This window comes from Adiantum capillus-veneris, chromosome 19 (genome assembly GCF_014529385.1).
Source record: "Adiantum capillus-veneris isolate H3 chromosome 19, ASM1452938v2, whole genome shotgun sequence".
In the NCBI taxonomy this organism is placed as follows: Eukaryota; Viridiplantae; Streptophyta; class Polypodiopsida; order Polypodiales; family Pteridaceae; genus Adiantum; species Adiantum capillus-veneris.
The window spans coordinates 28,256,193-28,328,281 of NC_140949.1; the positions used below are offsets into that span (position 1 = coordinate 28,256,193).

General features: G+C 42.8%; 1 protein-coding gene and 2 pseudogenes across 1 annotated transcript; 1 reads left to right on the forward strand and 2 right to left on the reverse strand.

The window, feature by feature from the left end:
- Window positions 1-1,523: 1,523 nt before the first annotated feature.
- On the reverse strand, window positions 1,524-34,705 carry LOC147433754 (phosphatidylinositol 4-kinase gamma 3-like; annotated as a pseudogene).
- A 137-nt stretch (window positions 34,706-34,842) lies between these two features.
- Window positions 34,843-36,650, reverse strand: LOC147433755 (uncharacterized; annotated as a pseudogene).
- A 3,823-nt stretch (window positions 36,651-40,473) lies between these two features.
- LOC147433756 (uncharacterized protein At4g15970-like) lies at window positions 40,474-44,119 on the forward strand. Its single transcript, XM_086489788.1, has 3 exons — window positions 40,474-40,614; window positions 40,851-41,255; window positions 43,519-44,119. Exons 1-3 carry the CDS (start codon window positions 40,528-40,530, stop codon window positions 44,002-44,004), a joined length of 978 nt encoding a protein of 325 aa, XP_086345914.1. The 5' UTR covers window positions 40,474-40,527; the 3' UTR covers window positions 44,005-44,119.
- The last annotated feature ends 27,970 nt before the right edge of the window (window positions 44,120-72,089 follow it).

The window sequence follows — 72,089 nt, forward strand, 5'->3', positions numbered from 1 at the left end:
AGCTAGATAAAAACTAGTTGTTGAATTGACGAGCTTGAGTGCATTGAACATAGGATTTATGTTCCACCCTCTTTTGGACCAGCTTTGCTAAAGAAAAGTGGCGTAGCCGTGTTCGTACAAAAGGGTCAAGCCTCGGGTCAAGCGTGCTGGTGTCATGAATTGGACTCTCTCTCTCTCTCTCTCTCTCTCTCTCTCTCTCTTCTCTCTCTCTCTCTCTCTCTCTCTCTCTCTCTCTCTCTCTCTCTTAAAAAGAAACACGTTTTACATTTTTAGCTTAAGTTTTGACCCTATTAAACAACTTGGCCTTGCAATGTACAATATGTTATTGCATTTTTTATAGAAAGCTAGAAAACAAAGGAATGAACTAGTGATGTTCATAAAAAAAACTTAGGAAAACATTGGTAAAAAAATGCATGCCAGCTCCCCTTGAAATACAATTGACATGGATGTAGTGCACACAACGTTCGGCTTGTATTTGTGACACCACAAACCATCTCACACCAGCTGTTTATCTGTTAACATGAAGCCAATTGGTGGGGAATATCTGGATCTGACGTCTTAATGACATCATTGGTGCAAGCTATAGAAGAAGCAAAATGCTCCACATCAAGTGTTTGCACCCTAAACCAACTCAGAACCTTTCACCTCTCTTCCCACCTGGTAAATGTCACTATGTTCATGTGAACATGATGATCAGAAGATCATTAACTCACCTAATTCTATGTGTAGAGGTGTATGGCATATCTAGCTAGCTGAACATCTCATTCTACAGTGCCATATTTGCAACATAGGGGCCTATAGAAAAGGAATTTTTGCCACCCAAAGAATTTGGTTTCTACATAGCTAGTGCTTTCACCCTTTCCAGATGGCTAGCTTTTTGTCCATCTTAATGTTCATGGTATTTCCCAGTGGATGCATTTGCCATGCACCCTGACATTAAGTATAGTGGGTACATGCTTCAACCATTTATAAGTCAAGGAAGGTACCAATCCAAGTATCCACATACCAAAGTGGCTAGCTGATGCTTGTTAATCCACTTGAGGATGGAGGGGGGACGGAAGCTCTAATGTTTTTTGTGGGGTCATCATCAGCCATGGCTATCTTCAAGTGCAAATGGAAGAAAGGGGGAGAGTGTGAGGTGTGGTGGCAGGTGAACAAGACCTAAAAGGCTTGCAATCTCCTCCTCCTCTTCTTCTTCTCCTTCTCTCTCTCTCTCTCTCTCTCTCTCTCTCTCTCTCTCTCTATGGTTAGAGCTCTCCACTGAACAAATGGGCCAACCACTTATCCCCACACACAACCACACACTAGGTAGAGTTCCCTAATCGCATTGAGCCATCACAATGAGCTCACGTAGTGCTGGGAAAACACAGCTATGTGTGCAGTGACCAACTTGAGCAGCTTTTTCATACCATGGCTATATGTGCAAGTAGTAGCTTGATCTTGATTCCAGCAATTGACGTGTGGAATCCACTTCCCTAATGTGCACTTCTATTTTGAATCATCTGCTTCTCCAACATGCTACTCTATTTGGAATCATTTGCTTCCTTGCAAGCCAATATGTTTGCACCATTTTTGTCAGTATTAGCAAGGTGTATGCCAAGAACAACAATCTTGTGTACTTCTTGTAGAGGAAACTGCCCGGCTTACACTCCACAGTTTCTTCAAGCATGTACATACATTTGAAGAGACCCTATTTCTGGAAGGGTTGAAGTAGTTTTAATAGTTTTCAACCGGTCAAAAGATTCATGGTGGCATTTCACCAAAGCTAGTGAGGGGACTCCTGCAAAACCAATGAGCTTTTTACCTGCATGTGTCATCGTCAGCCTTGTGATCCAAAGAAAAGCTGCCACTCCACACAAAGAACTCTTGTTTAAGACCTTCTCCATTCTGAGGTATAGGTAGACCCTTAGGATTATTTATAGCCATAGGTTTCTCATCCCGCTAGTTTGAAAAGCCCAACAATGGAAGACTCAAATTCATCTTGCATAAAATATAACATCGAGTCACAAGCTAAAATAGGAGCATGTCCCTCTTCTAGACCACTTTTAACACACTCCATGAGATCTACACCATTGAAGATATGCTACACTTTGAGAAGCTTTCAACAATATCACCAAATTTGTAGGTAAAGACTGTCAAATTTTGCTTCTACTTTGCTTGATGGAAGGCAAACGTCCTCATTTTTCCGTGCAACATTAATATGTTTGCCCCTGACTTTTTGAGAAACTTCTAATACGTCTTATGTCAGCCCCAATAGCATGACTTATTACTTTTACAGTGTTGCTTAAAAGTAAGTGCACTATAGAATCATCCCCCATTGAAAATTACTCCATTAGCATGTCATCCCCCTTTGAGATTCTGACCTTTCAACACCAATTTTTTATCAGCTATAAATCTAGCTTCTTTCATTAATAACCTATATTTCATCTTGAATGCTCTTCCTTTCTGTCAATTTTGAAAGTATGCTCCTTGCCACTAACCATTCTGATTGTCACTACCTATTCTTCTGAAACTTTCATAATCAAATGCACAAGCTTTCCATTTGTGAGACCATAATCCTTCACTAAAGCATCTTGGCAGCAAAGCTCCTAGCCTCCATATATCAGTCTCTAGTGCTTTACATAAAAGACTTGCACGTTTCAATCCACACTTTTTAAGAAACACACCATCTCCACTCCAAGAGTCTAGGAATAATATGATGTGATTAGTAATAGTTTACTAAGCTATCATCATTGTGCTCCAAAGATGTCTCTCATCAATCCAAGAGAGAAGCAAATACAACTGGCGATGGTTGCCCTTTGCTGCAAATGACTCTCTCTCTCTCTCTCTCTCTCTCTCTCTCTCTCTCTCTCTCTCAACAAAAAACCTTATTTTGGAAGTTTTAATAACTCTTCAAGAAAACCTAGAGGCATGTACACACAACACTGAAGTTGCATATCAACATGCCCAAAAAGGGGCTATGTAACATACATCATTGGACAAGCACATCCGTTTCCTAAAAACCAAAGACAACTATATAAAGTTATTGAGGCACACTATGTATGTGAAAAGATCAGCACACAACATCACCTCTTGTCCTTATCAACCTTCCCAAAGAGTGTCCCTTTGACAACCTCAAATGTCTTAGAGAGTGATTATGTAGCCAAGCCCAAAGCTTCGGAGTTCACTCCTTGGATTCTTGCAAACATTCCACAAACCTTGTATTTGTAGATCTAGCGGCACCCACCCAGGAGGCCTTATGAGCAACATCGGGATCCTTGACATCGCCTTTTTGAGTAGTGTCCTTGCTTTGCTTGCACAATTCGATGATGCTCTTGGGAGAAAATGCAGTTTCATGAGCAACAATGCCAAGAATATTATAAGTGTTGCTTTGTTGCATTTTGGTATGTGAAGCTTATCTTTGTCTCTCCTACGGGCCATGGCGAGAAGCAACTTCAACAAATGTAGTAGGTACTTTACAAATAGATCTTTGAGGTCTGTTGGGATAGTTTTCACGATGTAAAAAATTCTCTTCTTCTTCTTCTTCTCTCTCTCTCCTAAACTGGTTGAAGTCGTAAAATCCCGGTTAGATTTTGAGCTTGCCTTGAAGATAATTGAGAAATTTTCACAAGTTTTAGTGTAAATACCTATAAAAGCTTCTAGTTTTAAGATTGCCCTTTTTTTCTTCAGTTTATGGATAATTCTCTCTCTCTCTCTCTCTCTCGATCTATATATATATATATATATATATATATATATATATATATATATATATATATATATATATATATATATATATATATATATTCCACGTTGTAGCACATGGACAACTACATGCAGTGTTCAAAAAAAGTGATCTTTGATGTCTGTTGGGATAGTTTTCACGACGTTAAAACTTCTCTCCTCTCTCTCTCTCTCTCTCTCTCTCTCTCTCTCTCTCTCTCTCTCTAACTCGTTGAAATCGTAAAATTCCGGTTAGATTTTGAGCTTTCCTTGAAGCAAATCAAGAAATTTGCACAAGTTTTAGTGTGAATACCTATAAAAGCTTCAAGTTTCAAGTCTGCCCTTTTTTTCTTTAGTTTGGGGAAATGGATTTTCTTAGCCTTACTCGTCTCTCTCTTTTACAAAAAAAAAATCTTTTTGAAGATTTGTTTTGTTATGTAGTGCATGGGTAATCTCTCTCTCTCTCTCTCTCTCTCTCTCTCTCTCTCTATATATATATATATATATATATATATATATATATATATATATATATATATATATATATATATATATATATATATACATATATATATATACACATATACATATATATATATATATATATATATATACACACACATATAACTATATATATATTCCATGTTGTAACACATGGGTAGCTATAGGCAGCAGTGCTCAAGAAAAGTGTAGCACAACTTAGCCTTGAGCCGGTTGTAAAATTAGAACAACTGGTTGGAGGGGGAGAAGCAAAAAATCCTCTTGAAAATTAAAATCAGACGATGCTACAGGCAAGGTTGCCGTGCTTCCACCAAAACAGCCCACCTCATCAGATCAAGGGCAAACCAGGAGACTTCGTTATTCCCTCCAAGAGAGGGGCAAGAGAGAGACCTTGCCTGCATGTACAAAAATAAAGGGGAGGATGAGACTCTACAAACATCATGGGCAGGGCTGTCAGGGCTCCCCTCTCGTGGACCCTTTCTTTTTTCTTTTGCAAAACTCACAATGGTGAGTAGACTATATTGTCATAACCAATCAATTTACAAGCTTTGCCATGCTTGTGCCGAGCCATGCCAGCTTCAAGGGGTCCTAGTTACATCGGCTGATAGGGGAGCCACCCCATGACAAGGGTTGAACCTATACCTTTACCCAAAAAAGGTACCCAAAGATACGGGACGAGCCCACACCTCTATTCCTATAAGCCATTTAGTATGGCATCCAAGGCTCTCTTCCACTCATCAAAGTTATTGTGTTTTCCAATGGCGATGACCGCCTCTTGGCTTTCTTGAATTATCTCTGTGAACTTAGCAGCTTTCATGGTGCTCTAAAAAATTTGACAGTTCTTTGCCTTCCAAGCATGTTTGAAGTAGCTAAATCTCACGATTTGTGTTGAGATGAGCATTGCTTGATCTTGAACGCCTTCCCTCCCAAGAAGAGATCGTTCTTGAAAATTTCTATTTTAAAGGTCTTTTGGACCCATTTGCAAATCTTCCCTACCAAGCTACATGTCTCTGGGCATTTCTTAAATAGGTGAAGGAGGTCTTCACTAGCCGTTTTGCATTGTGAATATCTATCCGGGACAATTCCCCTGGTGAGAACCTTCACCCCAGTCGACAGGGCTCCCCATAGCACTTTCCATATAGGGAGCTTCATCCCATGCGGCCATTTTGGGTGCCATATGTTTTTCATGACTGTCTCCCATCTCGACTCTAGCTAATGCTTGCTCCATAGCTTGTTAAGTGAGAGAACCAATCCTCTGAATACAGAAGTGTTAAGTATACTTCCTTAGTTTGCTGTTTAAGGAAATGCCTATTCTTTGTCCATTGCCACACTTTCCACCCGAACTTGGATTCATAGCACGACGTATACCCCATGTTAAGCCGTTCAAGGGCTCTGCAGCTCTTTTATGAAGACTTAACCCATGTTTTCCTTAGTGGGTGCTCACCCATGCATATGCATGTGCATGCACACAGACGCATGCAAAAGATACACACATTGATAGTAGAAAGGAACTGGTTTCTGAGGACCAATGTCCCTTTCTCAAAAGCTAACGATAAATAATGACACAAAGAAACGAAGCTCCATCATAATTTGTTGTTATAGCAGCGAGCCCTTCATTCAAGATATGCGAATCTAACCATTTGTTAAAAGCACAAACTAAATGTTTTCCAAAGAATCTCTGGAGATGTATCATAAAAAGGGCAGACCTTTTTGGATCCTTCCTTTTGGATCAGCGTTTACGATACAACTCACTATTGTGAGTATTGCCCGGGAAAGTCTTTCTTTAGACGGCCAACTTACACCTTGCAAAGATCCACGAAACCAAAAGCACCAATAGGGTAAAGTAACCAATTTAGAGACGAAATTTTTTGGGACTAGAAATGCTAGTTGATGTGTTTATCTCATCCAACTAGTGAGCAACGAAAAGATGGACCGACCTGCCTAGAGGAAGGTTGGCTTATAAAGATGCTAGCCGAGATCTATCTTCGGAGGAAAGGAGAGCCTATCTTATATCTTACTAGTAAAACGGTGCTACCTTCGGCGGTGGCATGGCTGACTGCCTTCGACGGTGTGTGTGTGTGTGTGTGTGTGCGTGCTATCCGTCACCGACTTGCAGGGAACATAGTTGGATCAGGCTGCGGATCAGGCTGCTTGTGACACCCCTTCTCCATGCCATGTTTTCCTTCAAGATGCAAGCGAATGTGATTGCATCTAGAGAGACACCCTCACGTCACATCTATAAAAAATAGCAGAGAGCTTCTTGGCCTTGCCCAGTTGGACATATTCCGCAATTAGTGCATTCCAAGAGATGATATCCTGGTTAGGAGGCTCCTCGTGCACTTTTTGTGCTTTGTGAAGTGCACCACACTTATTGATACATGTCGACCAAGACGGTGCTAAGCAGGATGTTTTCTTTGAACAACCCGCGTCTAACAATATCATCGTGAATTCATGTGTAATTCCACATGCCTTCAAGGTGCAACTGTGCGTGATTGTGTTTAGAGAGATGCCCTCTCTTTGCATCTGCTAAAAAATAACCGGAGCTTCGTGACCCTAACCCTTGCCTTTCCTTCCTCCATTGTAGAGGCAGAGCTTAGACGTCTCGTCGTAGACCCCCTCCTTCATGTCATGTTTTCCTTTAAGATTCAAGCGAATGTGATTGCATTTGGAGAGACACCCTCGCTTTGGATCTGCCAAAATTAACACAAAGCTTCTTAGCCCTGCCCAAGTTTGACATATCCTGCAATTAGTGAATTCCAAGAGACAACATCCCGGTTAGGAGGCTTGTTGCGCACTTTTGTGCTCAATGAAGTACACCACATTTGGGATACATGTCAACCAAGGCAGTGCTAAGCACAACATTTTCTTTCAACAACCTGAGTCTATCAGTATCATCATGAATTCTTTTACCCATATTAGCATCTTGTGTAATGCCACATGCCTTCAAGGTGCAAGTGTATGTGATTGCATTTAGAGAGATGTGCCCTCTCTGCATCTGTTGAAAATAGCTCAGAGCTTTGTGACCTTGACGCTTGCCTTTCCTTCCCCCATTATAGAGCCCAAGCTACACACGTCTCGTCGTGGATCTGCCCATTCTCCTTGCCATGTTTGCCTTCAAGATGCAAGCGAATGTGATTGCATATGGAGAGACACCCTCGCTTCACATATGTGTTGAAAATAGCACATTCCTTCTTGGCCGTACCCCAGTTGGACATATCCCGCAATTAGTGCATTCCAAGAGATGACATCCTGGTCAAGAGGCTCCTCACACCCTTTTTGTGCTTTATGAAGTGCACCGCATTTATTGATACATGCCAACCAAGGTGGTGCTAAGGACGACATTTTCTCTCAACAACCATGATCTAACAATATCATGGCGAATTCTATTATGAGCATATTGTGTAATGCCACATGCCTTCAATGTGCACGTGGATTTTTCAGAAGACCTCAAACGTGCAGTGAGGTAGCAGTCTAGCTAAGAAGATGTCGGAGACTCGAAGGTGGAGTTGGCACCTCTCTCTTTCTCTTTTGCTCTCACGCGTGCACGTCCTACGCCTGTGTTGTCATGCCAAGGGCATACCCAGGGGAGGTCACGGACCTGGGCTAGTAAGTGGCCAACTGCCAGTGTGGAACAAGGGATTCCTTAGCCAGGGGCTATATAAGGGAGGTTGGGCGGTGAATCCAAGACAGGCAGTTCCTTGGGCATTTCATTGGTATCAGCGCCATGAGTTTTGGGAACCAGGGCGTGGTGCTCATGAGCTTTGGGCATGATTTTGCATGTTCATGCAAATAGGAGGGCCAAAAGCACCTCGTAGGCGGGCATGGCCGCTTAGCAGAAGACGAGGTCAAGGTCAAAGTCGAGGATTGCGACCGTGGGCAAGCACCCTAGGAGGGGAAGACAGGTGCAGTCGACCATGGCAAAAATCGATGAGGCCGGACTTGTTAGGGTCGTAGAGGACCTGTGATAGTTTTTTGTCACGCGCTCATGGCCTGGGGAGCAACACCCGTGACGTCTTCATCTCCCTATCTCCCCCTCGTCACTATATGGCACGGATCTATCCAGGGGGGATCTAAAGCCCAAATTTGGCGGCGCGAGGCGGCTTTAATCTCGGGCATCGGATCACGTAGTGAACTGGGGGTGAACTCGGGGCAAAAATGGCACCCCAAGTTCACTCCTAGTTTCACCCCCCCTCAGTTCACCCCTAGTTCACCCACCTCGCGGGGTGTGGGTCGAACTTGGGACGTTTCGGTTGCCACACGAGTGCCCTACCACCACGCTAGCGCGCGTCACTGTCCATGTTGGCATGGCACATGATCATATCCTAGTTTAGGCGCCCCTAGTTCACCCCCAGTTCACCCACCCCTAGCTTACCCGCCCCAAGTTCACCGTTAGTTCACCCTCAGTTCACCCCCAGTTCACCCCTAGTTCACTATGTGATCCGACGGCGGAGACTAAAGCCGCCTTGCCCCCCAAATTTGGGCCCTAGATCCCCTCTAACCCGGAACCGTGCCATATAGTGACGAGGCTATCTCCCTCGCGCCACTGCCCTGCAAATTTTAGCCATCGCCCTCTTCTATTCATACAACAAGCGCCCAAGACATTTGGCCTTAGGGCCTTTTTACGGCTAGGGAAGGTACCCACAGACTTTTCTGGACCCACAATGCATGCGGGAATGATGCACAGTCTCAAGCACCTTCGCAGAGTGCATCAAATTCTTGGTGCTGTTGTTGCGGCCCCAGGCAAGACGGAAATACCTTTTGCAGCCAAAATCTCAGTATTTTTGAGATTGTAGAAACATTTTCGGGTAAAATTCTTCCAAGTCTTTATCGTCGACTTGAGGACTTCGATAATTGTTTGAATTTGGTGCCTTCAAATAATATTCAAAGTGGTTATTGGACAACATGATTGATCATAAGTTAGGTAGTTATTGGAAAACATCCGTGCTCATCGCCTATAAGTGATTTTGGAGTGCTCAAAGAGCGCCAAACCAATAGGGCAAGAATGGCGACATTGTCATTATGGGTAAGACTTTATCAGATGGTACAACTAAACAACATTACAAATGGTTGTTTTATGCATATAGAAAGGCTATGAGTTTCTAATGAAAAGGTTTCATTGTTTGTACCTAGAAGTGCTCACTGTTTCACCTTCTACGATGGTTCAAACATTTCAGTAAGACTTGCAAATGATTGCAATAGCAAGTATTCAGCTTCTTTTTGTAACTATCTACACTCCTCTTCAATGTGTGCCAGGAACACCATATTCGCCATCAGTATTGGCAAGGACGATTATGAATATATAGGTTCGGATTTATTATTTGCTAAATGCATGCACACTAGGTGTTATGGGCCCCAGTGTTTAGCAAAGGCTGATTTGGAATGGCATGCATATTCATCAAGTTGTTGCTTATGAAGCATTTTGTCCTCTATGTGTAGTATCTCTATGAGCTTACTTTGGGGTCTATCAATCACCAATAGAGGTCATGACTCGGTTTGGGTGTTTGTGGATTTTTCCAGTTAACCACGATGGTTATTCAGACATTGTTGATTCCTGAACAATGTTGTCTGATATTGTGATCCCCGTTTACCAGTCCTCTGGGATGACTGTCTGTAAATCGTGGAGAAAAAACACATCTCAATACTGCCAGAATCCAAAGAGGATAGGCAGATTACAACTTACAAGTGTACTCTTGTGCTGAAGGATATGCAAAGCACATATGTTAGCACCAAGCAATCCAATTAGCAAGAATGTATTGCTCTAGTTGGTGTTGATTACAATAACGTAAAGCATGTTTGTGACTCAGTTTAGTCCCTTCATGTTTAAGTTTGGTTCTCAACCTTCAACACTAGTTATGGTGGGGTTGTTTACTGATGAAATTTTAGAGCAAGTCAAGGACTTAAACTTGGTTGATGAGTTATGTGGGCAAGTTACTTTTCATGGAAAGTGGTACTCTTTTGGGTACATCTTTGTTGTCATAGCTCGTTTCGCATACTCATGTGCATTCTAAATGGAGTCTACACACTATGATGAGATAGGAGCTGGTAACACAAGATGGTTACAAAGGGACGACAAATTGAAAAATCAAGATGTTACTCTTGGTTTCATTGACCCTCCTACTGAACCATGTTCCACTCAAGCAAACAGCTTGATCCATGAAGGATGCCATTGTTGAAACCATTAGTGTATCATGACTCTTGTTTTCGAGGATGAAAACGCTTCTCCAAGGGGGAGTAATGTCATGCCAAGGGCATACCCAGGGGAGGTCACGGACGTGGGCCAGTAAGTGGACAACTGCCAGTGTGGAATAGGGGATTCCGTAGCCAGGGGCTATATAAGGGCGGTTGGGCGGTGAATCCAAGCCAGACAGTTCCTTGGGCATTTCATGTGTCAACTTAGACACTCTTGGTACACTGGTCTAAAATATGCCATCGGAGGTGGAGCCAATGGCCCAACACCTCTCTCTCTCTCTCTCTCTCTCTCTCTCTCTCTCACACACACACACACACACACACACACACACACACACACACTGTGTTGACTGCTCTCCCTTGACGCTTGTGTCACCTTGCGTAGTGCATTGGTCCAAAATCTATCGGATGAAGCTCATGCTGACACGTGTCCGAGGGGAGGGGCCGAAATCCCTTCCCACGTTATAATAGTATAGATATCTTATATATATATATATATATATATATATATATATTAAAAAGGCAAGCCTTAGATCCACGTGGCTAGATCTAAGGCCTTCCTTAGATCCTTATTATCTTTAGTTGAGCGGCCTTCCAAGTTCCACATCGAGCCTGCGTCCCTCTTGAGTGCTCTTCACATCAGAGCATAGACGCCTTGAGTTGAGGTCCCAAATCCTGCTTGGAGCTACTCTCTCTCTCTCTCTCTCTCTCTCTCTCTCTCTCTCTCTCTCTCTCTCTCTCTCTCTCTCTCTCTCTCTCTCTCTCTCTCTCTCTTGCTGCACTCATGTAGTGAGCACATGGTCATGAGCTCTCCGGCTGGCTGCAAAAACTGACGTGGCATGCCCTTTGCCACTCTCCAAGAAGAGCTACACCTCCTCCAATCCAGCCAGCCATGCCATATTTGGCTGGCCAATCAAATGCAAGAACATGCAACGGCCCTTCATCCCCGTGCCGGCATCTACGCAACGGCCTGCTCCTCGCATATCTTCATAATCACCATCCGCTATAGCTTCACAAATTCTCCACAAGCTCTCACTGCAGCTGTACATGTAGCCAATTTGAGTATTCTCCACAAGCAGCTCGCACACATCTGCTATCCAGGCATCGAGGTATCCACCCCTTGCCCCCCCAACCAAAAAACCCACCAAAACACACACACACACACACACACACACACACACTATTTCTTTCACGCTCATCATCAGCACATTTGAGTTCTCCTGCAATGTGGTTGATAATTTGAGAATCGATTTTTGCATCATGTATTGGTTTTTGTAATTGAAGAAAATGATTATTTTTATCACCTTCTATAAATTTCTTTCTGGTTCCAGAGTTGTTCTCCCAATAGTTGAAATGCATGTTTTCCTGCTTAAGTCATGAATGCATGTCATTAATTGTTAGGGATATTTCCGGCCAAAATCCAATGAGTCACTACAATGCTTGCACGCATCCCCAAGCGACCTAGAGGTAGTCAAGAATGGCTAGGGTAAGAGGGAGAGTTAGGCAACCAAGAGAGAGAGCCTAGTGGGTTGGGTGGTCACAAAACAATGTTTGAAACAGAATTGAACAAAGACCTAGGGTTTATGTAGTTGCTTAAGGAAGGTGGTTGGGGGGGCACATTGAGTGAGGGTCAGTCAATTGAGAACATAGGATTGAGCCAGTTGACCATCCTGTCCAACCTAGTGTTGTTCCTCGTGTTTCCTTCATACGTCAAAGGCCACCACCTGCAACATTTGCTTCGTTGATTTCCGAAGGCTTCAAGACTCCTCGCATGGGGGCTTCTCCGACAATGCCGGAAATGAATGTTAGACCTTCTCTTATGTCCACTACCCCAGCTCTTGTTCCATTGCGTCCTCTTGTGACCTCATCTAGTGGGTCCACCAAGGGGGCTAAATGTCCTTTTGCGGCGATACCAGTGTGGGATGAGACCGCAACATCGACCTTGCTTAAATACTACGAAGAGCGATGCTCTGATGTAAACAAAGGCAATTTGAGACCAAAAGACTAGGAGGAAGTTACATTCCAATTAAATAATGAGTTCATTGGCACCTTTACACTGGACCATGTCAGGAACCGCATAGACACTCTTAGAAAAACATATAAAAAAGAAAAGTAAAAAACAACTACCACTGGGGGGGTGAGGTCCACATGGGAATACTTCGAGGTGGTCGACACTTTGTGGCCATCCACTCCACATTGTGTCGGGATTTTGAGAGCCTTTGATAGTGGTGCACAGGCAATGATGGAGCCTGAAGCACCAATTCCACCTCCAGAAAAAAAACCAAAAAATGTTGGATTTGAAATGCTTAAGGCAAAGGTTGTTGAAACATTAACTCAAAGAAACATTGAGCTAAAATCACAAAAGGATGTGCAAGCAAAGACTGCAACACAAGAAACCAAAAACCTAGAAATTCAACTAGATGATCGAGTAGTGGCCAACACCACTAATGATGCAAGGTCAAAATCACAATTTATGGCACCTATCCCAGAGATAGATGAGCCATGGCCAAATGAATTGTGGGAAGCAATTAGAAGTGCAAAAGATGGAAGTGCGACTTTCCAATCTGCACCCATAATTGAGGTCAATACTGGGAATGAAGTCTATCAGGGAGACATTCAATCTCTAAATGGAGATGCAGGGACAGAAGTTTCAATTGAAAGCAAACCAGAGTCCTTGAAGACCTTACCCTCATACATAGGAGAACATGAGGCAGACTCAGAGACTAGAGTGGTGCCATCTCAGAGGAAACCCATATCCAAGATGATGGATACAAAGAGTATGCAAGAGTTGATGTCAGCTCCAATAGAGTGCACCATTACTCTATCTGAACTGATTAAGATTAGACCACATGTATGGGATGAAGTAGGCAACAATTTGGGGAAGATGGGATTAAATATACCTCTTCAAGATCTACCCTCAAATGAACAATCAAACAAAACTCAACAAGAAAGTGCAGACGCTAAACCTGTGCCAATAAACAAGGTGGGGGAATATTGTGAAGGAGAAGAAGGAAACACCACCTTACCTGTGGAATACAAAGGAGTTAAAACATTGGCTGTACTTGATAGTGGGGCTGGAGTAGCCATAGCCACAAAAAACGTTTGGGAAAAATGGGGTAGACCAGCGCTTAGGAAAACTAGAATGAAGCTGCAACTTGCAGATGGATACACGGAAAAAGATCTGGGTATCCTAGAGCAAATTATTGTGACTTCTTGTGGAATTGAATATGAACATACATTTGCAATAGTAGATTTTGGAAAAGGGAACAATTTTGATATCATTTTAGGAAGACCTTTCATGCGTCAACTTAAGATGGTTCAAGATTGGGGCTATGACTATATCTACTTGAGACATAAAAAGATCACCACAAAAATAAGCATAAAAAACCATAGCTATAGAGATGTGAATAGAAATCCATTAGAAGAAATTGACTCTTCTATAGTCAATGGGAAAGAGATACCTGCGTGGCTACAAACCAAACAAGAACTTTGGATGTGTGGTGCTTCGAAGTGTGGAAGCTCAGTGAAGGAGGATTGCATCCTAGAAAGATCAATGGACGATGAAGCTTACATACCAGAACCCTTTCCAGAGGAGTTATTTGAGCCATTTGGATGGAATCAAATACTGGCGACTCTTGATGTGTGTGTGAATGAGGTGACCCCGACTAAGTTTTGTGATGAGGAAGGGTATGATATAACTCCCGTATTTACGATAAAGGTGTTGAAGGAAGCTAACGAGATTTGTGAGTGTGAAGACAGAAAAGGTGAAATAGATAGCAACGTCATGGAGCATGATGCCAAAGTGCACATGAAGAAAGCAGAGCAACAACGAGAATATGTCATCATTGACATACCTGAAGAAACAAAGAAGCCGACTCCAAAAAAAGTGCAACTGAAAGTAGATGAAGGAGAAAATATTCCAAGTTCAACGGGAAATCTTCAACAAACGCAAGATCAAAAGAAGAACAGGGACAAGGAAGAAGATGGACTATCTCCAACGATGATCAAATTCAATTTATGCGGACAAACAGGGCTCAAGGTTACATGTTCAGCCGCGATTGATCCTTATGCTACTAAGAATCTAATGACTTATGGAACATGGATCATGATGGGAAAGCCACCAATCAATGAGCTAGAAGAAACAGTTTACACAAGTTCAAAAATGCCGATTACTAGCTTTGGAGTGGTAGAAGCTGTACTCAAATTGAGTACCGGGGAGTATAAAGATACTTTCCACATAATCAACTCCCATCATATCAAAGAGAGCCTGGTCCTCACAGAAAGATGGAGGAACATCTTCTTTTGACAACAATCAAAAGCTTCAACAACAACAACAACGGTAAGACTCCATGAAGCTTCTCAAATCCATGCAGAGAAGAAATCGCCAACCATCGTGGAAAAAGGTAAAGCAAAAGTAAACATTGAAGTATATCAACCTCGCCAGACGACTTTACCTTCAACGAGCTTCCATCAAATTTCCCACGAAGCCTCTACATCAAGAGCCACACCATCAACAATGCAATGGAAACCAAAGCAAAAAGTCTATCAACCAAAGTTTCCATCACAAAAAAGCATCCAGAAGAAGCCGAAGAATGTCAACCAAGTGTTGGTATCCAAAGAGCACATCCAAGTCAAAGACCCAGTTTGGATACATGAAACATGGGCTCAACCACAACAACAAAAGGTGACAGGGTGGATAGCATCAAATGAGTCAATCACTGCTCAAGGCTACTTCGAAGGAAACACTAATGTTTGGGCCAAAAAGCCTAAATTAACAGCCTGGACCTACCCACCTCAACCAACGAGTTCTACAAGGAACAAGACGTGCTATCAGCGGAATACAAAATACTCAGGGAAGCGAAAGAACACCAACAAAAGGCAAACAAAAAGACCTTCCAAGCGGGCAATGCGAAAAGTTTGGGTACCGAAATCAAACTTCAACAAAGATACCCAACACAAACAGGTGAATCAGCAGGTGATTCCAGTGAAGCTACTCTAAGCACAAGGATTCTATGAAGGTAACACCCAAATATGGTTACCCAAAGTAGTTGCTCAACCTAGAGCCACTAAGACCAACCAAGTTGCAAATGACCCCACACAAAGACAATCAACAACAATAAAAAGCCAACAGAAGCCAATTACAACCAAGGCTGCTGCAATCTACAGATGGATACCTTGTCATCAATTACAAAAGCAAGGATTTTACAACGGAAATAATCACGTTTGGATACCAAAGCCTAGTGTCCATCAAATTATAGAAGAAGATAAAATGCCAAAGAGGGTCACACAAGGACCAAAAACAAGATGGGTTCCAAAATTGCTAGTGGAAACTCAATCACAGAGAACCCACACATCTCGACAATCGCTTCTCATGGAAATTAATGCAAAGGCTACATCAAGCCCTATCAGAGCTGAAGGACTTGTTTTACAAAGAAGTATCAACATACACCAAGCAAGTCAAGAGGAGCCAACATATGCCAATCTACTCGACAAAATGGTGGCATCCAAAGACCAACACAATGATAGAGGCCTTAATCTCAAGAACTTATGGCATTGGGTTTCAGGCCATGAACAGGTAAGTCCAAGTCGCCATTAAAAATACATGGCATAAAAGTCAAGAGTCGGGCAACTGAGCCACTAAATGAGCAAGGCATTAGTCCCAAAGCTTCAAGTAATATTCTCTGTGGTCTAGGAGTCTTTGCTATTCTAGGTACTGCTCAAGGTGGAGGAGTTGAGCATATTTATGTTGTGTCGCTCATGCTGGTATAGGTGAGCATAAGAGTCCAAGTCTATGTATTTTAAGTTTGGTAAAGTGAAGAAGAGAGTCCAAAAGACACTCACGCACTATGCATAGTGAGGAATGAGTGGAGAAGCTTCTACATCGAAAACCCTTCTTGGAAACGTGCAAGCTATTGAGACGTCCTTTGATGTCACATGTTCTACATTTGTTCCTTGAAGCACCCATCAACTCCATCTTTTACACTACATGATTTTGTTTGAAAACTTCTCATAAGGATATAGAGTGTCCCATAATTGGCACTTACATTAGGCACTCTTCCTTTGTTTCTCCCAAGCACTCACCTTGCATGACAGGTACTTCGAGTCAAAATGCTCAACTCCAATAAGAGCGTATACCAAAGGCACTTTTTTCCCACCGGGTTTTTTCCCTTTGGTCATCCAGGTTTTAAGACCCTAATATAGACCTAATCATCAACTTCTTGTATATATTCCTTCTCCATCAACAATGAGGAAAGGGCTACCCAAATCAATCAACAACAACTTGGAGTAAAAACAGCAGGTCTCCATATGCTTATCAAGAGAATCTTTTATCTTCAAGGGTGACAACAAAGCTCCATCCAACAATGGCAAGTCAAAGAATGGACTACAACATCAAGCAATGAGAAATTTAGCAAGCGAGCTATCCACAACAATAAAAAATAGCTCACACAGTGTTTCAACATTGGTGACCTATTGCAAACAACTCAAATTGCAGTGGACCTTGAAAGAATATCCATCATCAAGTCCACGCCACAAGGAAAATCAGTTCTACATGATCAAACACTTAAACATCCATCTTTACGGTAGCTAAGATTGACAACCAAGAGGCGAATGCACAACAAGAAGAAACGTTGCCTCGATAATCAAAGCTTAAATCATGTATCAACAACATGACATCTATGCATCACTCAAGGAAGGGGGGAGCGTCATCAACGACAACGGGCTTCCCAAGATGAAGACCAACCTTGAAGACAAAGCTAAAGACAACCCTATGACAAGACTGCACAAGGTCGTGTCAAGGGACGACATGAGCTAGGAAGGGGGGAGTGTTTGGAGGTGATAACAACATACAAGCGCCCACCTAGCCAAGGCGCCGTTGAGTCAGCCGGCCAAAGTTTTGATGTGGTCACATTATTTTTCCGATGTTTAATACATCAAACCCTGTAAAAGTCTAATGACAATCGCCTATGTCAAGTCTGAGTCAAAGATGTAATTTTTCCAATGATGTATGTAAAGGTCCATGAGAAGTTTGCCGCCGGCCACTTTAGAAAGCCCTAGGTATATAATACACTAAGGTTAGTGGGAAAGGGAGATTATTTTTTGAAGATAAGGGACTACTGCATTACGTACAGAGAGCTACCTCTTTGCTCCAACTTGTAATCATCGCTTCTGTGGCTACGGTAATCCAAATTCAGTTTTGTTTCTTGCATTGTGTTCCTCTTACTCTGCTCTTTCATTCAAGTGTAAGCATTCAAGATTCGGTGAAGGTTTCAACCGCATCCGTTTAGGCCTTAAATCGGTGTTTTGAGTGTTTATATGCGTATTTTATGTTGTTTTGACCCTAGGAGAGGCTTTAGGGACCCTAAAACGACCCTTTAGGATCAATCGTTTACTGTTTTTTCATACTTTGGGACGAACGATTGCGATCATTGTACCTTCTCAGAATGCTGTGATAGTGATAGGATATGTTCCTGATAGTCCCCTGTAGCTTCCCTTCAAGTTTCGTGCGATTCCGATATGATTTGCATGGTGAACGGGCGTGATGATTATAGAGCTGTGTAGAAGGACATAGGCAGATTACTTGGCTTTCGTGCGTTTGATTTGCTTGTAGAGTTAGTAGTTGCATATCTTCGAGTTCACTTCATTAGGATTGACACCCTAGTGAGTTTCCATGCCTCATCCGAGTCGCTTCCCCTGTATCGATAATTTTATGTTGATGCTTGAGAGCTATGCTATGGACATCCGTCGCGGCGACCCGCAAACAGAAATTAAATAGAGAGAGTGAGAGAGAAAGAGAAAGAGAGATAGCGAGAGCGAGATCGAGAGAGAGAGAAAGAGAGATAGCGAGAGCAAGATCGAGAGAGAAAGAACGAGAGATAGGGTACGTAGAGAGAGAGAGAAATAGAGAGTGATATATATATATATATGGAGAGAGAGAGAATTAACTAGAGATAGCTACAAAGGTAGAGAGAGAGAGAGATAGATAGTAGATAGAGAAAGTCGGTGTAAAAGAGTTAAGTTGGCTGACCAATTGTGTGAAAAGGACAGAAACTCTCTCTATCTCTCTCTCTCTCTCTCCCTCTAGAAGAAACTATGGAACTAAAAGAGGCAAAGGGGTTTTTCCCGCTACATGCATTGCCATGTACACTTGGGAGTGCACGTATGTGTCTACCCATATAGGATTTGACCAATAAAGATGATATTTTGACCCGATGGTCCTGATCTCCGTACACCTCTGGACCGAGGTGCACTACGGAGATCGGGCAAGACTAGAGAATGCGAGGTAGTTTACATTGTGAGGAGTATATATATTAAAACAACATTCATAATCATTGTAGATGGCAACGTCATCAACTAACATGGAGGAAAATATTGCATGCTCGTGCACGCTCTGCAAGCATCAAATCCTACGCATGCGTAGGATATGTAATGAGCATGTGCACAAGTACGGAGAGTTTGCTAGAGAAATCCTACAGAATCTACAATACGACTCCTACAGAACGGGCATTGATTTTTGCGACATAACACCTACATCTGAGAGAGAGAGAGAGAGAGAGAGAGAGAGAGAGAGAGAGAGAGAGAGAGAGAGAGAGAGAAAGGATTATGCGTGAAGGTCCAACCAATATAGAGCCAAGGATGGAAGCAGAAAAGGGCTTACAGACAGAAGAGGATGGCATTGAGGAGATGCTGGATGCCTTCTTCCAGACAAGTGAGGAGAACGCTAACGATGCAGCACCAGAAGCCGTGCGCCTATCTCCTGAAGAAATGTTGAGGAAGTTGGCACGTCAACCAATCTATGAAGGCGCCAAAATATCTGTGCTTTGTACTTGTCTGGCGTTTTTGAATCTTCAGCCAGTGTACGGGTGGTCAGATGCAAGCGTCACTGCTTTGTTTAGGTACATAATTTACAAAAGAGATTTTTCGATTGCAATGGTGACTTGCTTGGGGAGCTTTTTAATCTAATGTGGCTTAAACAGGTTGTTGCGGGAGAAACTTCTCCCGGCTGGCAATGAAATGCCCCCCTCCAGGCTAGACGCAAAGCAACTATTGACCTCAGTTGGCTTGGACTACAACAAGATTTATGCATGTCCAAGATTTATGCGGGAGAAACTTCTCCCGGCTGGCAATGAAATGCCCCCCTCCAGGCTAGACGCAAAGCAACTATTGACCTCAGTTGGCTTGGACTACAACAAGATTTATGCATGTCCAAATGATTGCATTCTTTTTCGCAATGAATTCGAAGATTGTCTGTCATTTCCTAAGTGCGGAGCAATGCGCTACAAACAAGATGCGGTTGGCGAGACAGTGCCATCTAAAGTGTTGCGGCATTTCCCTGTTATTACTAGGATAAAAAGCATGTTTCGTTGTGGTTCCATTGCAAAGTTGATGCGGTGGCATTCTACGAATAGATCCACTGGCACAACATTTAGGGTGTCCGCTGATTCAATGTCTTGGAGGCACATTGAAGATACCTGGCCACATTTTAAGAGTGAACCACGCAATTTGCGTTTGGGCATGGCAATGGATGGAGTCAATCCATTTGGCTTGAGAAGCTCGTCATGGAGCACTTGTCCTGTGTGCCTTATCAATTACAACCTCCCACCGTGGCTTGCCATCAAGAAGGGTCATTTGATATTAACCTTGATTGTACATGATAAGTTCAAGGCAAAAAACATGGATGTTTATCTAGCTCCACTAGTTGACGAGCTCCAGGAGTTATGGCATGGGATCGACATAGCAGATGCAGTTGAACCAGTAGGACAACAACATGCAAGGATCCATGCACTTCTTCTGTGGACTATGCATGATTGGCCAAGATACAAAGAAGCTTATGATAATGGTTCTTGATTTACAAAATTCTCGCTATTCGCAAGCACTTTGCCTTGGCCTGAATCATGCTTTAATATATGCAGGGCTTACAACTTCGGGATACAATGCATGCCCAATTTGCGGGCCGTCTTTGGATGTACGCTATTCTGCCTCTCTTCAAAAGACAATTTATCAAGACCACCACCGTTATCTTCCAGATGGCCATCACTTGTGCGAAGGTCAGCTTGGTGGCGTCGAATGTCGTCCTATGCATGTACAAGAGTGGCGTCGCCGATGGGAGCAACATGAGGGGCAACCTATTCCAAGAATGAAACGTTTGTCCATTCTCCATACGTTGCCATACTGGGGTGATCTACTAATTAACCATTTGCTGGATCCAATGCATATATTCAAGAATGTAGGAGAGCTCCTCTGGAAGACAATCATGGGAATGAAAGACAATCGAGCCGATTTGAGATGTTTTTGTTAGATGTAAAGTGGTTCAAGGTGATTACTTCTGGTCGCAATGCAACGGCATGCAGAGATGGAAACAAGCTTGTGGAAATAGATCCTACAAAGGTTTGGACAGATGCGAGCGACACATTTGCTCTCCCCGAACATTGCGAGCAAGTGGTCTCTGTACCGGATCCTCGAGAGCGACAATGGTGGTTTGTGGTTCAGGTTGCTCCAAGAAATAAACAAGTATTTGAAGGGCAAGAGTTCTTAGAGAAAAGTCAGTCAGACGACGCAGATACTACTGTGACAATAGATGAGATGGACGAAGGTATGGCAGAGGAAGCTGACAGATATACGAGGGATGACGCAGACGAGGCAGATATGACACTTGTAGATGAAGATGCAATGGATGAAGACAATCTGCCAGAACGAGTTGGGGAAGAGTTATGTATGCAATTAGAGATAGACGATGATACGTTGCAAGATCTTATCGATGATGCCTCACTCCTCAAGGCCTAGGCTTGCCCGGGGGATTCACTCTATATGCAAAACGGGACGCCACCTGCGAGCGGACAACTTTGATAAAACCCCTATATACGACTCATATTAGGGAATATGACCCCCCTTTCTACGCTTATACGACAATCAATGAAGAAAACTCTCATACCCCTATCTTACATATAAAATTTTGGTCTCACATGATCTAAATGAATAAAGCTAATCAAAGAGTGACTAGCAACGTACCTTCCCCAAAATTCATCCAAGTTCTAGTGCACAAAGTGACCAATTGTTACAAGTAATCAACACGGAGCAGTCCCCCCAACTCCCCCCCTCCCCCTTCCTCATAAATATGTTACCCCCTCTCCCTTATTTTTGAGCTTGGGATATAAATGATTGGGGGTCTGCCCCTAACTTATACGCTTATGTAACTTGTAAAAAACCCCCCTTCCTTGCACTTACGTGGTGCGATAATTTTTCCACAGTAAATCCCCCGGGTAGGCCTGTAAGTGTTTGTGTGAAGACGATGATTTAAAATTAAGCTTAAAGTTAATTTAAAAAAAGGTATTCTGACGCTTTCTTTTACTTTCTTTGTGCAGGACTTTAGTATGGTAGACCAGTTTCTAGATCCCACTTCTATGAGTGCAAATGCACTTACGGGCTTCGTCACACGGATGACGCTGTCAGGAGTTTTTTGGAGCAAGGGATTGCGCATATGTACATACCCATGCATGGTGCATCAAATAAAGGATTGCCCATTTTCCTTAGCCAGGTGGTTATGTGGGGCCCACATGTGTACAGGTAGGACAGGGTGTACATAGTGCATCGATTTTCGCTATTACCAGTACTACTGTGTTTTTCTACAATAATGAGGAGTTTATAGCATGTAAAACTTCTCGAGGAAGCTATCCGCGGGCCGACGACGTGAGGTAAGCAGGTGCGTCAGATGGCATCTAGTGGCGTCAGGAGGGCAAACGAGGTCAATATTTGCACGCAGATGAGGACGGACACAACGTGGGTGTTTGCTTGTGAGAATTATGCAGAAAGGTCATCATGAGGACCTTTTTTTGGGGCCACTTCACGTGGTGGCGAGGTGCATTATTGGAAAAAAGCTGAGTGCCAGGTGTGCGAATGATGCAAAAAGGTAACAACTATGCACTGCGAGGTCAGTTTTTGGCCTGTTCGGGGTCCATTTGAGGTCATCTAAAAGGCCAAGGGTGCCCAACTAAAAAATCTAAGTGTGGGAACTGAAAAAACTGAGAGAAGACCAGAAAAAACGTGGAGAAGAGAGGAGGAACAGCCGCAAGTGTGTTTTTGCTCATTTTGGAGCCTGTTTTGGCCGTAAACTGCTCATCCGAGGTCGGATTTGAGCACTTTGACATTGTAGACTGGGGTTTTGGGCCATTCCGGACGCGATGGCGCTGTCCATTTTGCCAAATTCCTCACTCTTTTCCTGCTGTTTTTCTGTGTAAGTTTCTCCTATGAGCGAAGTTTCTTCTCCAATTTGTGATTGTATCTGGCTTATTTTACCTACATTGTGTGAGCTGTTTGCCCCATTGGTGTTGGCCCAAGCTCATTTGTATCTAAATATCAGAAATTATCCTCTTTTGAGCTGATTTTTTTTTGGGTGTGTGTGTGTGTGTGTGTCTGTGTGGAGTGGGCAAGTGGATAATCTCTCTCCTCTCACTCCATAGGTGTGTTTCCTGTCTCGGCCAGGTGTGTTGTGTAAGCCGAGTGGTGCACCCTAGTGTGTGTGTGTATCTTCCCAAGAGTGTGTGTCGGGTCGTTATAGAGGCGCTGTGTGTGTTTTCATCCCGCTCACATTCTTTTGGCGTCCCCACGGAGGATCTTCTTCGAGTACCTTCTGCTTCGAGCTTCAAGCTTCGAGCTTTGGGATTACAAGTTGCAGGTTGCAGGTTGCAGATTACAGATTACAGGTTACAGGTTACAGGTTACAGGAACAGGTACAGGTACAGGTACAGGTACAGGTGATTCACACAGGTACAGGTAGCTGGAGTACAGTGATATACTAGCAATGATGTCACTTGCAGTTGTTGTGGGTATGCATCACTTGGTGCCTATTTAAGGGCATTGTCTGCTGAATTGTACGTTACTTGTGGAAACTGCCATTGTACGCATTTGTGGAGCCATACTTGGTTGTATTTGGCAGTCCCAGCCATTTCTGAGACTTGGTCTAGATAGTCATTTCTGAGACTTGACTATACGCGATTTGCATTAGCCTTCGTGTGAGGGTCGATAGCGTGAGGTTTTTATTGAGCTGGGGGATTCTCAAATGTAGAGATCCTTTCGGTGATACAGGTAGCTGGAGCACCCTTTTCATGACCTCGCCATAGGCTATGTACTAGTGAGTCCTATTTGATGCTCGGGTTCTATTGTTGACAGTTTATGCATACATATACAGTCTATACTTTTGGGTTCACACTGCTCTACTTCTGGGGAAACTCTGCCAAAATTTTTCCAAATTATGATGGCTAGTTTTTTGGTCTTTTGAGCCATTTATGCTGTTATACTGCTGAAATTTTGGCAAAATCAGAGGATAAGACAGGTGTGCTTTCTTGGGAGCTTCATGGTTGGCTTTAATGGATGATCAAAATGGCCCTCAATTCACTCCTTTTCATTTAACTCAAAGAATCCAGATAAATGTTCATGTGTCCAGGAAGATCTTTTTCCAGCAGCGCATAGTATTTATGTTTGGGCCAAGAAGATTGAGAGAGATCCTGGAATGTCCTTTGCCTGTTGTCATTCCGATGATTAACTATGAAAACTCATTTGATGTGCATGTGTTTGTCCTTATCTAAAGTTGAGCTCCATTGAAGTTTCTGGGAATTGGGTAGTGAAAAGTTTTGGGTTCTTGCACGTGTGTTCGAAGGGGTTCTCTAGCCATGGCTTTCTCTTATCCGGAGTTTCATGGAAGAAGTGATGAAGATGTGGAGGACTTTCTGGAAAAGATGGAGGTTGCCTGCATTAGCAACCAGATTCATGACCCTGCGCAGATGTTACGCCTTCTCCAAATTTGTTTGAAGAGTGATGCACAAGTTTGGTCTAAAGCATTTGAAGAGGAGTTGCGTGTGGATGATCCACCTGTAAGGTTGAGTTGGGACAATCTACGACATGGGTTGGAAGTGGAGTTTGTGAAGATAGAAGATCCTGACAAGGTGTGGCAAGAAGTACAGGCTTTGGTGCAAAAGGAAGGTGAGCCAGTAGATGCGTACATACGTAAGTTTTCATTGGCATGGGAGCGAATGTGCAAGGCTTTAGCACCACAGGTACCCCCGCCTGACATGATGAAGAAGGACAGGTTCTTGGCTGGTCTTTGGGAGAATATACATTGGAGAGTGGAGCTAAAGAAGCCTAGGACATATGAGGATGCACTAGAGGTAGCAAGGAACAAAGAGTGGAAGCTGAGGAAAATGAGCCAATTAGGGGTGGAGTCTTTGCCAATGAGGTCTGAATTTCAGCCTATGGACTCTTTACAAGGTCGTATGTCAGGGGTTCATCATGAACCAGTGGTTCCTGTTACTACTCAGGCTATGCCAGCAGTGGTCACTACAGCAGTGCAAGATGATGGCCTAAGGCAAGACATGAGGCAAGTGGTTGATTTGATGAAGAATCTCAGCCTAAACATGCTAGGTCAAGTGGGAAATAATCGAGGTCGAGGGCGGTTTGCAAATCAGCCAGGAGGTGAAGAAAGGCCTAGGAATGGTGTTGGACAAAGCAATGGTAGGTTTTGGAGGCAGACGCCCACATGTTATAATTGTGGAGAGTTGGGTCACATCAGCCCGCAATGTGATAAGCCACCAAGGATGGGGGGAGACATGTATCCATTGCCAAGACAGGTGTTAACGAGGTCAAATGATTATGGCATCGAAATTAAGGGAGACGAAGGAACCAGTGGACTGACCCAGGAGGAAAAGGGGAAGACAAAAGTGCTAAGTGTAGTCACCTTGGAGAAGGCATCAAAGCTAGAGGATACATTAGTGATGCCTATTGGGAAGAGGACCACAGAGGAAAAGGAAGGAAGAAGTGCCCCAGGTCCTAGTAAGAAGAAAGGAAAGAGCCATGAAGGCGAGGATGTCAAGGCCAAGAGGAAAAGGAGAGCTCGTCGAAAGTTTCATGTTTCAGATTTTCCACTAGGGGATGGGCAATTAAGCTATGACTTGAAGGAGGATTTGACGAGCAGGAAGGCAGATGTTACTTTTGGGCAGCTTATAGAGATGGTGCCTAAGCTAAAGCGACAATGGAAGAGGATGGTTAACCCAATGGAGAAAGAGCCAGAGAGAGGTTCAGTGAAGGTGTTGGCAATGGACGAGCTACCAGACATTTGTCCAATAGTAGATGTGTGGCATAAAAGGAAAAATTTGGGACAAGGTTATGTGGATGGCGCAGCCCAAATATGCGTCATAACACACTCATGCGTTGAGAAGATGGGTCTCACAGTGGCTGGGGTGTCAGGTTTTCGGATCAGATTGGCAAGCCATCAAAAAGTAAAATGCTTGGGTGTTGTAAAGAGCTTAGAAGTGGAGGCATATGATGCAAAGGCAGTGGTTGATTTTCATGTGATGCCAGCAGGGTTGGGAGCATATCCTATTATACTGGGCAGACCATGGTTACGTGCAGTGGGAGCTGTTCAAGATTGGCGACATGGTACGATTAGCCTCTATGGAAAGACAGGTACCAAGAAGCTTTATAATATGGACACAAGGAAATGATTAGAGGAGCTTTATGAAGATGAGGATGAGTCTAGTGATGAAGACTCTTCCATGGTGACAGATGAGGACAGTGATAGCACTACCAGCAGTGATGAGGATGCTGATGTTGCATTTCTTTTGATGGACAAAGAAATCCAGGAGATTGGTTTAGTTGCATTTGCGAATGAGGTTGAAGATGAAAGTGAAGGGCCTTATGAAGTGATTGAAGGGCTGATGCAAACCAAGGTTGAGTTGTCAAAGAAGCAGGAATTAATGACGCAAATGATTAGTGGAGACTCTCAGCTATGGAGAAGGATATATTTTTGCATATGCTGGCTAGTTTTCCTGATTTGTTCATTACTTCATATGAAGAGATCAGAGGGTTCAAGGGTGAAGAGATGCATATAGAGCTGAAAGAAGGTGCTAAGCCAGTGCGGCAAAGGCTAAGAAGGATGGGTCAAGAGCAAATGGAAGCCTTGCGGGTAGAGGTGGACAAGTTATTGAAGGCACGGTTCATAGTTCCAGTGGAGACCACAGAATGGGTGAGTCCAGTTGTAGTCAGTCCAAAGAAGGATGGGAAGTGGAGGATTTGTGTAGATTTTAAACCCTTAAATGCATCCACTAATAAGAACCCATATCCTCTTCCATTCATCGATCAGATCTTGGATTCAGTGGCAGGTTATGAGAGGTACAGTGTGTGTGATGGTTTTTCAGGTTATTTTCAATTGAAGATTGCTCTTAAAGACCGCACAAAGACAACTTTCATTACACCATGGGGCTGCTATTGCTACACAGTGTTGTCGTTTGGGTTGTCAAATGGACCATCTTTCTATCAAGAGAGAGCGAATTGGGTGTTGGAACCATTCATTGGTAGTTGTGTTAAAGCTTTTATGGATGACTTCTGTGTTTATAGCAGTAGGGCTGAACACCATGAGAAGCTACATATGGTATTGGCTCGATATGATGAATGTGGAGGACAACTAAATCCAAAGAAATGTCATCTAGCACAGCCAAGGGTGAAGTTATTGGGCCACATGGTGTCAGAAAATGGCATTGAGGCTGATCCAGACAAGGTTAGTCTATTATTCTTCTTCCATCACCTACGAGTACGAAGCAATTGGCAACCTTTATACACAAAGTGAAGTACATGGCAAGGTTTATTCCATTGTCTTCTCAGATTCTTTATCCATTACAACAAGTGGCAAAGCATGATCCATTGCAATGGGATGATAAGTGTGAAGAAGTGTTTCAAGAGGTAAAAGAGGTGTTAGGGGGGTTGTCAGCCATGCAGGCTCCTGATTGGGAGAAAGTTTTTTATGTAAATCCATCAGTAGGGGATGATGCCATTGGAGCCATGCTATTGCAAAAGGGGAAGGGCAGCCATTATATGAGGCCAGTGTATTGTGCAAGCCGAGTGAAGTTGGTAGCGGAGAGAAAGTTATCGGAAGTAGAGCTAGTGATGGCCAGTGTAATATTTGCTTGTCGATGATCTCGTCATTACTTGCTACCACGGCCTTTTGTTTTCTTGACGAGTTATGCCTTTTTGCCACAGTTAATTAATGGTATTAACATGTCAAATGTGGTGAAGAAATGGGTAATTGAGCTGCAAGAGTTTGAGTTCTCTTTTCTAGTGGAAGATAGTACAAGGGCTACCCTAGCTGATTTGTTGACCTACAAGGAGAATCCCCTTATTGTTAAGGAAGAGGTGGTGAGAAAGGTAGTTGAAGAAGTGCCACAGATCAGCAATGCACATGTGTTGTTCTTTGATGGTTCATACAGAAAGAGCCACGATGCAGCTTCAGGGGGTATAGCACTTTATGATCCAGAGGGGAAGCTAGTATGCAAGAGAGGGTTCAAATTGGATGCTCATAGTAACAATGAGGCTGAATATGCTACATTGGAAGCCGGATTACACATTTGTTTGAAGCATGGGGTTCGAAGGTTGAGCATAAAAGGTGATGCCTTGTTAGTGGTGAAGCAAGTGCTGGGTGTGTGGAAGAGCAAGAACACCTCATTGAAGGAAATGTGCTTTAGAATTAAAGGCCTGTTAAAAAAGTTTGAAGCATGGAGTATCAGACACATTGAACGTGCTCTAAATGGAGAGGCACATGAAGCAGCTCAAGGCATGATTGGGGAGCTATTTGTGTTGAGGACCACTTTACCTCTTTATCATGGCCGGGAAAGTTTGGCTCAAGAAGAGGAGTTTTTGCTAACAGGAATCATTCCAAAGGAGATTCAGAAGTCTAAGAAGTATGGCTTTGTGCGTAGAGCATACAGGTACAAATTGATTGGTGATGTCTTATACATGAAAGGGGCTGATCTCGTGTTGAGACGTGTACCTTGGCGGGAGGAGCTTTACAGAGTGTTGGAAGAGAATCACGAAGGCGCATGTGGTGGCCATTTTGCTCTAAAGATCACCTTGCATAAGATTTTGCAAGAGGGGTATGTATGGCCTAGTTTGCACAAGGATGTTCACCATTGGTGTAGGTCTTGCAATAGGTGTCAAGCATTTGGGAAGAGAGTGTTGAAGCTAGAGCTACGAAAAACCATTATGGCGTTTGATGTGTTTGAAAAGTGGGGAATTGATGCAATAGGCCCGTTACCTATCACAAGCAGGGGCAAAAGCTATATTTTGACGGCAGTGGACTATCTCTCTAGGTGGGTAGAGGCTATAGCAGTAAAACAGATCACTGCAAAGGATGTGGCAAAATTTGTGTATGATGAAATATGTTGCAAGTTTGGGGTGCCACTGGAGTTACTTTCAGATAAGGGGCCTGGCTTTAGAGTTAAACTGCTAGATTTTTTATGTGCAAAGATGAAGATTAGGCACCAGCATACCACTCCTTATTACCCGCAGTGTAATGGCTTGAATGAAAGATTCAATGGTGAGTTGGTACAGATTCTTTCGAAAGTGACAGAGCACCAAGGAAAGAATTGGGATTTGGAATTGCCTAGTGCATTATGGGCTTACCGTACTTCGGTAAAGACAGGTACAGGGTTTACTCCATTTCATTTGGTGTATGGAAAGGAAGCACTATTGCCTGTGGAGGTAGAGTTGCCTGCGGTCAAGATGTTAGAGAAGTTGCTTGGGCCGCCTAGTGATGCATTCAAAGAGAGGCTCTTGCAGTTACAAGAGGTCCAGTTGGATAGGATGAGCGCATTGGAGCATTATGGGCAGATGCAGGATAAGGCTTTGACAAAGATAAATGAAAAGTTCAAAAGTAAGGGTATCAAGCAACATGACTTGGTTTTGCGCTACAACAGTAAGCTGGACAACACCTTCCAAAAGAAGTTTCAAATTAAGTGGGAAGGCCCTTTCAAGGTAGTAGAGTGTTTTCCAAATGGCACATATCAGCTGGCTAACCTGGATGGTGTTCTACATAAGTCAAGGGTAAATGGATTGCGTCTTAAATTGTATCATGCTAGATTGATGATGGTGGAGCAAGATGAGTTGTCGGTGGAGCAAGAAATGTTGGTGAAGGATGAGGAGACTTGTCATGCGGCGAGTCTCATATCTCTCTTTGCTGCTGCTGATCATGAATGATCTAGCAGGCTAGGGGATGGGCAAATTATGTCAGGAGTTTTTTGGAGCAAGGGATTGCGCATATGTACATACCCATGCATGGTGCATCAAATAAAGGATTGCCCATTTTCCTTAGCCAGGTGGTTATGTGGGGCCCACATGTGTACAGGTAGGACAGGGTGTACATAGTGCGTCGATTTTCGCTATTACCAGTATTACTGTGTTTTTCTACAATAATGAGGAGTTTATAGCGTGTAAAACTTCTCGAGGAAGCTATCCGCGGGCCGACGACGTGAGGTAAGCAGGTGCGTCAGATGGCATCTAGTGGCGTCAGGAGGGCGAACGAGGTCAATATTTGCACGCAGATGAGGACGGACACAACGTGGGTGTTTGCTTGTGAGAATTATGCAGAAAGGTCATCATGAGGACCTTTTTTTGGGGTCACTTCACGTGGTGGCGAGGTGCATTATTGGAAAAAAGCTGAGTGCCAGGTGTGCGAATGATGCAAAAAGGTGACAACTATGCACTGCGAGGTCAATTTTTGGCCTGTTCGGGGTCCGTTTGAGGTCATCTAAAAGGCCAAGGGTGCCCAATTAAAAAATCTAAGTGTGGGAACTGAAAAAACTGAGAGAAGACCAGAAAAAACGTGGAGAAGAGAGGAGGAACAGCCGCAAGTGTGTTTTTGCTCATTTTGGAGCCTGTTTTGGCCGTAAACTGCTCATCCGAGGTCGGATTTGAGCACTTTGACATTGTAGACTAGGGTTTTGGGTCGTTCTGGACATGATGGCGCTGTCCATTTTGCCAAATTCCTCACTCTTTTCCTGCTGTTTTTCTGTGTAAGTTTCTCCTATGAGCGAAGTTTCTGCTCCAGTTTGTGATTGTATCTGGCTTATTTTACCTATATTGTGTGAGCTGTTTGCCCCATTGGTGTTGGCCCAAGCTCATTTGTATCTAAATATCAGAAATTCTCCTCTTTTGAGCTGAGTTTTTTTTGGGTGTGTGTGTGTGTGTGTGTGTCTCTGTGTGGAGTGGGCAAGTGGATAATCTCTCTCCTCTCACTCCATGTTTCCTATCTCGGCCAGGTGTGTTGTGTAAGCCGAGTGGTGCCCCCTAGTGTGTGTGTGTATCTTCCCAAGAGTGTGTGTCGGGTCGTTATAGAGGCGCTGTGTGTGTTTTCATCCCGCTCACAACGCCTAGTCAGATGGCAGAGGCGTCTTAGTACTGGGTAGCCAGAGGCACGGGCACTACGCCTCCGGGCTTCACACCCGAGGGTCCGACGCCTATGGGGGGGACACCTATGGAGGGGACGCCTATGGGGGGGGGGGACGCCTACGGGTACGATGCTTGTGAGGTCTCCCATCACGTTCGCTTCGATACCTAGGGGTGCGGCAGAGGCGGGTACGTCCTTATCTCCGCAGCACAAGTGCACTAGCCATCTCGACGATCGTCAGGTGGAGGTAGTGGTTGCTATGGAGGAGGGTCCACAGATGCTTCGACCCCTCCTCGTTCACGACCCCCGTCCTACCCAGGCACACCTCTCAACACACCTCGGACACCTTGGGTGGCACACGATCTTAGTGCCTCCAAGCTCTATACTGTACGGGCAGATGGTTCTGTTGACATGGATAGAGTCGGGACTGAGATGAGACAGCGAATTCTCCAGCTCACGGAGCTGCAGTTTTCGCCCAGCAATTTGACGCCTTGGTCTGAGCAAGATCGCGACAAAATCAATTATATAGTGGAGACCATCATGAGAGAGTACCAGCCTGCTCTGGGTTCAAAGGATCTTCCGAGGAGGTGGATCAAGGATGTTGCACGGGACACCGTGAAACATCGACGAGATGCAGCTCGACAGGATTTCAGGACCGGCTCGCCGAAACCTTCAGGCATCCCACACGAGACGTGGCAGCAAATCAGGGAGGATGAGCAGACAACGGACACGCAGTTCAGACAACAACGTCAGGCCGCGCAGATACGACAGATGACCAGGGGGACATCTCATCTTGGCAGCGGAGGTTTCGACACCTTTCACTATGAGTTTGTGAGTTTCCAATCCAATCCTAGCTATGGCGTTTTTTTAAACGTGATGAATCATGTATTCTTATTACTTTGATTTTTGTATAAACGCAGAGTCTTGCAATGCATCGAGCCCTGACACGCCAAGAGGAGACAGATGGATATCGCAAAGGTATCTATGAAGTATTGAATGATCTTGATGCTTCAGGAGAGCCTGTAGACTGGGAGGCCTTAGAGTCTCGCTGATCGATTGAGGTGAAACGTTAATATGTATGAGCTGATTTAATTAAATAAGTATATGTGAAGTAATATCAATACTAATTTTGTGACTTGTCCTATGTGCAGGTTGTGACGTCTAGTCAGCAGTGGATTTCATATATATGTTTTGTGAGACACAGACACGCTTCTGTGTCTCTTTTTTGTATAGACATGGTTATGGTTATTGTTTTGTTTATGGTTATGTTTAACTTTATGGTTATGGTTATGGTTATTGTTTTGTTTATGGTTATGGTTAGCATTATGGTTTTGATCAATTAATATGGTTATGGCCGGTTATGGTTTTAATTTGGTTATGGTTTTGCACAAAGTTCGTTATGGTTATGGTTTTAAGTTGGTTATGGTTTTGCACAAAGTTCATTTCATTTCTTTCATTTGCCTTAAATCTCATGTGAGATCCTACATGGATAGCATGTAGGAGGCGTATACATATGGTTTTTTTTGAAAAGTTTATGTTAAAACAAAGGGAACTCTGCTGAAATTTCTGCGGGAGCACGGTTGATTTTGGTGTTGCTCGCTTTCTTGGGCAGAGGACAGGCAGTCTGCTGGCTGTGGCTGTATCCATCTTTTCACTGGGCACAAGCCAGGCTGTCTGTCCTCTGCCCAAGAAAAACTTTTTCTTTTATGGTCGTCGCAATCTGCGTCACTAGGCACGTCGAAATATGCGTCGATAATAGTACCTTTCGACGCGTATATCGACGCATATTGCGACGTTTTTGTAGGGACGCGTATTTCGACGGTTTTTTTGACGGAAAGCGTCGAAACCTGCATCGAAGGCCCCCTTTTTTGTTGTAGTGTTGGGAGGGATCACTTTTAATCCGACCCCAGCATTGGTAAAGAGACTAAATCCATTACATTTGAAACATGCTCCCAAGAATTTTCCAAACATTTTCCAAACGTGAGAGGATCACTTTTAATCTGATCTCAACATTGCTAAAGAGGCTGAATCCATTACATAATTTGGGACATGCTCCAAAGAAATCGCCAAACTTGAAAAATCACTTTTAGTGTTGTCCCAACATTCACTACCATAATCTCTGGAGAAGGCTTATGCATATCCCAACACATGCAGACTTTATTTGATGTGTTCCTGAGCTTTTTTCTCTCAAGAACAAACAACAGGGTTCCCAGAGTACTTGCTAAATTTTTAAGATTGTCCCACAGCCATGACGACAAGTTTACAAATCCAACCTCATGATTCGAATGAGGAATACCATGGCAAGGCATATACTAGAAACCAATTGAGGAATAGCGAGCTTTTCAACATGACCTTTGTTGCCGTAGTAGGGTCATTGAATCATCATGTGAAGAATCCCTTAGTTAAATACTGAATAAAATCCACTTATCCACCATGCATTATTAAGGACATCATGGCTTAGTTAGATATTGAATAAAATCTGCCATGCAGGACATCATGGCTTGATAACCAATGAGGTCAGTTTTAGGAGGCACCCTACCTGTAATTTATAACGCCAAACACCAAGGAAGAGATGACAATTGTTGCTAACTATCTTTTGATAAGCGCCGGACGGACCGACACTGTGCACATATTTTGTACATCTACCATTTGTGGTAGGTTTTGCTCAAGGGTTTGAAATGCTTATCCCTAATTGGCAAGTTCGTGTCAGCCTCAACAGTCCTAGTTTCCCTAACTAGCACTAAGTTGGTAACCTAACATGACATAAATGTGTCTTTTCAAAGTTTTGAAAAGAGCTTGCAATCTCATAAGAGACATACTCATTTTGAGAAATCTTTTCTTGAGCTTGATGTTGAAAGGACACTACTTATGGATTTATTTTGATGGATTGCATACTAATTAGAAGACTAAAGAATTTTCTAAGACACCTTGCTCACTTCGATTCATTAGCCACAATTAACTTATTACTGCTTACCTACATCGCTGGTGCTAACAACACTATCTGTGTTAAGACCCACCCAGGCCTGGAAATTGCAAGGCACCCTTGCACGTCCTAGGGAAGGGCAACCTCCATGCTTTCCCTGCACATAAGAAAGGCAGTCCTAGTTAGAACTCTTCGTAATGTAGGGCAAAAATTTTTCAGCCCGTCCAATCTAAATGTGCTCCAGAGCCATACAAGCATGTTAGCCGTATAATTGCATTGTGCTTGACCATTGTACACCGTGTGACATGCTCTCACAATCAAGATACACTTCATGCCCCATGATCGAAGTGAACCAAGGCTAGGAGGTACAATACTTTCAACAAAACAGAATTAAATTTCAGGTTGCATGACACCAAATTCAAAAATCGTTGGGATCTTCTTGCCCTTGACTCATTGCTGCATGATTCAAATGAACCACTACGAGCTACAATCCTTACCTCCAAAACTTCGACAAAACGCATCCAATTTTCAAGTTGCATGACAAAAAAATCTGAAAATCCTGCATTTCAACTTCATGGATAGTGCATTTTCATCTTCCTTTGTTGGCTCTTCACATGTAATCGCAAAAGACAATAGTGCTCCCGTAAAAACAACTTGATATACAATGTTTCTCAAATAGAATTCCACAAATGTAAATTCCTTGAAAAACCAGAAATTCATCCAAGCGAGTAAATGAGATGCTTCGACCAAGAATACTCATGACCATCATAATTTTTAATTCAGACAAGACTTCACTTGTCAAAACATGACATGATCAAAGGCTACCACGATCCAACGTCAATTCCATGAAGACCAATCTTTGTTGATATAAGTATTAAGGAGGGAAACATAATGAAACTAGAAAAGCTTAAAAAAATCAATCAACCTTCAACAATGTCATGCTACATGTACTAACACTCTTAGCAAGCTAAAAGAATTCATACTTTTGCCATGAACCAAAATTTCATGAAGCCAATAAATAGTACAAATAACATACAAAATTCTATCAGTCACATAAACTGTGCTACACAATATAAGAATGAAACATAGTGTAAAGCATACAAATAGGTACTCTTTAAGATGTCATCATTGAAAGCCAAAACTTACATGGCAAATCGAACCACTTGCTGGAGTTCAATTTTCCTCATCTCATAAGGTAGGTATAAATACAAAAGACTTCATACAAGTTTCCAACATAGTATAATGCAAAATCTCAAAACTTTTATGAGGGATTCTAAGAGCTTCATCGATAACAATATTACTCAAAACATAGCATGGCAGCCATCTATGCAGAGACATTGATTGATCTTTTTTTATTATTGCTCCATAAAGAGAAAACCTCATCCCAAGGCACGTCAGAAGTGGTTGAGGGTCCATTCAATCGAATGAACATGTAATTTTCGAGGGTTGTCGTACTCATGCTTGTTCTATGGGCTGATTTGATGCAATTTTGAAGAGAGAATCCTCGTTCAGCCGGGGCCGTATTCACAGGAACTATAGAGAGAATTTGCCAAAGCCTCATCAAGTTTGGAAATGAGTCATGCATAGTGATGTCCGCTTTGCATGCTTCCCACCCTTCATGAAAGCCTTTGTATTTAAAGTTAGTAGACATTACTGTTGTAAACGAGTCAAGCTCTCCCATGCATCTTTCTGCAACATCTATCAATTTTCCATATTGCTTAAGTATCTTCAACAACCATTTCTTGCTACAATCTTCAAGCATCAGTGGTTCGCTTGGATAATGCTTTGGGCTGAAAAGCTTGCAAGCATAAAAAATTGGCATGTCTTCTTGCATCCTTGTCATGAAATTCTCTACAATTTTGATGACTAACTCTTTACCCAAATGCATGCAATCTTGAAAAGCACCACCTTTGCTACTTCCCTCAATTTTGTCATATGTCAATTTGTGAACATTCACATTGCCACCTGCATCAATAAAAGTGATCTCACCACCCTTTGTTTGCTCAACAAATTGCTTCAGATATCTTGTTCCACAATTAGTCGAATCTCGCAAGAACTTCTTCTTCAAGTTTTGAAGTGCCACATCAGCAAATCCTGAAATGTTAGCAACATCCTCAAGATCTGACTGGAACTGATAACTCAAAATATTCAATTCTAAACATACATCTGCCAGCAAATGTATACAGAATTGATTTGCATAAATTGTGAGTTCATCATAAATTCTTGGCTTGTCTTTTCCAAATGCCATAAGCAATGCAGGAATAACCTTCACCATGCGTTCCATCACTTGTCCACATGATAGCCATCTCACAGAGTGGATACGCAACATGGCTAACTCTCGCAAATTTAATGCTCCCTCAATGAGCTTAAAATTATCCATCCTCTTCCCTGATGCATGAAGCCAAGTGTAAATACTTCTACTTAGCTTGTCAAGGTGTACAAGTTCTGGAAAAGAATCTGCAGCTTGACTTGCTGCAAGATTTTCACGATGAGCAAGAAAATGCACAAGAAGAAGATGGGGAACATCAGCTCTTAGCCTCGCAATAAGGCCACCTCTGTGACCCATCATGAGAGAGCATCCATCACTAGCAAGTGATACAATCTTTTGCAAAGCCAATCCCATCTCCTTTAGCAACTTAAGGAGAGCATCATACTTGGCTTCTGCTCCTCCATTGTCAGTTCTTATGAGTTTCACAAAAGTGACATGATTGTCCCCCTTCCCTCCCTCTTTAAGATAGCTAACATAGACAATCAGGTGCCCCTCTTTGCCCCGATCAGTACTATCATCAACCATTATGGATACTAGGGACTTGCGTGGATTTCTCTACATAGAGCATTCCAAAGAACATCCCTCATTGCTTGCACAAACTCCATACCAACAGCTCTATTAATGTAAGTTCCATAATTTGAATGGTGTGGCATATTTGGAAGGCCTTGCTCAATCTGATGAAAGCAAAGCTTCTCAAAGAGCTCCATTGGACCAGCACACTTCACCACAAAGTACGCTTGCCACATAACTGTGATGACATGTACTTTCTCCTTGTCTTCAAAGGTGGCCAGATAATCAAGGAGCGGGATGCAAATCCGCTTTTCCTTATTTTGCCCACTCGAAGATGGCTTCCTTATGCTCATCCGATTCACTATGCTCTGTCAAAGCTGGAAGTTGGAATGTGACATACCCTTTTTTTGCAAAAGGGTTCTTGTACTTGAAATAAACACACCACTCACATTTAATTCTCAACATCCCTTCAACAACCACTGGATAAGCCCAAGGGTGCTCAAGTTTCCAAGCTGGTTTCCATCTTCTTTGCTTCTTAGACTTAGAAGATGGTTCCAAGCTATTGGAATCTTGCACTTTTGGACGGACTTCTTCATCGTCTTCTATGTCTATCTCTGGCCCATCTCCAAAGATCTTCTCTAGCACTTGGTCTCGTTGTTTTGGTAGTTCCCTCTGCTTTCTTTTGGTTCTATCTTCCACAACTTTGTAAAAGCTTGAGAGATCTACTTGCTTCTTTTTCTTATCAATCTTTTTTGTGGCCATAACTATAGAAATCTGTACTCATACTCACAAAAGAAAAATGCTTCTTATTAAAGATGCATGTTATCTTACAATCAGATCACCTTCAATGAAACACATTTGAAGGGAAGAGGAATTATAGACTTCAAAAGAAAGCTAACATACCATCAAAGAGAGAATGCTTTGATCTTTTAGTCGGTAGAAAGCCACAATCCAAAAGCCACCTTGATAAAGATTTGATTTCTTTAAGTTGAACTTTGAGGCTGCATAAGCAAAAAGAATTTATGTATGCGACAAGGTTTGGACCGTATGAAACAAAACATTGTCTTTATAATCAATCATAACCAATTAAACTTACACATAGAAAAAAGATGAAAAGAGCGTTACATATATACAAGAGATGATATTGAAAAGTGCAAACATGTGGTGTTTTAAAATTATAGCCAATTTCAATAGTCCATCAAAAACACAGATTTAGTGATATGAAAATACAATAGACCAAAGATGCTACACAAGTGATGTCACATCTCTCCCTATTTTGAACAAAGTTAATGTCTCTTTCTATTTCCCTTATGCATACTTATGTGATAGACCTCTCTTGCACGTGGAAAACAAATGAAAAGAATCTCGATTCTCTCCTTAGAGACATCATTTGATAAATTATAACAACATATTTGTGACAAGCAAAACCTTGATAGTCCATCAAGCACACAAAGACATATTCGACTTCATATCATGAAACAAAATGCATCTTCGTGTTTGATCATCAAAACATGTAAAGCTCGCATCTAGAAAAAACTTCAGCAAAGTGTTTTCATAAGCTAAAGTAATAGTGTAGGCTTAGATCTCCTTAAAAACCCTTGTAGCCCCTTTCATTTTTGATCCATTGTGAGGATGGTAGAAAACCTCTATAAAAAAAAACACGTGCCCGCAACAAGTATGCCACAGATGTCTTGACGAAAGTTTCCAAATTCCAAGAGAGACGTATGTAATAAGTGCTGCCAAAGGCCATTCTCTACTCGAGAATCAATGCACCTTGCATGCAAACATTGAGACAAACAAATAATGTCAAAAATCAAGTGAGCACAGCTAAAAAAAACTTACCAGGACTTGGCAGAAGAGAGAGCAAGGTTGTGATTCTAGGCACGGGCCAAGGGTTGACAGATGGACTACTCCAAGTCCCAGGAGCTGCTAATGCATGGACTCTAGTGTATGTCCAACATGGCTCGGGAAAATCGACTCACAATTGAGAGTCACAAACGAAAAGTTTCTTGCCTTCCACTTGGAAAACCAAACCCGCATGAGCAGAGAGAGAAGTGGAAAGACAAACCAAAGGGAGGTGGCCACTTTTGCCAAACCTGGTTTTTCTTGGGCATGAGCCTCGACTTTGAAGTTTGATCTATTTTACTCGGAAGCAAAGCAGGGCTGCATCCCTCGGCCACAGCCTACCAATGCTTGCAATCGGAGAGAGTGACTGAGAGATGATTGAAAATCAAGCTTCGTGAGTAGATGGCAGAGAGCGAGGGGTTCCCGAATCGCGAATGGCAGAGAGTTTCTTCGCGAGCAGATGGCAGGAAGTGGCTTTTCTTTTCCCGTGCTTTTCAAAAATTAGATGGTCTACCGTCTGTCTCACACACGTTTCAAAATTGGCAAGTATTTTTAAAAAATATTTTCCTATGTAAATTGTAATATGTCACGTCTGGCACACTTGGATACTATGAACCTATGCTCCCATAAGATATTAGACCTTGAAGGGCACTTACTAAAGCTGCCCTTCCCGAGGAAGGGCTTGGCCGGAAAGAGAAACCCTTCCCGCATGCAAGGCTTTTTGGCCAATTGGCCCTTCGATGGGAAGAGCTAAAATCTTTTTGCCGTGCACATGCAAGGCTATCAATAAAGGAAGGGCGAGCAGGGTTGCAATTTTCAGGCCGGGACCCACCTTATATTTCAGTAGACTCTCTTCTCACTCAATGCTAGTGTGTACCATTTGTCCCAAACATTGGAAAGATGATAGGGAAAAATTCAATTGTGGTACAGGATAACAGTCCCAATAAAAGGACACAGCTTATAAGGGAATGTACCTCCTCTCCAATATCACGCAAAACGATGCTCGAGTAAAAGAGCTAGTTCATTTGACATGTGGTGGTTCCATTTGGCAGGGACGTGAGTTCGAGTTTGGTTTGAAGCAGTCCTTCTTCTAAGACGTGACTGTCCTAGATGGGTTTTTGGGATTGGGAACAATGTTTTCTGTTAGAAACCTACACACCTGCCAAGTTCGTCCGGAACAACATGATGCAACGCATGTTTTGCGTCTACCCGAGCTGAAATGAAAGGCACCAAAGAGGGAAAACGCACAAGTTTGTTGTCCTTAATAGCTTGGAGGTCTTGCTTGTCAACAAAGTGATGAAAGAGCTTGACAATGTAGTAATGCCAATCTGTGATTCGAACTAGAATGCCTGGAAATGGCCCGGAAGCAGTCTCTTATGGAAACCGCATTCTAAAGGCATCTATCATACAATGATGCATAAGGAGAATTGGTCTAGCCCCCTTAACAAGATATGGAAAAAACAATGGCCGGAGGAAAGGTGGGAGCAAGTAATGGAGAACATCTAGAAGCCAAAGGTTCCACATCAGATAAAGGTATTCTTATGGAAGGTAATTTGGGGGGCTCTTCCGATGGGGTTAAAGATTCAGGGGAGAGGAATTGGATCGGATCGATGCTTGGGGTGGAGGTTGGCTAGTGAAGATCTGGCAAACCTATTCATGGGATGTCCAACTATCAAAGGCCTCGTAGGGAAAATATGCAAGTGGGTCCAAAGAACATGGAAAATTGGTTTTTTCAAGACTGATCTATTCGTTGGAGGTAAGAATTCAGGTAGTCCTGCCCTCCTCATCAACACTCAAATCATCAGGTACTTCTTTTTACATTATGAATGGCAGACAAGGAACCATTGTGTGTTTGAAGGTGAATCTGAGGTGGCAAGCTTCGCAGAAATTATACACGAAAGCAAAGTGCTAATATGGACACTTGGGTGCAAGCAAAACTCGGAGGATTGGTTTAGGACTACTGGTGCCTTGTTGTCAGCAAATGGAATGCCTAGGAAGGAAGAAAACCTTGGCCAATGGTAAATAGAAGATCTCAGAAGAACATGATAATTGACCTTGTGTATCACGAATAGAGACGATCCGTTAGGGGTGGCTGGCTGCCCATATAGCCAATGTAACTGTGGTCCCTAGATGCTCAACACGAGCATGGCAAGACTTAGTAATTTTTTGAGATGATCATTCACTGACAATTGTGAGTTCTGCCAAAAAAAGAAAAAAAAAGGGGTGTAAGGGTTCAAAAATGTACAAGCGTTGTAGCAACCTTTCCAAATTCCACATAAAAGGAAGGTGACACCTAAAAGTAATGCCTGCACACGCTTTTACCTCGTAAGCTTTAGTTACAGCTGCTTGGCATCCTCGTAGGTCTCTCGATTAGCCGGCTTTGAAATGGCAACGAGGGCTGCTCTCGCCTTCTGCGTCTGCTTCGTCCTTCTCCTCGCCCTCTACCACAGACAGAGCTTGATCTCCCTCCATGTTATCTCTCTCTCTCTCTCTCTCTCTCTCTCTCTCTTGCCGTGTGCACGCTAAAGAGAGAGAGAGAGAGAGTGTGTGTGTGTGTGTGTGTGTGGAGAGAGAGAGAGAGAGAGAGAGAGAGAGAGAGAGAGAGAGAGAGAGTGTGTGTGTGGGGAGAGAGAGAGAGAGAGAGAGAGAGAGAGAGAGAGCTTCGTTCTTCTCCTGATATTTCCATCCACAATGTCACCTGGTAATAGGAGCAGCTTGATGTCTGGGAAGACAAGGAGCAAGTGGGGACCTTGAAGACGCTTCTGCAAAAGGCTGAGATGCACCATGACGGCAAGAGGACAGTGATCTTCACCAGCGTCAATGCGGCATGGGCAGAACCAGGCTCATTGCTGGAGATCTTCTTGGAGAGCTTCAAGCTGCTCAAGAACAGAACCCAAGAGGACTTGCTCAAGCATCTCATCATCTTGGCATTCGACAACAAGGCCTATGAGAGATGTGTGGATGTGCACCCCCTCTGCTATCAAGTGATGACGGAAGGCGTGGACTTCACGAGTGCCAAGCCTTATATGAGCCATGACTATGTGCAGATGATGTGGAGGAGAATTGAGTTTCTCAACAACATTCTTGGCATGGGCTATAGCTTCGTCTTCTCGGTATGCCTCTGTCCCTTACTCAAAATTTGTTCTGGATTTCAGTTTAGGGGGCGTTGGTTAGATTTTGGGGTGCTTGCCATCGGGCTCGTCCTAGATATCGGAGTCTCTGCCGACGTGGTAGGGAGTCACGTCCACCAGCAACCGGTTCCTTTCGAAAAGGGTTAACCACCACCACCACCACCACCACCACACACACACCCCCCGCCCCCCCCTTTTTAAACCTTATGAACGTTTGAACAGTGGTAGGCATCAACCCAATGTGTTAACCCTGAAGATGGTTATTCACGCAATGCTTAATCATTTTTGTGTTTGAGCATTGCGCCCATTGTGCTAAGGGGGCGCCTCCAAAAATTCTCAGTGCCTAAATGTGACCTACTGCACCTGCCCAACAGTTCAATGTGCTTGCCACTTGGAAGCCTCTCAAGGATGCCACATCCTTGAGAGTCCAATATTTAGTGAGAGCCTTGCCATCATGGCAAGCATGCCCCAGCTGGTTTCCAGTGACGCCTAGCAGGCTACTGCCCGTTGACCAAAGTTAGTCAAGGCGGTGCTCACACGGCATTGGACCCATCGCCTCAAGGCTAGCAATCTGAAGATTACTGGATGGAGTTTTGGCCTTGTGCCTTATGCCGCCTTTTGCCATATTAGTTGCCCATAAGCTACTAGTAAGTCTCTTTTAGAGAGCTTTTCAATGCCAGACTTTCAATTGCCTTAGTTAATCAATGTCCTTGACTATAACAAGATTTTGCAACAAGATGTCTTCACATAAACTTCAACAGTTAAAACATTTTGTTCCAAAGCGCGCGCGCAAATGTTCAGAAATCTATTTCCAAATGTTCACTTCTTGCATGCACTTATATGAGTGATTATGAAATGTGCAGACATGGTTTATCTGTATTTATGATTTTTTGTGTGAGGTACACTTATTTTTTTTAGGTGTATGTGTGCGCATGCATATTAATTTGTATGTCCTTGGGTTCACTATTAAGAACCTCCTTATGTAATGTGTGTTCATGTAGGGTACTTCAAAAAATCCCTCTTGTTAATGTATCTCTGTTGAATTGCTGAAAACTTCAAAAAATAAAAGACACCTCGTGTTGAACTCACGTGGTATATTAACATGATTATATAGTGCACCCTTCGATGAAGGTGTATATACATATCTAATTAAAATTAAAAGTATAAACGGAGCCTTGGTGGTGGAAAAAGGAAGATTTTCTGTTTGAGAGGGAAATTCTTGTGCCAATCTGATAATAATGTCTTCAAGAATAATTAAATTTATACATAAACACTCGGAGGAAACAGTAAGGATAATAAAAGCTTAAAGCAAAGGTAAAGACAATGTAAACTCTAAGAAGCTGAAAACTTTAGGGAGAAAGAGTGCATATATAGATCAAAAATGCCTTTTTGACTTTCCATTATAGTGAGACTTTTTATTTTCTGCTCTTTTACATTTTAGTTGTTTCAAAAGGTTATCTACTTTTTGGAAATTGTGAGGACCGAATTTTCAAAGTTCGAAAGGGGCATAGTTCCAATCCTTTTCAGCCTTGGTGGTGGAAATGAAGAGCTGTATTTGAGAGAAAATTTGACAGGAACATACTTTATTGTCATCTGAATGATGTGGCATATCATTAGTTTTGGCGAGTTTTGGATAAATCAAGCCCTTTTTCCGAATGTGGGGGCACTCACACGATTATACACATGCTCATGTTTGTTTACATATTTTTTACATTCTACTTATTTCTTTATCGGAACATATACAGGTATACTTTATTTCATCTTTATTTTTTGTTTATGCATCTACATGGATACTACACTTTGTCTACATGTACATTTAATTAATTAAATGTTTATACACCATTGTTTGTATTTTGCATTTTGTGTATCAAAAACTCTATTTTAATGTTTGAATTACCAAAAACTTGGCATAGATGTGATAAGTATACAAGGAGTCTTGATTAAAAATTTAGAAAAGCTTTTGACTAGTCATGTGTGATTCGATAACCTAATGCAGTTCATTATGAGTAAACAAATTCCTATAATAGACTTTTTATAGGTACACATCTAAAAAATAGAAGTATATAATCCTTCCTATTGAGTACATGCATTGGAATTATGTTTGACATTCAATAACTTAGATCTAAGTAAGCATTCAATTAAAAAATGTACATGGTTTGCTATGCGTGGTATGAAATTCTCTCAATATTTTATAGAATGATCTAATGAAATACTCTTCTTACAATTGCCATTTGATGTCAAACAGGATGCAGACATAATTTGGCTCCGGAATCCTTTCCCTCACTTGTTACCAACTAAAGATTTTCAGATCACCACTGATAGATTTAATGGAAATCCTAACTCTCATGACAATGCTCCCAATGGAGGTTATACATTTGCACGTTCAAATAAACGAACAATCGAGTTCTATAAATTTTGGTACAAATCTAGGTTGACGTATCGTAGCAAGCATGATCAAGATGTTTTTATTGAGATTAGGCATAATAGAACCATGGAGGATATAGGGGTGAATGTTGGGTATTTGGACACTAAGTTGTTTAGTAGTTTTTGTTCTTTCTGGGTCTATGACATGAATGTAACAGTAACCATACATGCCAATTGTTGCAATGGGCTCAATAATAAGATCAGAAATCTCAAAATACTACTTAGTGATTGGAAAGAGTTTTATGTCACTAACCAAAGTGTGAAGTCATGGAAACAACCATATGGATGTACCTTGGGTCCTTCTTAGTTACCTTCTATACACATATTGATCCATTTTTTTGAATGATGTAAAGCTTGATTGATCTTTGTAGATTCAAAAAATATTGAGTAGTGCCAATAATATACATACTATCTTTTCTTAAGAGGGTTGCTTTGTGTCAAAAATACTAGAGTTTGAGATTGAGGATAATGGCTTACGATAGGCCTTAAGTATTGAACTCTTGGGAGCGATTGTGGACCATGGGACAAAGCTTGTTGATTAGTACATTATAGCAACTTACTTATGGAAACTACTCTTGCTTGGTTGGCCTTGCCATAGAATTTTGTTGATGCGGTATAGTGTTGATGTATTGTTGCGAGTCATGCATATACTAGAGAATATGAAAATATTAAATTGAACTAGTGACCTGGTATTGAGGAAGTACCTTGAGCGAGTGTGGAAAGTGGAGAATATTGTTTTGTTAATCTACATGAAAACCATGTAACTAGTTAAACTTTTTGCCATGCCATGCGAATATGTCACAAACTACGTACCATACCATGCATGTCATACAAGAGTGCCATACAGAAGTATGGTGGAGAGTTGGCACTGTGTCTCCCCAAAAATAATAAGGAATGGGAGTTGTAGGTGCCCTACCCCCACCCCCTAGTCTAGTTGTGCAGTCCAAGCGAACACATAGACATGGAGATTGGATGTAGATGATGAACCTTTATGAGTTGTTGATCTTGATTTTTGTTCGTCGGTGTAAGTCCTTCAATCACTATACTTGTGGTTGGCATTTCTTCTGCATTCAACGTCTCTATCATGGTTTCTTTTGTCCTTTATATCTCATGCTGATCATGTCTACTACAATCTCTAACATCGTGTCGATCATGTCTACTCCGATCTCCATCATCATCTCTACTATGACTTTTGCCATCAAATCGACTATCGCATTTACTTCTTCTATCACGTCTACCATCACCACTGCGTTTGTGTTGTTTCTCGCCTCATGCTCAAGCTCCTGATATAGGTCTTTGATTATTATCTATTTGTCATCATGCACACAAAGTCTAGGGAAGGTTGAATATGAATGCTTGGTTTTGTGTTCCTATGTTGGTTATCGAATTTTTGCCATAGTACCCAAGAAGCAGAGCGCCATTCATCGTCATCTTTTCTGCCAGTTATGTCTAATGCAATCTCCACCATCATTTATTCTGTAATTTATGCCATCACCTTGACTCTCGTGTTCACTTTTGTTTTCATGTCTACAAAAATCACCATCTTCGTCTCAATCATGTCTATTGTGATCCACATCATCATCTCTTCTACAATTTAGCCACTTGTGTTGACTTCCGCGTTCACTTTTGCTATCTTGGCTACCATGACCACTTCTTCTTTGTTGTTTCTCGCCTCATGTTCAAGCTTCTTTTTCAAACCTTTGATTCTCCCTCTATCACGAGTGTTAACCCTCACGCACATTCCTATCACCTAAGACGGACACCGTATTATTTATTTTGGTAGAGTCAAGGTATCGGGCTTGTCGGTCCAATAGGAAAAGGGTAAGAGTGATCACCGATGAGAGGCGCACTCTAATTGGACCATTCAAGGGATTAGTTGGCTAAGCATGGACGCCCAAGTGTGAAAGAGGCCTTATATAAAAGTCAACTAAACCTAAAATTCACTTATTCTCTCATTTGTGCAGTTGAAGAGTGCTCTTGCTCCATCTCCATCTTCTTCTTCATCATCTCCTTGTGTGTGTATATGCGAGAGAGAGAGAGAGAGAGAGAGAGAGAGAGAGAGAGAGAGAGAGAGAGAGAGAGAGAGAGACCATTGCGATGACGGTACGGCGGCAGTGAAGCGGTTAAGCGCGGCGCAGCGACGGCTCCTTCTTCTTCGCGGGGAGGAATCCTCCATGAAGGCGAGCGTAGAGCGGCGAGTGACACACCATCGTCATCTTTGAGCTTACTAGTTTAAGCTAGTTGCGTGCTTGGAGCCATTTGTGGCTCGCACACAGTGTATTGGCAAGTTCCTTGTATTGACACGTGGGACAGACGCCCATATTTTTGGTGCTGCCTGCTGCCGGGGAATGCCATAAACTAAGCTTGAATGGCACTCTGTGTTTCTTTGTGGTGCAATTTTAATTGTAGGAAAGGTAGGGAAGGAAGGTGTGTGTGTTGAGAAGAAGGAGTTTGTTTTGCTGTTGTGCATTTCTTTGTTAATAAGGTTTTGAAAGGTACTGTGTTTTCTCTGTGATAAGGTGTTAGTATTAAGGTTGTAGATCCATAATGTTAGTTCTTTGTAAAGTACAGTAAGTAGAAAGTAGATCTGTTAGAGCTAATGAAGTGTGTTAGTGTATAACAGTAGGTGTATTAGTTGTAAATAGGTAGGTAGAGTGTGTGTGTGCTCAGCGTACAGCGCGGCCACGGCGAACTTATCCCAAAATTAACAAAAATTTAAATGTAGGATCAGGATCGAGAATATCTCCCAGACCCAAGCCTGAGCATGAGGCCTCAGGCGCCCTTTAAAATTATGTATTTTAGCTTCACAATTAGCTAAAAATCGACTTTTTTGAGGACCAACGGAGCTTCGGGTAACTGAATGTTGTGCTGTAAAGCATACCACAACCCTCTGAGTGATACACTTGTTTCGAACTGTCACACACTTTAATCAAAAAATCGATCATTAAAAAACATTAAAAAATATCAAAAAACGAGTGAAAACGAACGCCTAAAAAAGTAAGCGGTTAACCTTCGAGGTTATTCGTCGACGCTTGTAGGGTGCCAAAGACACATGCATTTGCGCTCTCATCGTGTGCTAGAGACAAAGCAACTACAGAGAATTTCGATTTTTCTCATTATCCACCTACCTTAGGTTCCGGGCCCTCGACGGGGACCCAAGGTAGTACAAACCAAGACCCAAACATAGCGGCTAGTGACTTTTCCTCTAACTACGACATCATGGAGGGTTTCCCAATGCCTAATCCCGATAGCTCAAGCCAAGACATGCATGCCATGGGCCCGCGGTCCAGGCCGAGCGTGCTGCCGCTTGAAGGAAACCTTTAGTAGAGCCACTCGCTCCGAACATGGAGCTAATGATGTAAATGAGGGGAGTGGGGAAATAAATTATCCATTTATGACCAACATAGACCCTATGCTCTTAGAAAATGTGCACATGAATACTCCATTCACTGCATCCCCTGACTCTTCAGAGCTATTTCCCTCCATGGTTTTATTACCTGATGGTAGAAGCCTTGCCGCAATGCAAGAGGTTGAGCGATATATCATTGCGGCTAGGGAAAAGAAAATCGAGAGCTTACGCATGGCGGAGCAATGAAGAGAGTTAAAAGCAAAAGGACACCCCTGGCACCTCGATCCTAGAAGGAGCGTTCTTAAATGAGAACTGGGAGTACGAACTACTAACGGAAACTCTAACCGACCTATACACAGGTCACACCTATCACGTGGGTTGGTTAGATGTCCTACAATCCACAATGGGTGCTACTAGTGTGGAGGATCAACAACAAAGAGTTTGTGAGGTCATCCATAGGGTCATTGAGTTAGAGAGACAGAACAAGGGGATCAACATGGAACCTTCAACGGGTCTCATGAAATCCTTGGATACAAGAAAGGCTAAACAACCGACCTTATCGCAAATGGAGACTCCCTCGGTAAGTTCGATGGATCCTCCATATGTTGTTTCACCAGGAGTCTCAGTGCAATCTGAGCCTACAAGTGATAGCTTTACTTTTCCAAGTCTGGCTCATCTTTCTCTTGATGACACCATGGCAACCATGCCTACCCCAATGATGGGCATGCCAAGAAACACGCCATGGAACTCATTTGTTAGTAAAGCATCACTACATGGTAGCTCAATGCTTGCAACAGTACCTACAAGTGTGTACCAATCGTATACACCCATGGGTCCTCGTACTCATGTAATTCCTACTCCTCCCATTGTTTCAACTACCTATGCTCCACAACCACATCACCCAAGTTCTTATTTCCATGGGACTATACCGGCTAGCATTAGCATGTCACATACGACGTCTGCTATGCCTAGGGCCACACATATGAGCTTTGGGCCACCACATGGCACAACATCGTACCCAACGTGGAACCCAAGGGCTTCCTATGCGCCAAGCCCAATGCCAATACCTACTCCACATGTAGTCTCTGGAGCGCCTTCACCCACGGTGCCTGCTTACTTAGGTGACTTGGAAACATTTGCTCAAGCTATTGGTCGATCTATTGCTGAGAATATGCGTAACACGCCTGATAGAGAGCCTAGAAGTAGGGCAGTACAAATAGCCAAGCTCACAAAAAAATTTAGTGGAGACGAGGATGTGAGAAAGCATATTGAAGTGTTTGAACAAATATGCGATTCTCTAGGAGAACACAATGACCTGCATAAGAGTAATGATTTAAGCCTAACCTTAAGTGGGAAGGCAAGGGATTGGTATAGAACCCTAAGGGTGGAAGAAAAAACGATTTACCCTAATCTTAGGAGACTGTTCTTGAAAGAATACATACAAGAGGGAGTGCTTTGGGGTGTAGCCTCTCAGCTCCACAAAGCCCAACAAGAGGAAGGAGAGTCTGTGAGAGACTTTATTAGTCGCTTGAAGCATTTGAATTCTCGTTGTAATCCAAATGAGCGCTTCAATAATAATCAATTGCTTGATAGATTCATCAGAGGATTACGACATGAGGATATCTACAATGGCCTAGTCATAAGCGGTATCACCACTTGGGAAGTAGTCACCACCAATGCGATCCAATTGGAGGATAATATAATGATTCAAGGAGAAAGAGTCTTTGAGCCTAAATCTATTAGCTCGCAAGCATCGGGGCATAAACCAATGACCCTAAAGCCTATTGCTAAGGAGCCAAAGATATCTGAGATGACTTTAGCAGATCTCAGCAAGGCCATTCAAGAGAGTCTTAGAGACAATTGTGCTCCACAAAATAATCATATGTATCCAAGAAGTGAGCAACAATGGTGCTCAGTATGCTATGGACCGCATAGTACCAGTGAATGCCCTACTTTTAGAGTAAAATTCAATGGGAACTGCAATGCGTGTGGAGGTATGGTCATCAGGCTAAGGATTGCATAGTATTTAAGTGCACGATGGCCAATAGACCAACCTTAGCATGGACAGACATACCTCGAGTACCTGCATTGATGCCGGCCCCACCTCTTGAACAAACAACACAACACATGGTCCCTAGGGCCAAAAATGTTGTTTAAACAACACCCTTACCATCTCCAATGCTAGGACTGCAACCACCACATCTAAGAATCACTTCTGTGAATTAAGTGGGTTGTGAGTCATCTATTGCTTGTTTGGAAAGCTGTGAGGAAGAAAGTCCACAATACTACATGGAGGACTATTGGGGACAAGTCAAACCTGTCTATCAAGTAGCTGCTCTTGCTGCAAGAGGCCAAAATATCAATTGCACTGCTAAGAGACCACCTCTTCAATGCTATGAGTGTGGAGGTCCACATCGTGTGTCCGAGTGTCCTATTAGACTACAAAAGAACGCCACAGTAATGCAAACCAATCAAGCGAGCACGTCTACAATGCCGATACTCATGTGTAATCGATGTGGTATAGATCATTTGATTGCCCAATGTCCAAATAATCCAAATGCACCGAAGATTACGCCATTAAACTTGATTGAGGTTACTGAGGAGCCATCACAAAGTAGTAAACGTACTCACACGATCGATGCTCCAAAAAAATATAAAAAATCTTGAGGAAAATGACACGGCATCAATTGCCCAATCTCAGAAAAAGAAGAAAATCCGAAGGAAGAGATCGCAAAAAGCAGCGAAGTCAGACCCTAGTTCAAAGCCCAACATAGGGACTGGTGACGACCCCGTATATATGAATGACACTGAAGAGGATTCTGATTCAGATGAAACCGTGGAGACCAAAACGACCACTAAGATAGAAACCACAAGGAAGATCTTCTTGAGCCACAATGGCCAGGATCTAAGAAGAAGATAGGAACTTATCCAAACCCTACGGAGGAGATCGAGCGAGTCAAGCAATTAAGGAGTTTGGTAGAAGATACCCAAAGGGATCTAGAACCAGAACCTAGGCAGATCCAGATTACCCGACACCGTGTTCCCTATGCAACAACAATCTCACCAATTCTATAGACCCTTACATATACCTAGTGTCATCCAAGAAGAAAGTGACTTAAAGTCATGGGAGAGTGGACGTACTCACTTCTTGATGGAAAGAATTTTTACAGAGGGACTACCTGATCCTATAGAAGAAATGGAGATCCCATCTTCCCGACGTCAAGGGACTGAAGCCCAAAAGGTCCCGTTAAACATTGCCAAATTGATGGATTTCATGCCCTCAGAAGTTAGAACCACAATCATGTCCAAACTATATAAAGACCCTTAGCTAGTCTCAGCTCTTCGAGCCTTCCTCAATGAGAGCTGAAGTTTGGGCTACCACAATTTGCACAAATTGATGGAGAACTAAATTTTGGGCTACCACAATTTGCACAGATGGATGGAGCTGGGGAGATTCCAATAGAGGAGGAACACTTAGATCCACAACCCAACCTAGATGAGAACCTTGTTATAGAAATATATGTTAATAAGTTGGAACAATACTTTGAGGGTGATGAATCCAATGCGACCATACCAATCACTACTAATGGATTAACTGTGAAGGGAATCCTTGATGGTGGCACTGGGGTTAGCATTGTGACTAAAAATTGCTGGGAAACTATGGGAAGACCTCACCTTGCGACCACAACCATAGTAGTGAAGATGGCCAATGGGTCTATTGTTAAACCTATTGGGATGCTAGAAGATATCAAGATCAAGGTCTTTGGACGTAAAATAAGGATTACCTTCATGGTTATGGATTTGTCCAAACACACAATGGCATCGGAGATGATCTTAGGACGTCCTTTCATGAGGGAAGTAAAAATGGTGCATGACTGGTCTAAAAACCATGTCTACTTGCAATTCCCAGATTTTGTCATTCGAGTGGATCTTGTAACTGGTCGAGCACTTCCCTTAGGAAACATGTTTATAATTGATCATAGATTTGACACCACAGTTCACTCGGCTCCATTGTAGTATTGTTACACGTGTAAAGCGGACACTGATGTTGGGGAAGATTCTCCTTATATGGATGTACTACCTTTGGGAAATAGGGGGACGACCTAGGTAACACCTGAGGGGGATGAAATTCCACCACTTGTACCCTTAAATATGCTAGAAGCAATGCATATAGCTTTTGATGACCCTACAAGATGAAGGTTTGACTGGCATTGGAACCAGTAGTGCCTCACAAGACTATAGCCCACACGATTTGGGGTCAGAATCAACAATTGAAATTGACTCTGAGAACAAAGAATCTGAGTTAAATCTTAGTGCAAATGTGGGGAAAAACCATTCAAGGCCCAGTGGTACCCTAGATGACAATCTATCCAAGGGAGCAGAAGACACAAGTAGTGATTCATCTAGTGGCTCTTCACTAGAGATCGGCGGTAATCGAAAATTAAACAAGAAGAGCAAGAGATATAAGAGGCGATGATATCGAGAAAATGTGCGTGCTAGAATAAATAAAAGGAAATCTACCACAGAATGGCTTAATTATATAGGGGCATGTGATGCTCATCGGAAGTTGGTAGATAATTGGGGTGAATACCTTCAAAGCGTTATGTGGTGTAGTCCACAACCCATTGAAATCGCACAACTAGAGGCTACAGAGAAGCCAAAGTTGAGCCGTACCGTAAGGAGACGACAAAATCAAGAGTTACCTCAACAACAAAAGGAATCGGAAGTGAAATCACAGTCCACAGAACAACAAGACCCCACAAACTTCTACCCTGCACACCTGAACATTTCAAATCCTACACCGCAGAGGAACGTAAGGTTGTGTATACAATGGCTCAAAGAAAACCTATCGATGGAAGCAATGGAGTCTATGATGGTCCAACGATAGTTAAGGAAATATAGTTAGCAGACCCAGGAGAAGAGTCCAAACCTGTTTTCATTGCCCAAGATCTGACAGAGACTGAGGATTGTGTAAAAGAACTTCTCAAGGAATTCAGGGATATATTTACCTAGACATATCATGATATGAAAGGTGTTCCACCTTCCATGGTGCAACACACAATCCCCATGAATAGCATGGCTAAACCAGTTCAACAACGACCCTACCCAATGAATCCTAAATATGCAAAAATTGTTCAAGAAGAGATTGAAAAGCTCGTGAAATGCGGATTCATATACCCTATTGAACACTCAGAATGGGTGTCTCCAATAGTGATTGTGCCAAAAAAGAATGGGAAACTTAGAGTGTGAGTGGATCTCAAGAAGGTCAATGCTGCCACTAGGAGGGACCATTACCCCTTGCCATATTCAAAACATGTGCTTGAAAGAGTTGCAGGGAAGGAAGCTTATAGTTTTTAGATGGTTACTCTCGCTACAATCAAATCACAATTGTGCTGGAGGACCAAGCTAAAACAACCTTTATAACAAATTTGGAGTGTTCGCATTTTTTGTTATGGCTTTTGGCTTAACCAATGCCCCTGCTACTTTTCAAAGATTAATAAACACTGCTTTTAGAGAATATTTGAGGGAGTTTTGTGAAGCTTTCTTAGATAACCTTTGAGTTTCCTCTTGGAAACAACATCTATCATGCTTACAAAAAGCGGTTGAGAAGTGCAGATTGTATCGCATCTCCTTAAACCCTTTCAAATGCCAATTGTGGGTTAAATATGGAATCATTTTAGGGCATATAGTGTCCAAAAATGGAATTTCCACAGATGAGAGCGAAATCAAAGCCATTGCTGAATTGCCACCACCTACAAACTATAAAGGACTTCAAAGGTTCATGGGCCATGTTGGTTATTACCGATGGTTTATTTTAAACTTTGCCAAGATAGCTCATCCTTTGTACAAACTTCTTATTGAGTTCCAATGGAACACGGAGTGTGACCATGCTTATGAGTCATTGAAAAAGGCCTTGACTAGCACTCCTATTCTACGAGTGCCCGATTGGAATTTAATTTTTCATGTGAATATTGATGCATCGAACTTTGCTATTGGGTGTGTTCTAGCTCAACCAGGAGAACATAAACTGGACTACCCCATTAGCTTTGCAAGTCGTCAATTGAATGATGCCGAGAGAAACTACACCACTACAAAGCGAGAAGGTTTATGTATGATTTATGCAGTGAAGAAATTTTGCTACTACCTTCTGGCAACAAGTTTGTTTTCTATATTGATCATCAAGCCTTGTTGTATCTAGTAAATAAACCTTCTTCCACGGGAAGAATTACATGATGGTTGTTAATTCTCCTTGAGTTTGATTTTACCATTGTGGTGAGACATGGTAAAAGATATGTCATGGCGGATCATTTGTCTCGCATACCCAATGGTGAAGCCCCTACTGGAATCGATGATGAGTTGCCCAATACTTCTCTATTCCTAGTCAAAACCATACCTGAATGGAGTGAGAAGATTGTGAACTTTCTAGTTAATGGTTTTCCACCCAAAGAGCTTCGTAAGGACATAGCTCGAAAACTGTTAAAAGAATGTGAGCCTTACTCTCTCATTGCAGGAACTCTCTACAGGTTAGGGAAGGATGATATTCTTAGATGTTGTGCCCATGAGGATGAGTATTTATACATACTGCAAGAAGCCCACATGGGTATAGCCGGAGGACATTCCTCAGGGGAACTAACAGCTAAAAAGGTGTTGCAATCAAACTATTGGTGGCCTACCTTATTCAAGGATGCATCACTTTTTGCAAAAGGATGTGATGAATGCCAACGTTACAAGATCACACAACAAAATGATAAGATGCCCTGACATCCTGTGAAAGTGACTCAACCATTTGAAAAATGGGGTTTGGACTTTGCAGGCCCAATTAGTCCGGCAATTCGTAGCACCCAATCTCGATATATTATCGTTGCCACTGACTATGTGACAAAGTGGGCGGAAGCCAGGGAGACACGTAAGGCCGATGCAAGGTCAACTGCCAAGTTTCTCTTTGAGAATATTATTACAAGATTTGGTTGTCCCTTTGAGATTGTGAGTGACAATGGTACTCATTTTATAAATGGAGTAATAAAAGAACTCACTACCAACTTTATGATAGCTCACCATAAGTCCACACCTTATTATCCACAAGCAAATGGCCAAAAGCTGAGAGCACCAACAAAACCTTAATCTCTACCTTGACAAAAATGGTGGAAGCTCATCGCACAGATTGGGATTGAAAGCTTACATTAGCTCTATGGGCTTATTGTACTGTGTACAAAGTTGCCATTAATTGCACACCATTTAAGATGGTGTATGTCCAAGAAGCGGTTATGCCATGGGAGTTTGTCATTCCTAGTCTCTGAGTAGCTTCTCAGAAGGTTGGGGTGGTAACCCCTTAGTTGAGCAATTTATATATCCTTGAAAGGCTAGATGAAGAGAGGCAATTAGCTGTGCAAAATACACTTGTGGAGAAAGATAGGAGGAAGAAATGGTTTGACCGTCATCTAAAGAATAAAGATATCAATGTTGGTGATAAAGTCCTTATGTATGGAGTGCATAATGAAAAGAAAAAGTTGAAATATGTGAGAAAAGGACCATATAGAGTATGTGAGATCACCCCACAAGGAACCATTCGTGTGGAGACTCTTGATGGAGTTGAAACCATTGGATTCCTCAATGGGAGAAAATTTAAAAGGTACTATGATCCTTTAAGCCAAGAGGAGCTACGTGCCATCCATACAAAAAGGCAGCCAAGGCACAAACATAATTGAAGAAGATACAAGCTCAAGTTGAGGCTAAGGAGAGACAACAACGCATAAGACGAAAACGTGAGGCTAACCTTGGAGTTACACATGCATTCCACGTTGAAACCGACGAGGATTGGTTGGACTCTGACACATCTCTACGATACCCTATTGAGCTAAACAACACTTATGAAAAAGTGCTATATAACGCCTTATTGGACACAGGTGCTTAATATAATCTGCTATCATATGGGGTGTGGTGTCAGCTAGGGAAGCCACCTCTATCTGAGAGTACTATCCAAGTCAGGGGTGTCGACAAGAAAAAAACTACGGTTTTTGAAATCTGGCACACTTCTGTCAGTTATGACAATGGGATTGTAGCTCAAGACTTTTTGGTCATGCCTGTTGGAACTATGGAGGGTAATATAAACCTAGGATGCACATGGATGATAGTCACCAAATGCACTATTGATTGGGGGACAGGGGGTGTCATCGCAACACAGAAACCAACTCTTAGCCTTGCCACTCAAGCCATAGTCCCTGAGATATTTCCTCTTAAGAAAATAAACCCAGAACATTGCATGTCCAAGAGGTTGAACCATATGTTCCCATAGCACAACTCTCTAGAGCTTCAACTAATGTAGTTGAAATAAAGCTTGAGACACACAAGACCCATCCCAATATAACAAAGAAAACATACAAGTGGGTCCCTCAAGCTTCTTTAGCGACCATAGCCAGTGCTAAAAGACAGGAGCCTGGTAAGAGGCTTCCTATTTGCCCCAAGAAATATAAAGAAACGTTGCATTGGATTCCTAAAAAACTATTGGAAGCCCAAGGCTACTATAAAGGAAATGATCAAATCTGTGTGCCAAAACGTAAATTGTGCTCTTACTTGTCACCGGACCCGTGTGCGCTCAATCTTGTGGCTCCAAAACAAATTGAAGATCGTTGAAAGGAAAAAATCACGGAATGCTACACACCGGCTCCAGAGTTAGTTTGGGTATGAAGAAAGAACGATTTGTTCCACCTAGCTCAGGAACAGGGAAATCAAATGAAACTTCTTGCTCTTCATGTAATTCCTATACGAAAATAGAAGCTTCGACACAACCTCCATCTACCATTGTACATATCCATACAAACAAGAAAGAGTTTGCACCTCCAATTGTAAGTTCACAACCTACAACAACGTTGCAAATAAGATCATGGGAGAGTACTTTACCACCCTTGCAACTAGATGAAACGCATAGGGCGGTTGAAAACTATTGGTTAAAGCCTTCACCCATAACAACTTGGAACAATTGGTTTCAAAAGGTGACGACATCATTCCAAAAGGTATGATCTACCCAAGGAAGGGGGAAGTGTTTGCTGATATCCATCATTCACTTGCTTCCCTCTCAACCTTCCTCCCTGACCTCTCAATCTTCAATCTTAGGGAATGTATATATTAGCCTTATACTCACAAAAACAAGATAAAAAAGTAAAAGAGCAAGAGCCATAACACAAAATCATAAAAACACATTATGTCCAAGAGTACGACCCTTGTAATATTTGCACTCTAACAATCATCTTTTTTGTGTGTATAGATATGGATGGTACGCTAGAATCATCCACTCCTGCCTTGGGTGAGAGGTGCCCTCGTTACTTTTCACAAATGTTTCACATGGTCTTTCTGATGCTTGCCTGTGAATGGGACTTGGTAGGTACACTTGTATATAAGAGGAATTTTGAGGAGTTAGAATGGCTAATACGTCTCTTGACCATGACTGATCCATACTTAGTAGAGAGTGTAGCTCTCATTGCACAAGCCTACCCTTTTGACCAAGATGACTATAGGCGTCTAGTGACCTTCTTAGTAAACATGGGTTCCTCTGATGAAGAAGAAGATGTACATGACTACACGGATGACACATATGGCCTCATGGATGATCAATTTGTTTTTCTCGACGACGAGGATAGGTGTTTAGCCTTAGGGTTCCCCCCTAATCTCTACAATATCCTGTTCCCTTGACTCTCTAGGGGGAGTGCAAATAACTAGGTTAGGGTTCCTCATGTTTTTTAATTGTGTTCAAGAAGTGTTGGTACCTTTTCCCACTGATGTGCCTCTTAGAGATATTCTTTGTGTTTCCTAGTGTGTACATGAACATGTTGCTGTTGTTAGGATTTTGACCTTCATGGAATCTTTCTCTCGTTCACACTTCAAATCAAGCGCGAACATCAACACAAACAGGTGTTTCTTGTCCAATAGCATTTCCCCTTATCTTTTTGCATCCATGTTTGTCAGCTTTAATTGTGATTGGTAGCATAATATCCAACACATTTCCTTAGTATCAAACATTAAATTCAATGTAATTTTTGTCATACGCTTGTCTAGGTTTAAAAATCAAGCAGACCGATTAAGCTAGTTTGACCAAGCTAGGTGTTAGATATCTTCTCTTAATACCATGGGGAATGCCTTCCTAATAATCAATGGTTACTTAGGTTCTTAATCCGATTTAGGTAGCATTGTGTGAAATGTACTAGGACTTTCTAGCGGGCTTAGTCTCTATTGACCTTTAGCTTAAGTTTTATAAAGGGAGTTTACTAGTGTGATGAGCCTAGGGAGGTGTAACAGTGTTATATGACCCCACAAAGTTACAAAATTAAAATGCTGAAAATGAACCAAAAAAAAATTTCAAAGTGCCACAATGGAAAATCCTAAGCTGGAAGAGAAATCTCAGCTTGATTGGGTACTTCAGTCACATGTATCGCCTATAGTACTAGAGCCCTAGAGGTTCCCAGTATGGGCGCTTTTCCTTGAAAAGCAAAAAACCTAAGGCATACAAAATAAGCACACACATCAACATTGGAACAATGGCTAAAAGCATGCTTTGGTGGTACAAAAAGGAGTGTCCTTGACAGCACCTTTGACAAATCTTTGAGTTACAATTTTTACATGTCACATGAAAAACTACCTATCATATTATATATCAGTGGATAGATCTTCGAAAGAAGAATCCAAAAACACAAGGTCCGAAAAGTTTTGACCTAAACTACAAAAATTTTACCAGTACCCACGTTTTCATTGGTAGAAGTAAAATAGGTCCTTTTTTTGTACCACCAAACCACGCTTTCACCCCAATGTGAAAAGACTTTGGGGGGTCAAAGAAAAGGAAATAAGTCAAGCGATGATTTCATGAGAATTCCTTTTATCATAGCTTAACTACAAGGCCTTCTAGGTATAGCCTCTAGTCAGCCCTCAGACATGAAATACTTGGCTCTCGCGATTAAACAACTTAATTGACCAAAGAAAATTGAAAAGCTTGTCCATGGTATTAATAGTCAATCTTTAGTGCCTTTCGATCGTTAAATTAGTGACCCCAGACTTGTTTAATTTTTCACCTTTACAATTGTTTATGCGTTGATTATATTGCAATTTAATGTTTATTGCTTACAAATGGTTTAAAATTCTATTACCAATCAAATTGTCTACCTACAATTACATATGCTTTTAAAATGTATATGAGAATGCAATTACTGTGCCAATGTTGTTGATTTTGTAGTGACTGAAGAAGGCTAAGGACATTCATCTCAAATTCTCTTCCACCTCGACGAGCGAGCTTCAACTCAACAGCTTCTCAGGACAGAATCTACATCAGGAAGGAGGACATGTTAACCCTCACACACATTCCTAACACCTAAGATGGACACCGTATTATTTATTTGGTAGAGTCAAGGTACTGGGCTTGTCGGTCCAATAGGAAAAGGGTAAGAGTGATCGCCGATGAGAGACGCACTCTAATTGGAACATTCAAGGGATTAGTTGGCTAAGCATGGGCGCCCAAGTGTGAATGGGGCGAGCTCATATAAAAGTCAACTAGACCAAATTCACTTATTCTCTCATTTGTGTAATTGAAGAGTTCTCTTGCTCCATCTCCATCTTCTCCTTCTTCATCTCCTTGTGTGTGTGTGTGTGTGTGTGTATGCATGAGAGAGAGAGAGAGAGAGAGAGAGAGAGAGAGAGAGAGAGAGAGAGTGCGATCGAGCATTGCGACGAGGACACGGCGGCGGTGAAGCAGTTGAGCGCAATGCAACAGTGGCTCCTTCTTATTTGCGGCGAGGAATCCTCCACAAAGGCGAGCATAGAACGGTGAGTGACACACGATCGTCATCTTTGAGCTTACTAGTTTAGGCTAGTTGCAAGGCTTGGAGCCATTTGTGGCTCGCAGACAGTGTATTGGCAAGTTCCTTGCATTAACACGTGCGACAAACGCGCACAACTTGGTACAAAAAGAATACTGAATATGAATGCTCAAGAAGCTCAAAACCATTCTCTTTAAGGCTTTTGGAAAACGGTTCCTGCTTCCAACTCTTTTGGGCAAGGTTGATGATGAACTCTACTAACATTTGTTGAACAACCGATGTTGACTTCCAGCTTTGTGCATACCTTCAAAATGAGGGACAAGAAAAATGTGTCCTTCTACATGAAAAGCATGAGCCTAAGCCAACGTGGCGAGTTTAAAAAGTATTAAGTGTCAACAGTCGCCTACTGGTTACTAAACTGATGATTTCTATCACGCTCCATGGGGAGGATCCTTCAAGTTTCATAGTGGAAAGGACGTTACAAGGAGGATCCCACAAGTTTCATGGACAAAAGGAAGGAAAGAATTGAGCAGTAGTTGATGCTTTTTTAAAGTGCTAGGGTTTTCATCACCGCGATACTTCTGGGTGTGATATCTATGTTTTATCCATTGTGTCTATCCCACTATAAGAGGAGTACTCTATAACCATCAGTATTGCCATGGAAAATAAAAGGAAAATGGAGAGAGGAAAAATTGAAGGGGCAACAATAACCGCGGCTATGAACGCGGTAGTGGTTTGAAAGCAATAAGCGCAGTAATAGTGGCGTTAATATATCCGCTTCTATTACCGCGTATGTTGCCGCTGCTATTACCGGACTTATTGCCGCTAAACGACCATTCAAAAATAAAGGTGCTCATATTTTGAGTGGCCGAGCAACTTTATTTTTTACCTACATAAAACAATGAAACATCACTTGTTTTTTGGAAGAGTATACAAAAAAAACCAAAGAATTGAAATTGAATTTACTTTACCTTGACAATTTAATATGCAGAAGATCAACTATTTAAAAAAATTATAAATAAAATGTAAATAGTTGTAAATACATTGTGCCACATTGGGACTTTACAAAAGTTTGGACAAATATTTTCTATCTAATCCTCCTTGATCTTGTCCTTGTCCAGAGGCACGTACGTTTGATCATCTTAACTCTACACAAATCCAAACCAAATTAATCAATTATCAATAGCTCAAAACAATGGATACAAAATTACTTGTTTAAACTTACCGCTTGTAGTGATCCAACCACTACATCGAATTGCTTGCGAGAGGTGTGGTTCTTCTCGAACAACCATCGCCAAGTATCAAATTCTGTATGGCGCTTCTGATACTTGACCATCTCTCTGGTTGTTCGAGTAAGAGTGACATTTTTCTAAGTTAGCAATAACAATAACAAATCATCAACTACAATATTTAAAATCTCTGATCGACGTTATAATTTAATCAATCTTACATGTTTGTCCTTCCCTCTGCCTTGCATCCTGAGCCATAGTGCGTGGGAGTTTTCCTGGAGAGAGCTTCGCGTTGTTGTTTGTAGGATGAGCCCGTCGACGCCTGATCGATTTTTTCTTGCATTGTCCACTCCTACTCCGCGTCTGCCATGTTTCCACTGTGATAGCTCTTGTCTGGATCTCTAACCTGGTTGGCTGCTGCGCGCCGCACATTGGACTACTTGTTTTTCAATTATTTTTTTTATATAGCTCTCCAACCACTGTTGTGAAAAACGTTGATTGGGGGCATTTGGAAATCTAGCCAGTAGCACGTCCTCAATGTAGCGTGTATGATCGGACAATTGGTCTCTAAACTTTACAAAATAGTTCTTATACGTTTAATGTATAAAAAATTGTAGATGGCGTCGAAATGCCCTGCCATGTGCTATGCTGAAGTCTACCTCGCCGCCATATTTAACCCTGTAGTAGTGTCCATGCGTGTTTTAATGGGTGCATCGGTATCCTCGTCCTCTACATCAGGGACGGCATGCTATGAAAGTGGGGCCTCCGTTCCCCCGCCACTACCAAAACACGTAAAGCCACAAGATTCGTCTCCGCTATGTCTCTCACGGCACTCGCTGCCTTGTGATGAGCGTCGATGCGCGTTGCTAGAGGAAGTTCGTTGACGGTGTTTTGGCAAAGCAAAAGTGTAATCGAGTGGCGTAGGACCCTGTGATGCGATGGGAGTGGGACCTTGGAAGGGGAGTAGGACCCTAGGATGTAAGGGGAGACAAATGATAAGAAGGGGCTGTAGAGTGAGGTGCCGTTGGTGAGAGGCTCTGTAGGTAAGGAGACCTCCCTGACTCCCCATGGTGTGGTCTATGGAGAAAAGCTGTAGGTTGCAAGTTGCTGCAGAGTATAGCGGCCAAACAAATCCTTCGTCAAACGAAGGTACTGCTCTTGTAAAGAGATAGCCCGCTGTAAGTCTAGATCTACAACCAGTGGAAGACCCCTGAGTAGAGTAGGTGTAGGATGGCCATGCCTACAAATAACAAAAATAAACCTATGACACTCATGATTTAAGGTTAACTAGCCAAAAAGAATCTTTATTTCTTTGTTTATTCTCACTGCCTCAAGACTCGGGTCCACTGAAGGCGATGTCCACCCCAGGTGGGAGCCCACTTGGGACGTGAACCAATCAAAAGAAGAGCCAACTCCCCACCAGATGGTCTCTCATCTGACATCTACATTACAAAGAGCAATATGAGATTTAGCTTTCTCCCCTACTTGCTCATATATAAGTACGTACACAAGTATAATAGCACACAAACACATAGATACATATACATACTAGTAGACCTAAGTAGAGGCTAGTAGTGCCAAAGGTCAAGTGAACTTCTTTAGATATCATCATAGTTTCAACCATAGTAAAACCAAAGGTACATTGCGGTAATCCATGCATGAGTGGATCAATGACTGCAACGCCATGATTAAAAAAGGACTACACCCAAGAGAAAGCGTTTAACCTTCGGGTGCTATACTCACGTACTTAGTGCCTACATACATGCATAATCAAATATATACGTACACACAAATATATATACATATACGTAATGTAGCCATCATTTTGAGTAGAGATAAAGAGTTATGGTTGTAAATGTAGCCATCTTTTTTTGTTGTGCACAGTGCGAGAGTGTTGGTGCCTCTGTAGAGTGCTATGAAGAAGAGCTTCTTTATTGTGCTTCTTGTGAGTGCTATGAAGAAGGGCTTCTTTATTGTGCTTATTGTGCAACATCTCTTCACAGCAGCTCCTTGTTCAAGGGATTACTTTGCCTCCATTCTACACGCATGTCTACCTCCATTCTGATGTACAATATCGTTAAAAGTTTTCCAACCTAATGCCTATTCTGTGGGGAGAATGTAAGGTGTAGTGGAATGAATGTTGTACTTTTCTCAAGATGAGTGCTCCGTAATGTGCTCAAGGTGCCTTTTGTTCTTAGGGAAGGGAGAGCCTTCCCTTCTTAATGAGAGAGTGCAATGATCACTAACAAAGTGAATGGACACTCTGCATGAAAGTCTATGAGACTGAGAGATAGAGAGAGAAGAGAAATACGACACCGGAGACGTTGTAAAACCCTCCTTCGAAGGCCCCACTCTCGTTGGCGAGAGTGGTCTACTATTGATTGTACAAACTCGTACAAGTGGATGACTAAAAATTGATGCAAGTCTAGGCTATGACGAGGTCGACGACGGGGATCACGAGACCGACGCTAAGGTTGAAAACTGATGCTAATTCCTTGTTGTCCCAAAACGCTAATGGGTTGAAATCTGATACAACCTTCCTGCTGTCCCAGAGATGCTAATGGCTGAGATTTGCTAGAACAAAAAATGCTGATTTGGACTGGCTGAAAATCACTGGTTTAGGCTGTCAAATCGCTAAAAATGCTGATGCTAGGCGATGCTGAAAACACTAGACAAAAGGAGGGCGATGTGGGTTTTCTGAAAACGCCAGGGCTAAGGTTGTATGTCGATGGAGTTCTTGATGAAAAACGCAAAACACTGGGGTGGCTATGGCAATGGGCACTGCTGAAAACGCTAAGGCTTGGGAGGTCTTGCTTGAGAGGAAATTGCCACCAAAGGGAGGATATCTTGCTTGAGAGAGAGGGGGGGGGGGGGGGGGGGGGGGGGGGGGGGAATCTGCTGCCTGTGGCCTGTGTTCTCCTTCCTCTTCTGCCAAATAGTGCTAGCCTTGGTTTGCTTACATATTATCTTACCCAATTTGCCCTACTCAGTTCCCAACAAAAGTCACTTAAAATAATAAGTGAAAAATGTCAAAAATAGGAAAAATACACTAGAAAATTTCCCTAAAGGATTCTGATTGGAATGCTTATGATCATGATGTCTGCAACCGAAGGATATGCATCTACACTAAGTGCCTATGCATGCACGGTCTGCGAACAGACTCACAAAAGTGCCAGAACACTTCTAAATCTAAACTGACTTGACTGACTGAACACCCTTGTCGTGATGTAGCTTGTCCATGGATACATAGGTTTGGATGTGTCACGTGACATCCCCTCCTTTTCAAAGTGAGGTACTAGTACCGAACTGTATGGCGTCGAGGGAGATCGAAATAGCATCCAAAATCTTGGAAGGCTCTTCGCTGGCCCACTCTGATGTGTGGGTCGTGCGGTACTTGAACTTCATAAAGGTCTGCAGCACTTGCTTCTTTGGGCGGCGCCAAAAGTGACACAAAGTCTTCTGTGGCTCCTTCAATGCTTCAACTTCATCGAGAGTCATGCTTCTTTCTTCTTCAAGAATCTCCATAGCTGAAAATTTTTGCAACCATTTCCAACACAAAAAAATGAACATACCGATTCCATGTAAAGTAACTGGAAAAAATCTTGTCTTTCTAAAAGACGATGCATGCAATGTAGATGAAGACGGAGTGCCAAACCGTTCACCACACACACGCAAACAATGAGATCGAATCTTTCTCTTCTGATCTAAAGAAATCAACTGTGGAAATTCACAATGGAAATTCCCATGCTTGGTGCTCATACTTTCATGTTCTCTTTCTACAACTGTGTTGTGCCAAGGAAGAAACATGGAATGTGACTTCCTTACATACATACTTTTCAGCTTTTCATGAACAATCCGCATACAACTATGCTCATTCATGAGTGAAATGTACTCAACGTACCATATGTCATGCCTAGGAAAAGGGATCACATAAAGACGCTGACAAAAATACAGGAAATGATCACAAACAAAACACTCGAACAATGCGTGCTGACGAATCATTCGAACACATAGTACCTCCTGTAAGGGTTCTTTGGACCTAGGCTCGAGAGCCAAGATTGGTTCTTCCTGAAGGGGTTCTTGGGACCTAGGATCAAGAGCCAAGATTGATTCTTCATGATTGATTGAATTTGTAATTAGGTTAGCTTCACTAGAGAAAGTATACACTAACACATCAATATCCTTGTGAACAATCACATCATCTTCATGCAAATCATCATGCTTGTCATTTTCATCCAAATCATCATGCTCATCTTTATCATTCAAATCATCATGCTTAACATTGTCATGCAATTCTTCATGTGTGTTTTTCTTTGGAGAAGAAGAGACTGAGAGAGTCGCCTTTTCCTGATTTTGTGCAAACTGCACTTGTATAATAGAAAAGAGTTGCAAGAACTCTTTCGTGTGTTGGTCGCTCTGTTCCTGTCTTGCTTTTTTCTCGCGATCAAATTTTGCTTCTCTTTCGTTGTTCTCGCGATCCAATTTGGCTTGACTTTCTTTGGCTTCCAAGTCGTACTTACACTCTATGGCTACCACACTTTCTTCCTAGTCACAATCTATGACTGCCATGCTTTCTTCGTAGATCTTTCTTTTTGCTTTTCTTGCTTCTAATTTCCTTTCCATAAACAACTACCTCAACTCCTCCATAGGAGTTAGTGCAATCCGTGGCGTAGATGGGGAAGGGGGAGGGTCGGAAAAACCTCCTGGTGCGAAAAATTCTTCTTCGCCTCTCTCATGCTCATCACCTCTACGCGAAGTATCCATTCCGCTTCGAGTGATGACCAGCCACTGAAGTCTTGGGTTTTGTGGTCTTGGGTTCTTAAGTTCACAAGGAACTTGGGTTCTTGTGGGCCTTGGTTCTTGGGTTCTTGGGGGTCTTGAGTTCTTGAGGTTCTTCTTTCGCTTGCAATCTATGTTAGAGAAGGGTTTGTTCTGCTCTTTTCCACATGTGCACCCCTTGGCGGCCTTGCGCTCACACCAAGGTTGCTTTTTCCCAACTCACGTCGATTGGCCGGCCGCTAAGTGCACGGTCCGCTCTCAATGAGTGAAAAGAGGCACAAGGGGAGGCTGGACAAGCCCTTCTTTCCTGGGATTCCTATCACTCTTCAAAACACGATTAGGAATCGACATGCCTAAGCGAACTTGGGTTCGTGTGACCTCAACAAGGAAAAAAAAATTAGGTGGTTCTTGTGGTTCTTTCCTTGAGTGATAGAGAACACTGCCAAAGCTCTGATACCAATGTAAGGTGCAGTGGAATAAATGTTGTACTTTTCTCAAGATGAGTGCTCCGTAATGTGCTCAAGATTTCTTTTGTTCATAGGGAAGGGAGAGCCTTCCGTTCTTAATGAGAGAGTGCAATGGTCACTAACAAAGTGAATGGACACTCTGCGTGAAAGTGTATGAAACTGAGAGATAGATTGAGAAGAGAAATACAACACCAGAGACGTTGTAAAACCCTCCTCCAAAGGCCTCACTCTCATTGGCGAGAGTGTTCTACTATTGATTGCACAAACTTGTACAAGTGGATGACTGAAAATTGATGCAAGTCTAGGCTTTCTCGAGGTCGACAATGGGGATGACGAGACCGACGCTAAGGCTGAAAACTGATGCTAATTCCTTGCTGTCCCAAAACGCTAATGGGCTGAAATCTGATGCAACCTTCTTGCTGTCCCAAAAACGCTAATGGCTAAGATTTGCTGGAACCAAAAACGCTGATTTGGGGCTGATTTTTGCTGGCTGAAAATTGCTGGTTTAGGCTATCAAACTGCTGAAAATGATGATGCTAGGTGATTCTGAAAACGCTAGACAAAAGGGGGGCGATGTGGGTTTTTTGAAAACGCTAGGGCTGAGGTTGTATGACGATGGAGTTCTTGATGAAAAATGCCAAGCACTGGGGTGGCTATGGCGATGGGCACTGCTAAAAACACCAAGGCTTGGGAGGTCTTGCTTGAGAGGAAATCGCCACCAAAGGGAGGATATCCTGCTTGAGAGAGGGGGGGGGGAACCTATTGCCTATGGCCTGTGTTCTCCTTCCTCTTCAACCAAATACTGCTAGCCTTGGTTGCTTATATCTCTCTTTCTCTCACACTCCCTCTTTTCCCTCTTTCTCTATCTCTCACTCTTTCCTCTATCCCTCTCTCTCTCTCTCTCTCTCTCTCTCTCTCTCTTTTTCCCCTCTTTTTTCTCTCTCTGAACCATTCTCTCTCTCTCTCTCTCTCTCTCTCTCTCTCTCTCTCTCTCTCTCTTTTCCCTCTTTCTCTATCTCTCACTCTTTCCTCTATCCCTCTTTCTCTCTCTCTCTCTCTCTCTCTCTCTCTCTCTCTCTCTCTCTCTCTCTCTCTCTCTCTCTCTCTCCCCCCCCCCTCTCTCTCTCTCTGTATCTCTCTCTCTCTCTCTCTCTCTCTCTCTCTCTCTCTCTCTCTCTCTCACCCTCTATATATCTCTCTTTATGTCTATCTATATCTATCTATATCTCTCTTTCTCTCTATCTATCCCTATCTCTTTTTCTCTCTCTTTTCCTCTATCTAACCCTATCTCTCTTTCCCTCTATCTATTTGTCTTTCCCTCTCTCCCTCTCTCTCTCTCTCTCTCTCAAATCTAACAAATCGAACACGGAGATACCTTAACAAATCTAGCATTTATAAACAAGCGGATATTTTCTACCACGCACAAAGAGACATTTCAACAACACAACCATTTCTCAAATGAACAAGGTATGTCATGATATCTCCATCTTTCTCATCAATTTTTAGAGTTTATGCATATTATGCGTGTGTGTGTGTGTGTGTGTTACTATGCGTGTGTTTGTGGAGTAGAAGACAATAGGAAAGAGGGGGGGGGGGGGGGGGGGGGGGGGGGGGGGGGGGGGGGGGGGGGGGAAAGGGGGGGCAATGTTTTGTGAATACCTTTGGTTAGCACGATTGCCGGCTAGGCTGATCTTCCGATGATGAGCGCAAAAAACCCCTTCGATGAGCTCCTCCTTAATCCGAACGTGCACGCGCGCGCGTGTGTGTGTTGTTGTTGTTTTTTTTGAGATGGAGCAAGGAGAGATGGAGTAGGGAGGGAGGGAGAGGAGGAGAGGGGGGGGGGGGGGGGGGGGGGGGGGGGGGGGGGGGGGGGGGGGGGGGGGGGGGGGGGGGGGGGGGGGGGGGGGGGGTTGAGCTTGAGATGGATGAGAGGAAGGGGGTCCGGGGAGGGGAGCTTGAGTTGTAGCGACGGCGGAGAGGAAGGAGGGCAGGGTATGCAGCCAAACTTAGCATACTCTTCCCTCCTCCTCTATTTTAGGCACTACGCATTAATGCGGATATTATCGTGCCTATTATTCTCGATATTAGGTGCGCTTATTACCGCCAATATTACCACGATATGTCATTTCAAACGGATACAAACGTAGCTGAGGTTGTAGGCGGGGGGGGCGGGGGGCAGATACAAATCACCCCCTCTACCCTTAGATATCAATAATTTCATTTCCTAGCAATTTGAGTTTTTTAATGAAGATTTTTAAATTTTTTAAGGAGTATTTTATTTTGTAGTACTTTTATATGTTTATTAATTGCATTTTTTAAGTCCACCTTCATTTAAAAATAATTTTAGCACTCATTGATGTTTATTCTCTTTGAATTCAACTTCATGTATTTTTTAATTAGAATTTAGAACTTTCTCTAATTAATTATCTATTTCTTAAGGCACATGATTAAATAATAAATTTATGGCGTGTGCAGCACATCAACTGGGATGGTCATGGCCCCCCTGGAGGCCCTGAGCGCGATCGATGGCTCAAGGAAAAACTCCCTTGTCCTTGCGCCAAGTACAAAAGGGCAATCCCTTGCTTGAGGCACATTGCATTGGAGCACGTGGTAAACGAAGGGCTTTGGCATCTTCCAAAAGCGCTCAGAGAGATGAGAGCGCCACTCACCCATCCCTTGAGGATGTGCCCCATTGGTCTATGTTCAGTAATGGTGCACCAGCGTGAAAGCCCAAACGGCAGAGGCAAGAGCTACTGGACGATTTGGGTGCACCGCACGGTGATCCTTCCGTTGTCTCTACTTCCACAGCTCCTATGGCGTCTCAGTTGCACTTTGAGGTAGAGGATGAACACATGTGCGACATGTGTGATAAGTTACAAGATCATGAGCATGACGTGTGCGAGTAGGATTGTCAGCCATGTACTCAACAAGCAGCAACAACGGAGGATAGATTGATGGCGAGTGTTCGAACACCTCTTTACGACGGTGCACAATACTCGGTGCTTCGAGCATCGTTGGAAGTCCTCAACTTGCAAGCAGAATCCGGTTGGAGCAATGCAAGTGTTGATGCACTTCTTGGGTAAGTATGAGATATGGATTTTTATATGCTCTTCAGTCGCTATTCCTTGCCCTCTCCTAGAAATTGTACTAATATGCGGTTTGTTATAGTTTGATGGGTAAAATGTTGCCAAAAGATGACCACATGCCTCCAGATCAACGACGAGCTAGATTTTGTCAGTGCACTTGGAATGGAGTATGAGCGCATCCATGCGTGCGTCAACAATGCATGATATACCGCAATGAGCACTCACATGCTACCTCACGTCCCGTGTGTGGGGAGGCACGATGCAAGACCGGAGTGAGCGGGGTGCATATACCTCGCAAGGTATTGAGGTATTTCCATTAATTCCTTGCATTTAACACATGTTTAAAAGCTGGTCTATTGTGGAGCTTCTTGTGTGGCATGCCAACCACCACTCAAATGATGGAATGAGGCATGCCACTTGCCAATTCACCTGCATGGATGCACATCGAAACTCAATGACCAGATTTTGGGTTGGAGCCACGACACTTGAGGCTTGGGTTAGCAAGTGATGGTGTCAACCCCTTCGGCACTAAGTCTACTTCATGGAGCACTTGCCTTGTGTGGTGATTGTCAACTACAATATTCCACCATGGGAGACAACCAAGAAGGGAAATATACTTCTTTCCTTGCTTGTGCCAGAGAAGTACAAAGTGTCAAATATTGATGTCTACCTGAATCCTCTCATCGAGGATTTGGAGGAGTTATGGAGAGGCATTCTTGTTGTCGATGTCGCTCTTGCAAAGGGGGGGAGGGAAGCCCTTGTGAGGGAATCCTTATGTGGAGAATGCACGACTATCCTGGGCTTGGCGATATTTTTGGTAACCCCCTTTTCCTCTCTCTCCCTTTAGTTCACTCATCTCTCTAACGATATGATATTATGCAGGGTTGTCCACATCGGGGCACAATGCATATCCTCCTTGCGGGCCATCCTTGGTGACAGAGAGGCTTGATGCCTTGTGTAAGGTAATTTATCCAAACAACCATTGTTTCTTACCCCAAGGGCATACCAAGCACAACGCTCCAACAAATGGGAAGACCCCTCTAAAGCTCACGAGGGCAGATTGGGCAACCATTTTGGAAGAGCACCACAACAACAATCTGGCTCTGTGTCCTCCACCAAAAGGTATGTCAAGGTATTCCATATTTTAAGGCTTCCATATTGGAAGGACTTAAAAATACAAAACCTCTTGGATCCCATGCACATATTCAAGAATGTAGCCCAAACACTATGGGACCACATTATTGGCAAGAAGGACTCTTTGGGTGCGATGGAGGATTTGAGTCTTTTGAAACATCTCCCCGCCTCCGCTACTCCACTCCGTGCCCCAATGGATTGTGCCTCCTAAAGCACCATGGATGCTAGCCAAAGAAGAATTAGACAAAGAGAAGGGTACCATTGCTTCAATTCGCAAACCAACAAGATACATGAGGTCGCTAAAGGGATCTTTCACAAAAGTGAAGAAGGGTGTAAGCATTCATTTGTATGGGTTGAAGTCCCATGATTGGCACAAGATGCTTCAGGTAATGTCCCTATCCCTATTCTATCTATAGTTTGTGTGTATGACTTTCTCTCACTTTCCCTTCCCCTATTTTATATTGTAGTTCATTCTTCCGGTGAGAATGTGTATATGTCGGGACAAGAAAGTCAGGGATGCTATTTTCAAACTTGGAGAGCTAGTAAGGAACACCACAAGACTCCACTCAACTACACCTTTCCTATGTACACAATAATTTCAAACAAGCACTTAGTGTACCTTTGTGTGTTTTCTTGCAAATTTGTGAGCTCCAAGAAAATTGAAGTAGATGCTATCCCTGCTACTCAAACACTTGCAACGGAAACTCTGTGTGCCATTGAGGATGCATATCCTCAATTGGTCCTTCTTAGTCAAATTCACCTCTTGGTTCACGTGGTGAGGAGAGCGTTATATGTGGAGTAGTGCACGCACGATGGATGTTCTTCTTAGAGAGGTTTTTAAAGACTCTCAAAGATTTTGTGTGGGTACAATCTCAACCAGAGGCATGTATGGCTGGAGGGTGGATCGTCCAAGAGGCATTTGCTTACATATCAAAGTATTTGGCACAAGTTGATCCTTCAATGCCTCGCATGTGGTCAGACGAGGAAGATGCTAAGTAGTTTTCCCTTCACACTTTCCAAGTGGAAAGGGAAAACTACTTAGCATGGATATGAATCTATCCCGAGTGGTCAATAACTTTTGTATTCTCAATGCAAAGATTATGACCAAGTGGATGGACTTGTGGGCAGTGGCAAAGGAAAGGCGTTTGCAAGAGAGAGAAGCATGGAAATAAGCACATGGAGGAAGGAGGACACCCCAGTGCCTAGACACCTTGCATGTTTCCCAGCTCTCATTAGTGCTGAGTGGATTCATGAGAGAATGACCGAAGCAAAAGCGCGTGGAGAAAACATAGCAGCAAAGAATGGGAGTATGCACGGGGTTGCGTACCAAATGTAGAGTACTCAAATACCTAAACCATATTGTAATTTTTTGTGTGTGTTATCTTTAATTTGTATTTTTTTTTCTATTTTGTAGTGCCTTTCCTTTAACTCTATGTGGTCAAAGGGTTGTCACTTTTGTACACGCTGGTGCAGCTAAAGTTGGTCCAAGCTAGGAGATGGTCAATGCCAGGTAGAGGCAGCATGTGAGTGCAGTGCAGAAGGCTAGGGCCAGTACCAAAGCCCTAGGCAACCAAAGGGTAGTGGAGGTGTATCCTCAATGGGGTTTTTTAGGCCAAGGTGTGCTGCAAAGAGCCAAGTAGGTTGGTGGCCTTCTGTGCTTGAGATGTGGGTTTTTTATGCTATAGTGTAATGATCAGTGTGCTCTAGAAGCCGGTCGAGACGGCTCGTCAAACGGAGCCATGGTGTTCTAGATATTGCAATTTAAAGAAAACGTGTGTTGCAGATCCCCGACTGGCAGGGCAGTTGGGGACACGTGGCCCAGGCTGATGTCAGTGTATATGTATGTAGTGCTCAAGTTGTGGAGCATGCGTGTCTTTTCGGATTGCGAATTGGAGCTCTGGTTAGCAAGATATGGTCATTTGAATTTTTTTCGGGGGCCGGGTCTGAGCCCACTTGGTTGCATTGTAGGATGTGCCATTTGGTAGTTTTTTGGGCCCCGCCAAGATTCTCGGTAATGGTGTTCACCATGTGGAGCTAGTCGGAATCGACGTCAATCGGATGCTCGGTCGGCCAGATACCGAAAGATGAAGTTAGGAGCCGTGGAGAGTGAACAAGTCGCAGATGGTTTTTTCTAATTTTTGTGGCCTTGGACAACGAACTCCGGGGAGTCGAAATGTAGTGGAGTTTGCACGGCCAGGAACCGGTAAAGGGGGGACTCGGCAAAGCTTTTCGACTTGATGATTGGATCATCAAGTGATGTATGGCATGCAGGGCAAGTAAAGGGGAAAAAATGGGCTAGAGAAGGTTTTGTGGAGGAAAAAGGCATGGAGTTTCAAGTACTTGGAGGCCGCTTAAGCCAGCGGCGGCTAACACGTGGCAACGCTATTGGCCCACATGCGCAGGCGGAGTTCTCAGTGCAGGGGTTTAAGATCTAGGCCGTGAGACCCTTTGGTGTGCAAGTGAGGAGAGAGAGCTCCGTGAGCTCAGGGCTATGGCGCAGGGCGCAGATGGCTCCGTAGACGCTGTTGTGGTGGAAGTTCGTGGAGGTTT

Coding starts and splice junctions, on each gene's coding strand:
- LOC147433756 (XM_086489788.1), top strand. CDS start 40,528: ATGGCAACGAGGGCTGCTCTCGCCTTCTGCGTCTGCTTCGTCCTTCTC. Junction 40,615..40,850: donor AGAGCTTGATCTCCCTCCAT/GTTATCTCTCTC, acceptor ACCTGGTAATAG/GAGCAGCTTGATGTCTGGGA. Junction 41,256..43,518: donor GCTATAGCTTCGTCTTCTCG/GTATGCCTCTGT, acceptor GATGTCAAACAG/GATGCAGACATAATTTGGCT.